This window comes from Brassica oleracea, chromosome C7 (assembly GCF_000695525.1).
Source record: "Brassica oleracea var. oleracea cultivar TO1000 chromosome C7, BOL, whole genome shotgun sequence".
NCBI lineage: Eukaryota > Viridiplantae > Streptophyta > Magnoliopsida > Brassicales > Brassicaceae > Brassica > Brassica oleracea.
The window spans coordinates 37,200,777-37,264,654 of NC_027754.1; the positions used below are offsets into that span (position 1 = coordinate 37,200,777).

Sequence of the window (63,878 nt, forward strand, 5' to 3'; positions counted from 1 at the left end):
ATTCCTTCCCTTCCATTAGAGACCTCCAGATAAACGATGGTTTATTACCATTCGTGGCATTTAGGATGTTTGTGCCTTGATGGTATCTTCCTTGCAGTACCCTCGCAACCAGACTTGACGGTGATTGGGCTATTCTCCATACTTGTTTAGCAAGTAATGCCAAATTGAAATTTTCTATGTCACGAAATCCTAATCCACCTTCTTTTTTCGGTATGCTCATTCTCTTCCAGCTCAACCAATGCATAGAACGTCTTCCAGTTCCTTTGCTCCACCAATATTCAGCAATCAGTTTCTCTATTTCTTCACATACTCCTTTAGGAAGCTTAAACACATTCATCGGGTAGACTGGAATGGTTGAGGCAATGGTTTTGAGTAGAATTTCTTTCCCAGCTTCTGATAAATATTTATTTGACCACCCTCTGGTTCTGTTTTTGATCTTTTCCAGAATAAAATCAAAAATCTCTTTCTTCTTTCGCCCAACTACTTTCGGTAGACCCAAATATTTGCCACAACCTCCATCATTATGAATTTGTAATATAGAACGAAGCCTTGTCTTCGTAGTATCTTGAACTCGAGATCCAAAGGTGATGGCTGACTTGTTAAGATTGACCGCTTGTCCAGACACCTTTTCATACGTTTCCAATATCTTCTGAATCGTCTTACATGATCTTGGGTGGGCATGACAAAAAAGAGAGCATCATCCGCAAATAGTAAATGATTTATTGTGGGACAATGATTACTTATCTTCATTCCTTTCAATCTTGTTTCTGCACTAGCCCTTAGTAGTAGATGGCTAAGTATTCACTACAGATAATAAACAAGTAGGGCGATAGCGGATCACCTTGGCGTATTCCCCTTTGCGGTATTATGTTTCCACATGGAGATCCATTAATCAAGGCCGAGAAGCTCACTGTACTGACACACTTCATGATCCACTCAATCCACTTAGCATCAAAACCCATACAGACCATTGTATCTTCTAAGAACTTCCATTCTAGGCGATCATAAGCCTTTGAAATATCTGTCTTTACTGCCATGTAAGATTTTGACCATCGTTTCCTACTCTTAAGGGAATGCAACATCTCATGAGCAATGATTACATTGTCAATTATGTTTCTGCCTGGTATAAATGTCACTTGATTTTCAGTGATGATATTTGGCAGATTTTGCTTCAATCGTCCAACAAGGATCTTACTGATGATCTTGTAACTTACGTTGCATAGTGAGATAGGGCGGAAATCACCCATTGATCTAGGGACTTCTATTTTTGGTATTACACAGATATTGGTCTTGTTAATCTGAGGATCAAGAATACCATGATCAAAGAACTTCTGGACTTCATATATGACATGATCCTTTATAGTTGGCCAAAACTGACGATAAAAAGCACCGGTGAAGCCATCTGGTCCTGAGGCCTTATTTGGACCGATACTAAACACAACTTTACGAACTTCATCCTCCGTAACTGGCTTAATAAGGTCCTGATTCATTTCCTCTGTGACTCTTGCAGGAAAATTGTTAAAGATACCTCCATACTCAAAATCTTCATCTCTTGTCGTAGTAAACATATCCTTAAAGTAGTCTTCCGCAGCTCTTCCAATAGCTTCATCCCCTCGTTGAACCATTCCATTCAAATCCTCAACAGCCATTATTCTATTACGTGCCACTCTTGTTTTTGCACATGCATAAAAGAACTGAGTATTTCTATCTCCTGCCTCTAGCCACTGATTTCTACTTTTGAGTTGCCAAAACTTCTCCTCATCTTTGTAGGCTTGACTTAGCTCCATCCTAATTTGGCGAATCTCATTAGTCGAACGACTTCCATAAGACATCGCAAAATCTAGTTCCTCTTTTAGATGAGAAATCCGTATGGTTGCATTAAACGTATGACCCTTCTTCCAACGAGAAACAGTACCTCTGCATGCTTTGATTCTATCTTGCAGCGTAGTATTCGGGCTCTGTTCTGTCCAAGCTAACTTCACAGAATCTTGAAAGCTTTCCTCTCTAAACATTCGTTTATCATATCGAAATAACTTCTCCGGCCGATTGGTTGTTTTGGATATAGTAGTAACTAAAGGGCGATGATCAGATGCCTCAAAGGCAAGAAATTCTGTCTGTGCAGACGGGAACTGGGCCAACCAACTTGAATTAGCCATACTCTGATCCAAACAACATCGTATGTCATAGTTATGTCATTTTCCATACCAAGAAAACTTGTTTCCTACCGCTTTTAGATCATGAAAATCACATGACGCTATATATCATTCTTCTGAAATCAACAAAAGATCTTTCCGAACATGCAGGACCTCCAGATTTCTCATCATTACTTCTGATTTCATTAAAGTCGCCCATAATCAACCAAGGCTCTTCCCGAGTAGTGGTCATTCTCTCCAACCGTTCCCATAGTAGATGCCTCATAGATTGATCCGGGAATCCATAAATGAAAGATAGATAGTAGAAAACATCAGTCATTTCAATAAAACAATCTACAAGGTTGGGAGACTGAAACAGAACAGAAACATATACATACTTCTTCCATAATACAGCTATTCCACCACTCATACCCTGTGGAGGGACAATTACACATCGATCATAACCTAGATCACATATCAAATCATGCACATAGTCATCCTTTTGCTTCGTTTCCAACAGGCATAGTATGTCCGGGAAATACTTCCTTTGTATTTCCTTAAGGCGTCGAACTGTAGGGTCTACACCCAAGCCCTGACAGTTCCAAACAGTTGTATTCATGGTGGAGCTGGTGGATTAGGGCCCACCGCGCCTCGCACATGGTCTTTGTTACTGTCATTGCCGCTTGATTCACCTTGCTCAACCAACGGATATTTGAGCAAACCTTCTTCCATCAGGCCGTCTTCAGCCTTTTTCTTGCGCGCTTGTTGGTAACCAGAACATGGAGCTGGATTGTCATACAGCGTCTGCATTGCCACTCCATCATTGTCTGGCATGATCTGCTTTCCTTGGCGTGCATCATCTCTTGGAATGTCTCCAGTAGAGTTGGAGAAAATAGGCACCGGATTGAAGAATTCGTTGGTTTCCAATTCACCCGAGTACATACAACCCAATGGTGCTTCATATTTTCAAAACTGCATTGGAGAACCATCCTCATTATGAACAAGAGTTTCCGTTCGAGTTATTTCCCAAATTTTCTTCTGAATTATTTTTTTCAAGTGTTTTAAAATACCAAAAATACAGAGATCTTAAGCGGAAAGGACAGGAGATACATTTGTTTACCGTACTTTGTGTCCGAAATCACGCATACGCATATATAAATTTATATATATATATATATATTTAATCTTCCAATAGTATAACTATTTTATCCAGTTATCGTCCTTTATCGTCTTCCTTCAAATAAATTTGTAAAAATAGATAAAAACCTTATCCTTTCTCTCTCTTTCCTTCTGCCATGGCGATTTCTACTATTCTCCTAGTCTGTGATTAGAAAAAAAAAACGGAAGTGAAGATTTTAAGAACCGTAACTTTCCGACCAAATCGGTAAGAGATTCTTGATTTGTATCTTTGTGATCTGGAAGATACGGTGATGGAGATGATGTCAGGAGGACCTTCGTTCTCAATCGAGGTCTCGGAATACGGTAACGATCCGCCGGCGACGGAGAAGGCGTCCTCCTCCTCCTTCTCTTCCGGTGACACGGTGAACGAGGATGAAGCCGGTTTGAGTCGTCTCGGAAGCGGTATCTGGTCGGGAAGGACGGCTGATTACTCGTCGGAAAGTTCATCATCGATCGGAAGTCCGGGAGACAGAGAGGAAGACGAAGAGAGCGAAGAAGAAAACGACGAAGAGCTAGGGCTTCGAGGGTTGTCTTCAATGAGCTCTCTCGAAGATTCTCTTATCAGCAAGTAAGTTCATTTGTGTTCTTTTACTTAACTTGCTGAACAAGACTGGATAATAACTAATTAGGGTTTTTTTTTAATTCCAGAAGAGGTTTGTCGAATCACTACAAAGGTAAATCGAAATCGTTTGGGAATTTAGCAGAGATCGGGAGTGTTAAAGAAGTACCAAAGCAAGAGAATCCATTGAATAAACGAAGAAGGTTACAGATCTGCAACAAATTAGCAAGAAGATCTTTTTACTCGTGGCAAAACCCTAAATCTATGCCTCTTTTCCCGGTCAACGAAGACCACGATGAGGATGAAGACAATGATGAAGATCTCAAATCTAGTGATGAAGAGCGAGGAGGAGCGAGAGGAGTTAGTTTTGCTAGGAAACCTTCGTTCAAGAACAGAGCATTGAAGTCTAGGAGTTGTTTTGCACTCTCAGATCTACAGGAAGAAGATGATGACGATGATGATGATGAAGGTCAATAATGCAAATCGTTATATTTTCTTTGTTGATAGTTATTTTTCTTTGTTCTATGCATGTTCGAAAACGCGGGCGCGGAGAGCGATTACGCAGCGTCGAAGCGTTCGGCGGAGGTCAGCCGCGGCGATTTCATGAAAATCGGTTAAGAAATCGGGTTCACCAAAAAAGTTCGATTTTTCAGATTTTAAATGCTTAAATCGAATTGTACATGCTAGATCTGTACATGCTAGATCTACGAGTTTGCTGAAAAAATAATAAGAAAAATGCAAGATTTGAGTGAATGGTGATGGATTTAAATTAATGGCTATGGTGAAAGTTGCAGAAACTCCGAGCGACAGTAAAAGAAAGAATAAGGTTTAATTTCAGTTTTGCCATTATTAAAAAAAAATGATTAAAAAACACGCTTCTAGGGATTCGAAGACGTGAAACAATGCTTTTAAAGCAGCTAACTTTCCACCAGACTACAAGACAATATCCGTTTTATTTATATAAATTGATTAATCATTTAAAACTAGGCACCGATTAATGTCCGATTACTCCCCGATTTTTTGTTAACTCGCTAGGTTTGGACCAGCCGCCCGACTCACGCCTAGCGTAGTTTCGAACATGGGTTCTATCTAACTTTTTTTTTCGTCGCGCGAATTAATGTTTCTTTATTTAATTCGGGGAATTAATTATATAGTATTATGTCGACGGGAGAAAAGTAATCAACCACGTTAGTGTTTGATTCTTTAATCGCTTGCTTACTAGGTGATTTTTCCGTCTCATGTGTTTGATTCTTTAATTGCTTACTAGGTGATTTTTCTGTCTCATGCACTGGTATAAATATTTTTAAAATAAATATATTATAATAATTGATTGTTATGTACTTTTAATTTTAAATTAATTTATAATTTATATGCATCATTTATATTAATAATATTATGTTACTTTAATTATACATATAATTTTATATATGTTATATATAATCGATTTTGTTGTTTTTCAGTCGATTTAGTTATCATTTGAGTAAATTAGATTGCATCTATAAATTCAACTGTAATATTTTTATTCCATATACTAAAATTTTGGTTAATTTCTTATTTGCATTTAGGTGGTTGTTGTCTTAGATATGTGAATATATTTTATGAAGATTATGTATAACTTAAGATATATTGTGCTTAGAATAAAATAAAATAAAATAAACTAAAGTGTCTAATTCCAAATTACATAAATTAATATAACGAAAAGATAATATTCTGAAGTCTCATGCATATATATATAAATTTTACAAAATAACTAAATTGTAACAGTTGGTTAATATTCTATTTTCATTTTTAATATGCTTTGAGTTGTCCTATGATTTATATTTATAAAATAAATTACTATGCTTATAAAATTATATATTTTTATCGTAGTTAAATCTATGATATTAGATATAAGTTGGATTAGTCGAATCTCTCATGTTGTGAGTACATTGAGTTACATATATTCTTTCAAATTCAAAATGAGGTATAATTATTTTTTATTATAACTAAGTCAAACGTGCATGTATTTTCATAATATTTATCAAATTATATGTTGATATTTGTAAAAAAAATATTAGATAATAAAACGATGATCAATAGGCATGCGTAAGTAGCTCATACATTTTTGAAAGCTCATAAACACATATCAATATTTACAATAATTAAAATATTTTATAAATTCTAAATAACTTTATGCCTTTGATTTATTGAATGGAGACTAAAATTTATTTTAAATAATCTTAAAAATGAGAATTCAGATTTGCTTTGGTATTTTGATTATGGTTCTATTAAGTTACAAACATAAAAACATAAAATTTAAAAGCAAATTTAATATAAAGAAAAAATAACTTTAATAACGATAAAATATAATATATCTACCTCATTAAACTATTTTGCAACTATTTGATCAAACGATGTTTATTTTGAAAATTATTTTTAGTTTTTTTTAATATCTTTTAAAAATAAGCAGTAAAAAAATTGTGATTGTATTTAAAAATGATATTATATAAGTAAAATATAATTCATCGATATTTTTTGCTGTAATTGAAAGATATTATAGTCAACTAAATATATGAAAAATAAATAAAAAATTTAATATTACTAATTATAAACTATTTTTAGACAATTAAACATATATCAGTTTATGTTACTTAATTATTTTATGTAATCATCTAATAAAATATATAGATATATAAAAAATATTTTTATTACTTTGAATTTTTTTCGTATTGTTTAAAAATATGTTTTAAAAGAAATAAATTTCTTTTTCTAATATCAAGATTATCTGTGTAATTTTTTTTTAATGAAATCACATTATATCTAAATTTATAATTTTCATCTAAGAAAATATAGATATAAAGAAAGTATTTTATTACTACAAAATTATATTTTATGCTATTTAAAAATATTTTTTAAATGTAATATTACTATTTTGTGAACTTTCCTTTTTCATGAAATCATATTATATATACATATATTTTCGTTTTTCAATTCTTTTTTTAACTTTATAAAAAAATTATTTTTTTATTATATGTGTAAATTTTTCGGAAATTTTTTAAAAGGAAACTAAAAAAAAAAAAAAAAATCGTATTTTAAATGTAAATTAATTCATTAAGGGTATTAGTGTAATCAACCATCGTGAGAGTTAACGTGAGAGCGATACATAGGAAACTGACTTTTCAAATCTATATATCTATCTATATATATAAAAATATGTTTGCCTCCTTCCTGTGATGCCACGTCACTAAGTACTGCAAGGAGAGCGTGACACCTGTCCCTCTAATAAAGTGTTGCGTTTCATTTATTCCCGAGTGATGATGGGCTTTGATCGTTGTCTGTCATCGCGTTGGCTAGAGTTTGATGGTTTTTGCGGCCCGAGTAGATGAAATCGTCTCTAACCCTAATTAGTGACTACGCGAAGAAATGGCCATGGAGTTCGTAGAGCATCCGAGTTCGCCTCTCCTCTTCGTTCTTCAATATCAAAACTCAAATCTATTTCTCCTACCTGTCATACTCATTGATGATTTTCTCCGTTAAAGTCTCATGGGCTCCTCGATCTCGAGTGCTGCTTCTCACGCCGTCTACGACCGTCTTGATGCCACTGCGTCTCTGTCTCCGCCACTGCGCCTCCAACTACTACGCCTGTGTCTCCTCCTTTGTTAGCGGCTCTATATCTCCTCCTCTGCCTCATACTGATTATAGATGTGTTGGGAATCCCGTAATACGAGAAAGGCGGTGATATCATGGGCGTCGACGTGCTCCTCCTCGATCATAAGGTATTTCCGGCGACCAATAGCCCCTTCTGAGTACTTTATATGGTTGATTACATATTCCGGCATCCCAGCCCCTTTTTGTCTGAGTTGAAGCAGTAGACCGACAATATTTAATTAGGTCTCTCCCGTTGACGGTAGCTGAAATCAATCCAGACTCTGTCTTGATCCTTTAAGCTGATACAATCATGTAAGTTTGTTTAAGCTCTGATATTGTGTATTTATGTTTCAATCATGTAAATTGATTATGTCCTTAAGATGATATTCATAGCTACTTTCAAAAGCTCAGGGTCATTACAAAAGTTGACCATAAAATGCATAAGATGGGTCATTCAGTGGAATTGCTTTATCACTTTCTAAGTGAGTTTAGCATAGAACATTGTTGTTTCTTTTGAGTTATGTTTATTTGTATTCAAGAACACATGTCTCTCAGACTGAGATAAAATTTTGGATCTTCTCGCCAAGCGTTTGGGGAATAAGAGGATCATCGCTGAGACAGGAGCTGGTCAACACGGTGTTGCTACAGCCACTGTGTGTGCCCAGTATGGTCTAGAGTGTATTATCTCTATGGGTGCTCAAGACATGGAGAGGCAAGCACTCAATGTCTTCAGAATGCGACTTCTTGGTGCCGAGGTGAGAGGAGTTCACTCTGGAACAGCCACATTGAAGGACGCGACATCCGAAGCGATAAGAGATTGGGTGACGAACGTTGAGACTACACATTACATATTGGGATCTGTGGCGGGTCCTCATCCTTACCCTATGATGGTCAGAGACTTTCACGCGGTGATCGGTAAAGAAACGAGGAGACAAGCGTTGGAGAAATGGGGCGGGAAGCCGGATATCTTGGTGGCTTGTGTCGATGGTGGCTCAAACACGATGAGACTGTTCCATGAGTTTGTGGATGACGCAGAGGTCAGGATGATCGGTGTGGAAGCTGCAGGGTTCGGATTGGACAGTGGCAAACACGCTGCCCCGTTGACAAAGGGAGATGTTGGTGTTCTACATGGAGCTATGAGTTACTTGCTGCAAGATGATGATGGTCAAATCATTGAACCTCAGTGCAGGGTAAGAGCCAATCAGAACATGCCTAATCATAAGTTTCCAGATTGTTGATTTGATCACGGTTTGGTTTTCTCTTATAGATTGGACTACCCTGGAGTTGGACCGGAGCATAGTTTCTTTAAAGACATGGGATGGGCTGAATACTATAGCGTTACGGATGAAGAAGCGTTGGAAGGTTTGTATCAATGTATAGTCTCTGTCTTTTTCATTAAAGTAAAAACGTGTTCGTTAACGCGAAGGTTTGTAGCGTTCAATAGAGTCTCAAGGTTAGAGGGAATCATTTCAGCACTGGAGACATCGCACGCTCTAGCACACCTTGAGAAGCTATGTCCAAAGTTACCAGATGGAGCAAGAGTCGTCTTGAACTTTAGCGGAAGAGGAGATAAAGATGATCAGACTGTAGCTAAATATCTTGAAGTTTGAGGGAAAATAAAATATTTTCTGCTTTAAAAAATTTAGACAGTGAAATCTTTTTGTACTTGTAAGCTATTTGTACTTGTGCATCTCCGGTCGGGACGTTTACAAAAAGAACGGAAACAGAAAAAGAACTACCAACCAAAGATAACAAAATTTGAATAAAAATTGTAATTCTCAATAAGAAAAACATTCCATATTTTCTAAAAAGGTGGACTGAAACTCTTCTTCAGTATGATGTTCTCTCTTTTGTGTTCAATTTTGAAGATACAAGTAGCTCTGGGAATTTCGATTTTGGGTTCAGTGTTCAATCTTTATTTTAGATAATTATGACTTTTTTGGTTATTTATGAATTTCAATTTGGTTAATCATTGGTTATTTAGGTTTTCAATTCGTTTCGGACAATAAAATTGGAAATCGGCTGATTTAGAGAAAGTTTCAGGTCTAATTAATTCAATTATGTTTTTAATATAATTTTGTTAATTTAGATACTTTCTGTGGATAAATTAGATTTTTTCAAAAAAAGTAATTAGGTAGTTCAGAATTTTCAGATAATATTGGATAATTTAGATAATTTGAAATATTTTGGATAAAAAGACATTTGGATAATTCGGTTTAAAAGTAAATTGTTAGGATATCTGGTTATTGTTAAACTAAAGAAATTAATTATTTTAGATACATAAACTATGTTTTAACATTTGAGTATTCATTCGGTTTCGATTTGGTCTCGATTTTTTTTATTTCAAAAATGTAAGATATGTGTAAATATTTATGAAATTTAGTTTGGTTCTTCGGCTCTGGGTAAATGTGTCCATGTCTACATGCATGATATAGTTATTTTGTAAAAATATACGAAATTTGTAAAAGCATTTTCCCTACGCAGTCGATGATTTATAGCTTATGTTTATTAAATCAATTTCAGCTTTGTTATTTCTGACATTGCAGCTGGACGTTAGCCTAGGCTAGAGCTCATATTTATCCTCGCTATTTCATACATAATACGTGTTAGACAGTAAATGTTTTGAAATCTTTCCCTTCTTCTCTTTTACATACTAAAGGTGTTGTTTTCTAATGTTCTGTTATTTAATTTATGTGTGAAACATTTTCGCACCAAAAGCTATTTTCATTATTATGTAACCCAAACGGGGTAAGTCGTGACCAAATAATTTTTTCACCTCAAAATTTTTTTTTTATAAAAATATTTGAAACAAAAAGATATTTTTCTCTTTATCTCAAAAAATGAATATTGATACATTAATTTGTAATAAACTATTTTTAACCAATAGCATCTCCAAAAGACAATTTCTTTTTTTAAAAGTTTACATTTTACCAATAAACAATGGATTGAAAATGTAAAAAAAAAATTTGAAATAATGTGTATTTTTTTTGAAATGGAAAAATTTACTCATATATATTTACTAGATCTATAATTACAAGTTAGTTTTTTTCCTTGCTAGATTCTTTAGATTTATCCAACTCGAGAAATTACCAAAAATGATGTGATGGCACTATGAAAAAATAAGTAAATCAAAACTAATTATCAAGACAACATGATATATTTAGACTTACATACATAATTTAACTAATATATTTATTTTTAAATATAATGACTTATATTAAATATTTACTCTAATTATTTATATTTTTTTAAAATTATCATTCCGCCTGTGCTGGTATTATAGAGATCTGTTTGTTGTCCTTTCAGTCTCCACATTATCGATTCTCTATTTTATTTTTAAAAAGGACGAGTCAATAGTTGGCAAAGACATCGTCAAATATTTTGTGAATATTTTTTCTAGAAAAATGAGCATACATGTGGTGAGTGGTGGGGGTGAGAAGTGAGAACTAAGAAGGATTCGATTTCAATACCTCATTTTTTTAATCATACACTTAGTGTTAAACCAAATATGTTTTGGTTCCAGGCCTATAACTTTTGGGGATGGAGATTAAAGTAGGTTAATTAGTCTCTTTTCGGTTGTTGATGTTTGAACTTCTGAGTTCCTTTTCAGTGACCTAGCTACAATAGTTGATATCGTCGATGCTGAATACCACCTGACATTTATTTCTTTTACAAGAGCATCTCCGAAAAGAAAAAGTTTCTAAAACTCTATATTTGAAGTTTAAATGTGTTCTTCTCCGAAAGTAAAACTCTAAACTCAACTTCAAAACTATTTATATTTTCTAATATAATTCTTATATTTGTCATAACTAATTTGAATTCTTAAAACTTTTGTAAATAACTAGCACATATATAAACATATTACAACAATATTAATTAATAAAATATTCTATTAAAATATAAAAATTTAAATAAAAATAACTTAATTAATATTAAACTTCAAACAAAATACCATATTATTTCATAAAATGATTTTCGTAATGCATATATGATCTATTAGTGCATTTCGAAATAAAAATGGTTCTCCTCATTTTTACTTTGTAGATTACGAACTAAAACTTTTTGAAATCGGGTAATATTTATACTTGTAAATACATTAGACCGGAACAATAAAATAAAAGAGAAACATAAAATATTGGTAAAAGGCTAATTTATTTTCGATGATATTAATACTCGTGAATATATTCGATATGAACAAGAAAGAATTGTATGAAAAAAACATCAAAAACAACAACAACAACCATCTTCAGTTACACAAAAAAAATTGGACAATATTTGAAAATTTTTAATGTTCCGGATCAAAGTTACCTAACTATTAGTGTTGTTGTAATATTTAAATTTGTATAACAGTTATGTCTTCATGTAATTTTTTAAAATATTTTTGTTAAGTTTTTTTTGTATATTATTGTTGTCTAAATTTAGCTTAAAATATTTTAAATATTATTTTAAAGTTTTATTTAATTTTATGTGTAAAATTTAAAATATGTAAATAAAATTTAAAATATTTATGAGATATAATTTCTTTAAGAATTAAAATAATAAACGAGAAAATATTTATGAATCATAAAGGTAATTTGTGATTGTAGAGACCAAAATGCAAATAAAAATATGAAACTTCAAATTTGAAGTTTTGAATAGTGAAACTTCAAATATAGAGTTACTCTTCAAAATTTCAAATTTGAGGTTTTGAGGTTTTGAGGTTTCTTTTTGGAGAGCAAAAAACTTCATATTTGAAGTTATAGAGTGTATTTTGGAGATGCTCTAAGAAGCCTGCCGTAACACCAAAGTAGCCTGCCGTAACACCAAAGTAACACATACTATTAAACTTTCTCTGCGAACCAACTAGAGAGGAAATTTTTAGAACCGCAATCATATCAAAACACAATCAAATGTTTTGGAAGAATACTTGTTTTGAGATTATATATTACAAAAATGTATATATTTTTTAAATAACCAATGAATGTTTCTACAAAAAAAATGTTTCCATTTTATCAGATTCTTTTGGAAGGTTTGGTTCTCTTGTTTCCGAATATTTCAGACATTTAAAGAGGATTAAAACCTATAAATGAAAATTTTGATATAATTTTGAATTTTATTATTGTTTAAATACTGTCAAAATATTATTTTAAGAATTAAGATATTAAATAAAAATATCAGAACTTTCTTATAATTTTTTAATTGCTGAGGGCCTGGGGAAATAAATGTAGTTGCGGAAGACGTGAAGTGAGCCCTCTTCTTTTTGTTCTTACTTTGTTTTTTTGCCACAAGAGCGATTGCTTGTTTGATGATCTCAGCTCATTCCGACAACTGTTGGGAGTAAACGAGGAAGAGGCTATGGACTTAAAAGAACACGTGTAACTCAGTCTCACTAAATTTGTGTCCTGCCAATTTTGCTTGTTTTGTTATTATAAGATGTCAAAGTTGATAGGAACTCTCATGTGGGACACTTCCTCACTGGAAAGGCACCAGCCACTTGTACCCTTAAGTTGTAATTGATCTAGGTAAAATGTGATAGTAGGTTGAGTAGCATTTAGGTTATTTACTTGTTCAATCCTAAGATTCCTAACAAAGTTTCCTATAGTACAAGAGGAGCTTTTATTTGTATTTAGAGTTTGATAACACTCACTTGACCATAACAAGTATCGTATGATTCGTGTTATATATATCACTGTTGTATTCTTATCAAACTTCAAATATGTACAGTGGTATATGTTGATTTAAAATTTTGCTAAGACAAAAACAAAGTTATGGAGTTAAAAGTAGCTAGCTAGTCTTCAAGCCATTGCATATATACACAAATTCATCCAATACATTCAAACATATGATTAGGTGTGTATAAGTTCACTCGAAAAGCATACAATCCACGACACAAAAATTATAACAATGGCAAATAGTAATTAGACAGAAAGAAGAATACAATTCAAAGCTAAAGAGATGACATTTTGTTGTTGTTGTTGTTGTTGTTGTGTCTCTTTGGGACATATATCACTTAGATGCGGCAGTTTCATAGTCAATAACAGTTTGAAAAGCCCCAGCAAGAGCCAAAACTTTGTTCTTCCTTGGGTTCTCTTGCATCTTACTTGCTATTACATCGTTGTAAGCTGATGGAGATTCCTTTTTACCTTTCACAACTTCCCTCTTCTTTCCTTCTCCTGTTTCTCCTTTAACTTTATCCTTTTCCTCATCCTTAACCTCTTCCTTCTCCTCTCTGTTCACTTTTTTTTCTTCTTTCACTTCTTCTTTTTCTTCCCTAGTCTCTTCCACACTTTCAACTTCTTCGACCTTCTCAACTTCTTTTGTATTCATGTCGGCATCGACCTTCTCTGAAGTCTCATCTCCATCAATCTTTGGTGTAACCTCTCCAGTGAGTTCACCCTTGTCCTCTTTTTCTTTCTCTTCCTCTATTTTCTCTTCTGAGATATGTTCATTGATCAATCTTTCTTCTTCTTCTTCTTCTCTTTCATTTTCTTTGGCAACATCAACAACAATGTCTTCCACAACAGGAACAACCAATGTTGATCCACTACTCTCATTCTCTTCACCAGAAGTATCCACATGCACAACCTCTACATGCACCTCTTCATTTTCCTTCTCATTTTTTGGTTCTTCTACATCCTCAGCAACTTGTACATCACTCTCAGCCTTGAGAATCTCCTCTTCATCTTCCTGAGCAGATGACAATGAAGCAGTATCCAAGGCAATCTCTTTCTCAGGTGCTTTCTTTTCAGCAACATGTTCAGGACCTTCCTTTTTGCTCTTCAAAGAAGTGCTACTACTCCCCAACCCGCTTTTCTTTGGAGCAACATGAGGCGATTTCACAGAAGTGCTTCCTCTTGGAACACCTCTGCATCCATGGAAAGAAGAAGACCGTAGAGCTGTGGCAGGCTTCTCTCTAGGAACCGCGGGTTTGTCTCGTGGCAGAGAAGGAGAGGCGTTGAGGGTTTTTTGGACACGTGGTGAAGGAGTAGAAGCAGAAGGCAAAGAAGGTGGAGGTCGATCAAAAGATCTTCTACGGAGAAGCTTCTGGTTATCCTGATAATTCTTCTTCAAGAACTTGACTGGGTCAGGTCTTGAACTGATTGTTGGTTTCAGATAGTTTGGTAAAGGCTTCTGATCAGATCCATCTTCTGATGATACCGATGAAGGTTGCTTTGGTTTTCGACCGGTAGATTTTGTTCTGGTTAGGTTATTGTTGTCCGCCTTTGCTTTTGTCGTGTTTGACGTCGTTGCCATAACCTCAAGAAATATGAATCAAAGGGGAGAAGAACAAAGAAATATTATTTTGGAAGGAAACGTGTATATCAAGGAAACGAATCTCCTTGGAAAGAAACTAGGGTTTCTTTAAAATGAGATTTGGTTACTTGTGTGTTTGTAAAACAGAGCTTAAATCTCGGAGATTTCTTGGGTGGTGATGATGGTGGAGGCCATCAATCTCTTAACAAAATAAAAACACAAAAAACTAAAACTAAATTAAACATTATAAAACGATTCCTGTCGTTATGGAGAACCGTTGACTTTTGTTTGAGCCGTTTCTATTAATACAAAGGACACCAACTGTGTTTTCATTCTGTTGTCTCTCTATTTGGTGTTGGACCGTTTCAATGTCAAAAGATAATTGTCCTCACGTCATGAACATGTACGCCTTAGGTGTTATGAGTTATAAGTTATAACTGTTAAACTAAAGCAGACCAGAAATAGTAATTAAACTAATTTAAAACAAATATACATAACGAAAGATGGGCCTGCTCAACTTCCTTGGAGGCCATCGTTGAACGCTTCCAGCATCAATCTACATGCCATCCACTCGTGCCATTTCCTTGCTCACTTACTCTCCCCTTGTCAATCATTAAATTAAAGAATATAAAGTTGAAAAATCGAAGAATATTCTATGTTAAACCTAATGTGGCAACCGGCAGATTCAAAATTCTTGGTAGAAAATAACTAGTTCTGGAATATGTCCGAATAATTTTTTTTAACATAAATATCACCTAGACTATATCTACGAAGTGATTTTGCCACATGTCCTCTATACAATCAATTTTACAAAACAAATATGACATGGCCATGACTACTGAAATTGATGACATGGCTTCCGAAAAAAATATGATATGGATAATTTTATTTAATATTGATTTATATCTTTTGCAAACTTATTAGAATATAGTAATAATTTATATATTACATTTAATATTGATATTTCCTTTTGGTAAACTTTTTTTAAATATGGTAATAGATCATACATCATCTATAAAATAAATATATTCATATATAGCATTTCAAATTTTGAAATATTATTATTTTTGTATCATTATACAATTTGTATTACTAAAACTTTCAAAAATTTCTGCAATTTTTTTAAAATTTAAAAATCTAATCGTAAGATCATTAGTTTTTTATATACCTACAAATTTTATAAATATTGTTTAGGCTAATTTTTTGATAATTATACAATGTTATATCATTTTTATTAGTTTTATACAAATTGTTTTAATATATACCAAATCTATATTAAGTAAAAAAATAGAAAAATCTATAATATTTAATAAAATTTATTTCTAAATATAAGTCTGATTTAAAAAATTCTTTCCGCACATGGTGCAGGAAAACACCTTGTGTTTTTATAACATCGATGTAATGTTATGTTTCACGGCAACATGTAAACATTTGCGTGCTGTATTTTACGGAGATTAATGTGTTTGGTTAAACCAAATTTGTAGAAAAAGTTATATCGGAAACTAACTACATATATTAAATCAAACAATCTATATGTGATCAAGTGAAAATAATTAATAGTTTTCATATCAAGTAATTAATAGGTTTGATATGAGAACTAGTGTGGAATGCAGAATGAGGTAATGAGCCCAAATCGAAACACAAAGGCTAAGGCCAACTAAAATTCCGTCATAAAATTAAAGACCCAACTCAATTTCAGACCATAAGCAGGCAACGACTACAAATTTCTCATGTGTTCTTCGAATATTATGACAAAAAGTGCTGTTGGGGATGTGTTAGTGCCGCCGTTGTATCATCACCCGATTTCAAACTAACAAATACATGGTATTGAAAGAAGGAAATTCTAAGAATATGCCACTAAAATAATAACGATTATTTACTCTATTCACCCATATAACTCGCTTTGAAGTTCTCTCTTCAGATTTTGATAAATATAATCAGCTAAAAAGTACATTCAGAGTAACATATTCATATGTTTATATATTTATTTCAAAAATGCTAATATATAATTAAGTCGATTGTTAGAGTTCGTGGGATACATTTCTTCACATACACTTTTTTAATTAATCGTGTGTCGAAAGAGTGGCATGTAGCCGCATATAAGCTAGGGAACCATTCGTATCTTTAACCGGAATCAAACATATATTATTTGTAGCGTAACCATAGCTCTTTTTTGGGTTTTAACTACCATATACCAACGTTTAGAAGTTTTGTATGAATTTATCATATAATAATGCGCCTTGCGCGGAATAACCATTATATATAAAAATTATTTTATGTATTATATGTTCTTATATATTATGAAATAATAAATATATATTGAATAATTAAAAATCAGTAACTATTACATATATAATTAAATTGGTGCGAACGTATAAATCAATTTTATTAATCCAGACAATTTTTTTAAAAATTTGACAGGATATGTAATTAAATTTAAATGATATTAACATACAAAGTATATTTTTAATATTAATGTATATTAAATGATGCTTTCTACTCATATGTTTTTATGATCATGTGCATCTTTAATAGCAAAAATTTTAAATTACTGATAACAAAATTTTCATTGTGGGATTAATAATTTTAGTAATTTATAATTTAACAATTATCAATGTTAGTTCAAAACTTTTATCAAAAAAAAATTATTCAAAGTAAATTTTGAAATTAAAATATTTATTTATTCAATATGGTTTATAGTTTAATTTAGAATGATATATATACATATATATTTTAAATGTTAATGATTAATTAAATTAGATTTTTATTTATATGATTTTGTAATCATTTGTATTTTGTCATAACAAAAATTTTAAACAATGGATCGCAAAATTTTAATGTGAGACTTTTAACATTTTTAGTAATTTAAAGTCGTTTTTAAAATTCAAAATATAACATATACAGAAAAATCTAAATTTTTATAATATGGTTATTGTGATTTTTTTAATTATTTTAATAGTTTAAAATTAAACAAATTTGATAAAAGATACATTATTTTTTTATCAGATCTTTATTATTCAAAATCATTAATTGTCATTTTTATTTTAGCCACATTAGGCAATTCCGAAATCTTTATTAAAGAAAATAATAAATGACATTAATAGTGAATTTATGGTTAGTTTAATAAAAAGCTTATTATATAATTAGATAGACCAACATATTTCTTTAATTATTCTAAGAATCATTTTAGCGATGACACGTGGATACAAAAAGAAGTTGTAATGTTTCACAAATAATATATAGGGATATATGTCATTCCTTTATAAAAATTTTATACAATACATGCGTCGCATGCTTCTCCTTATCCGTGTTAGGTACGAGATAACGAAGGAGAGTATGTAAACATAAATATATTTATACGCAACACACATACGGTGAGAAAAAGACGTATAACGTAGAAAAGCAGCTTGAGCATGATTCCAAAAACTTTTGTTTCTTCAAGTTGACATTTTACAGATAAGTATAACCCTCTCACGTCTGGTCGTGATGACGCGTGCAACTCACGCTCACCCTGATTTCTTGTCCAGTAAAGGTGGGCCCATTGTGCTTCGGCTTGGACTTGGGCCCCATTCAATAACCTTTCTCCCTCTTCCATTATTATTCCTTTTTTAAATGGTAAAGGTCGATTAATAATATTTTATTTTAATAAACAAACCACTGATTTGATGTTTTCAATTAATTATTATTTTTAGTACATGTATCTATATTTTGTTTATATTTCAAAACTCATGATAATGGTTTAGTTCCTATCATGGATGTGGATCTTAATTTACTTTTTGGCACGTCGCCTTTCCTTTAATAGTTACATCTTATTTTATATAAGAAACGACCCGTTTAAATAAATATCGACACCAAATCAAAATTAATGTAATTTATATCTTCTCAGAAATAATTTATGATTTATACTATTATTTATAAAGTGATTTAGTTTATTTGTCATAATTTCCATAATTTTAGGTAATTTTGCGTATTTGTCATATTTTAATTAGGTTTAAACTGAATCATTAATTTATTAATAGTTTTTAGTTGAGTCTATAATTTATTAATTTAAATAATATAACTATAAAATATGTAATTATATATATAATTATTTTGATTTTGCTTATATCATGTTTTCCATGATTTTATTCAATTTTGCTTATTTGTCATGTTTTTATTATGTTTTAGTTTAGTCATTGATTTATTAATAAGTTTTAGTTGAATCACTAATTTATTAATTAAAAAAATATCTGTAATGAATTTATATATAATTAAAAACGAATTTCGATTTAATAATATTTAAATCTATATGTTATATTAAAATTCTCATTTTCTTATTTGTCATATTTTATTAGGTTTTAAGCTTATATATAGGTCATTGATTCATTATTAGTTTTTAAATGAGTATTTATTAATTTTCAAAAAATCAGTAATAATTTTATATATAATAAGTCACGAATTTTATTTTAATGATATTAAATTTATATGTTATATTAAATAATTAATTATAAACTAATATACTAAAATTGTGAAAATATATTTAAAAATTAAGAAAATTCTTATATATATTGTGTTGCTATCTGAAAACAATATTTTTTTTATTATAAAGTTAAAAAGTTAAGATATAAAACAATTTATAATTAAATATCAGTCAAACAAAAATATTTATATAAAGATATTTTCTAAACTATTTCTAATATATGAGTGTTTAAAACTTTTAACAACAATAATAAGTACATAGTTTGATGAACGTTTTTTTGACATATATAAATAATTTGATGTTTGATTTAACTATTTAAAATCATAAATAATAACTTAACTTGTGCTTGAGTTCAAAACAAATTTTCTTGCTTTTACTTTAAACCAGCTTAAGTTTAATCCGTGAAATACTATAGCTTCAGTTGGTAACCACTAAAATAATAAAAAAATGAATAAAATTTCATTTGAGGAATTGAAAAAAAAAATGAATTTTTGCTCAATTTTTTCCTTATCAAAATTGCATAGGGAAATTTTTTCTTATAAATTCATTCTTCCATGAAGAATTTATAAGAAAAAAGTGGGATCTACCTTTCAATAATTTGACTAAAATTTTAACATAACTGGTATAAATTTTGATGAACAAAGAATTCACCATAATTTTTTTCTTCAACATGTTCACCAATTAGAATTTTATTATGCCGATTTTTTGATTAATAAGACATAAAATAATAAATATTTGTAAGATGATTATGTCTGCACGTGGAGACAAAACACCTAATTTTTATTATTATATGGTGAAATTAGCTTTCTTGACATCATCTATACGATCATTATGCAGTTAATAATCTAATCCTATGTTTCCTAAACAAGTAATTTACTTTTTTTCGTGTAAGAATTTTTTTTTATCAAAACACACAAAAAAAAAGGGGAAATTAATATTTAATATAATTGCGTCCACGAGACCCCCTAATTAACAACGGCGCCGTTTCGTACTATCTTAGACTCCGTAATATATTTAAGCCGTCCAACTCAGGCTTTCACATAACAAAACCCAAAATCAACGGCTTTGATCATTCCGACCGCTGTTTCGCGTTTTGATACGCCACTTCTTCTTCTTCTTCTTCTCCTCTGATTTTGAATCACAATTAATAAGTTAACGGACTCGGAAGATTACGCCTTCTCGCATCTCTCTCACTCCACGTTTCCTCGCCGAACAGATACCTGTCGGGAACAACTTATTCCCCCTCCCCCAACAAGTTTGGTTTTGTCTCTCCCGCCCTCTTCCGCTACGGTAAATCACCAATTCTTATTTTATTTCTTCGTTGCTGATTGTTAGTTTTACTCTGGATTCAAAATTTCTAATTATGTATAATATTTTTTAAAAAAGGTTTGGCAGAGTGATGAATTAAGTAAATTCGATGAAAGTTTCTTCCTTTTGGCTTAAAAAGACAAAACTAACTTTTTTTTGTTTATCGTTGGTTTGAACTAGTCCTTGTGGTTCTCTGTTTTGAATTTTAATTGAGAGAATCATCTCCAATGTATGTATGCCTCTCTTTTGGTTATAGTTTGGTTCGAATGGAGAAGCTTGAATCACGGGGAAGATAGTCTATGTTTATGGAAAGTCCGTGTATTTCGAATGGGACCCCCCTTGTTTTTTTCTTGGATGATGATCCTCTCTTCTCTTTATCCTCCTTTTGGTTTCTTTAACATATCATTTTTTAATTTAGCTTTTGAAGCTTATGGTTCATCAAGTTATATGCTCTTCTCGTAAGCTTTTTCTATTTATTTATTCATTTATTTTGTTGTTCTTGTTGGTTCTCTGTTCTCCCTTTTGTTTGTTATCTCTTTGATGAATCTGTAGCTAAGAATCAAAGTTATCTGATATGTAAGCTGGTTTGTTCAATGTTCATTGCAGAAGAGTAGTAAGGGGTGTGTGTTTTATGCATGGATGGACTCAAGGGTAAAAGAACAGCCGCACCAGTTATGCCCCCCAGGAGAGCCAGTGGCCTTGTTCTCCATGAGAATACGAAGAAGAAAGATGACAAGACTGTCCCTACCTGCAGCCGTGTTAGCTGCAGTTCCAGGATAAGCTCCAACAAGGGTCTCTCCATTGATCACAAACCAAAATCCACGCTTAGATCTCCTTCAAACGGAAAGGAAACCGTTGGGAGTTCGTCGTCTAGAACTACGAGTGGATTAACAAATACCTCCAAAGTTACTACCAGGAGACAGCTCTCTTCTCTTTTGGACACTGATTCTTCAGAGAGTAGTAGTAGCAGTGTTCATGAGCGACGTGGGAAGACCAAAGAGAGCAGTATCACCAGACAAGTTGTGACAGAGGCGGGAAGCTCAAGCAGAGGTAGTAGTACTAGTGTGAACAGGAATGGATTAAGAGACTTGAGGAGCAGTGTTCTTCCTTCAAGTCCAAACCCAACGAGAAAGATCAACACTTTTAGAAAGAAACCCTCTGATGGAGAGAGCAGCTCTTCAAGCAGAGGGAATAATAATAATAAGCCAGAGGTGAAGAACAACCAGAGTTCCCTTCCTCATGGCATCATCACCATGTCTGAGTCTAGGAGGAACAGAAACTCGCCTAGTGTTAGGGACAACAACAGCGTTGTTTCGAGTAGTAGTACTAGGAGATCATCAACTGGTAGAACAACAGGGCGTGCTTCTGGAGCGGTTGCGAATTTACAAGCGCCGCCACAGCCTGGAACAAGAGCTGGTCTCATCAATCCCTCTAGATCTAATGCAGAAGTTTCTCGTAGTCCTTTGCATAGTTACAGTAGGCCGATCAGTAGTAACAACGGCAGGCTACGCAGCCTGATGATGATGCCTGGTGGTAGCCCCTCAGAAGCTCGCCTTGGTTTCAGACGTTATGACGTTAATGGAGTTGCAGAGGTGTTGTTGGCTCTCGAACGGATGGAACAAGACGAAGAGCTTACATACGAGGTGATTTTTTTAGCAGTTTTGTCTGATTTTTAGAGTTTTTGTTTTGACGTTTCTTTTTGTAACATTACAGCAATTGGCTGTTTTAGAGACCAATCTGTTCTTGAATGGCTTCCACGATCAGCATAGAGATATGAGGCTTGACATCGATAACATGTCCTACGAGGTTAGTCTCTTACCTGTTTTGAGTCTATTGATCAAACTGTCAAAGGCACCAGCGTTCAGGTTATTGAAAGTTTATTAAAATTATTGCAGGAGCTATTAGCACTGGAGGAGAAGATGGGCACAGTGAGCACTGCTCTAAGCGAGGAAGCTCTCCTTAAAAGCCTGAAGTTAAGCACTTTTAATCACCCAACAGAAAAATCTGGTGGAGTTTGCCTGAAGAAAGATGATGATGTCAAATGTAGTATATGCCAGGTATCATCAACTCTCTCTTTCTCTCTTATTTAAAGTCTAACTCTCAATGAAAGTTAAGAAAAACTCAGTTAAGTGTGAGTTTATGATAATAATAATAATATGTAGGAAGAATATGTTGATGGAGATGAAGTAGGGACTTTGCCTTGCCAACATATGTACCATGTGAGCTGTGCGCAACAGTGGCTTCGAATGAAGAATTGGTGTCCTATCTGCAAAACGTCTGCAGAATCTCAGCCACAGCCATTTTCATAATGATGGAGACTGCAGAGACATCATCAAAGTGCTCGTCTCTAGTTCTGCCATCCTGTTCTATTTTCTCTGTACATAAAAATGTTTTTCTTTTCTTTTACTTATACACAATTGGGAACAAATAGAAAATAAGAATCAGGTGGATACAGTCCTCTTTCACCTGTATAAAGATTTAACAATTCAGTTGAAAATTCAAACCTCCAATAGTTGGTTTAGTTCAACATATATATATACTGTTTTTCCACTTGTTCATTCTCTTCAACAAATCTATATTTAATTCATGAAAGATAGTTTAATGTTACAAAACTAGATTAAGCTGTAACCGGACGGGACATTGGGAATGTTCGAACTGGTTCAACGGAGTTTTAAATTTTAATTAAATTTTATATTAAGTATCTAGATATATATATATATATATGTATAACTATAAACTTATTTTTATAAAAGTTTACAGGGAAATACCCTAGAATAGTATTAAAAAAGTTTATGTAACAAATATAGACTCTAAAGATCAAAATGACCAAAATGTTTCATTAAATAGGTAAATATACGCTTATAACCATAGGGTTAACTAATCCAAACCTTAGGGTTTAAAGTTAAGGGTTTAGAGTTAAGGGGTGGAGATTTGGAATTGAGATTTAAAATTTTATAAAATAAAAAATCAATATTAAAAAATTTAAAATAAAAATTATAAAAATAGTTTCAAAAACTATTTTCGAATTACAAAAAGAAAATTTGAAAAAATAAATAAATAAAAATTTCGAAAACTTAAAAAAAAAAATTTATAAAAAAGGTTCGAATTTGTAAACATATAATCTAAAACTATAAAAAAAATATTATTTTTAATTATTTTTAGTTATTTTTAATTTTTAATTTTTAATTTTAATTTTATTTTTTATATATATAGGGTATTAGGGTTCTTTTACTTATTAAATGAAATATTTTGGTCATTTTCCTCATTGTGGTCTATTTTTGTGATCAAAACTTGAAAATAATCTATTTAGGAGAATTGCCCAATTTTATATCATTCTTGGAATTTAAAAATGATATGAAAATAAAATGAAATTTTTTAGAATAATATAAAAATAATGAAAAATAATTTATTTAGTTAGATGTTTAGAAAACAATATGATTTTCTTATGATTTTTTTTAATTCTCAGTTTAAAAAAATTACTTGAATTTGAGAAAATCGAATTTTAATATTGAACCGAGTAACCAGTTTTAGTGAGTTTTACTGGTTTTTGATCAGGTTTGCCGGTTTAACTCAAATCCCGTTTTTACTATAACCCAGAACCGATTAGGAGGGTGATTGGTAAGTGTTGTGAGTGCTTTCCACAGCTCATTTTTTTTTCTACTTCCACTTTGGTTTACCAATCATGCTTTAAGAAAAAATTTAAAGCTACATTCATAAAAACTAAAATAGAAAACAAAATAGCTTTGGAAATCAATTTTTCTAGAGCTTTAGGGGATGATTGGTAAGTGTTGTGAGTGCTTTCCACAGCTCATTTTTTTTTCTACTTCCACTTTGGTTTACCAATCATGCTTTAAGAAAAAATTTAAAGCTACATTCATAAAAACTAAAATAGAAAACAAAATAGCTTTGGAAATCAATTTTTCTAGAGCTTTAGGGGATGATTGGTAAGTGTTATGTCTTTTATTTTTTGGCTTTAGAATAATAGTTGTAGATTTTATTGTTGTAGCTGTAGATTAATTATTTCCAGAGCACTAAATATAAAGCTCTAGAAAAATTGATTTCCAAAGCTATTTTGTTTCCTATTTTAGCTTTTATGGCTGTAGGTTTAAATTTTTTTCTTAAAACATGATTGATAAACTAAAGTGGACGTAGAAAAAAAATGAGCTGTGGAAAGCACTCACAGCACTTACCAATAGTGTTATAGAAATAATTAATCTACAACTACAACAATAAAATCTATAGCTATTATTCTAAAGCCAAAAAAATAAAAGCCACAACACTTACCAATCATCCCTTATATGGCCGAGTCACGGTCCGACCGGTCTGACCGCCGGTTTTCAAAACACTGGCTGTAACAGAGTAAAGTCTATACTTGCTAGAGAAGAAATCGAAAACCTCTCTGTATCATGGCTTGGACCCAAACTCAATGTTTTGAGTAGCTGTCGTTGGATGTTGTTCAAGCCTCTAACATTATGGCATCTCATTCTCTTCTGAAATTCTTTTTAAAGTCTTGCTAGAGACTTGGTTGATGCAATCTCTCTTTCACCATAAGTGAAGCTTTTTTGGAAGGCTTTCAGGTCATAAGTGATTTTGTCCCAGGAACAACCTTGAAGACGCTAACTTAGGCTCCCCTTGGCCTTGAGAGTAGAATCTGACTCCGGAACAATCTGTGTTCTAGGACATTCTTAAAAGAAATAATCCGCAACATGTTTTTCAACTAAAAACTTTGCAACTCTCCTCTCTTAATTCACTTGCATTATAGCTTGTGGTCATCATGAATTCACGACAAATATGAGTTTCCATCCTTTAAATATAATAATTACTATAAATTCACAGAAAAACATATGACTGCAAAAAAAGAAAAAAAGTAAAGAAAACAAAATTATAACACAGTGAATATTCTTTGCATCATGAATGACGAAATTAAATGTTTACATGATCATGACTCATATTCATCAAATGGTAGTAGCAAGAGAATGCTCTAAGCTATGTCGTTCACTGGTTGTGGACACAACGTCAAAAGACTTGAGCATTCCCCAAGGCTCCCCAAATAGGTCTTTCTTAATCTTTTTCTTCATACCACATTCATACTCGTCCCACAAAACAGCCATTTTCCCACCATAATCAATCAATTTAACCTGGTCACTTAAAGATAACCTAGGATATATTTCTAAACCCTTAAAATCTTTCCATAGTCTCTCTCTGGAGTGATACCAATAGATCTTCCAGCTATAAAGGTATAACACATTCTCTATCACACAAAGAGATGATGAGCTACGCCATCCCATATTCATCCCTAAGTTTGCTCTCCATCTTATTTATGCCTTTGTGCAGCTTGTAAGTCACTCTCTCTACCTCACATTTTACATAGACCGCTCCTTCAGAGTTACACTTTTGTACCCGGAGGCTCTACATATCTCCTCGCTAGGTATCTGCAAAAATATCCCAAGTTTGTGTCTTGGTATCAAAAACCTCCATCCAATTCGTCAAATTGATATCTTTGCAGCCTCCTGTTACATATATTTTCTCATCACAGACGCAAGCAGATTAGCAGAATGGAACGCACGGGCCACGTTCATGCTCAGGGTCGGAGGCACTAAGAGGCTTGTGGGGTCAAGTGACCCCTTAAAATTAGGGGAATTTTTTTTAGTGTATCTTTTAAAAAAAATTCTATAATGTTTAGTTAAAATTTGGCTTTTTTTTTGCTAAATTGTAAATATCATTAAGTCAATAATGATGGTTTGCAATCCAGTTTGATTAAAGTTTGGCATTTGACCCCATTAATATTAAATTTATATATTATGATCCCAGTAAAAAATATTTCTAACTCCACCACTGTTTATGCCATTCGTGAGAATGATTGTCCAAGACCATAACCCTAAGATCATCTCCATCGCTGGTTTATAAGGGGTTTATAAGCAAGCTTCTTACCCGTTTTTGATTTAATAAGTAATATAATTAAGTGGGATGGTTAGAAGTGTCTCTTAATTAACAATTTTAAGGGGTGAGCTCTAAAGTACGTGGCAAGTGGAAATAGTCGTGCATTTCCCCTAGTTTCGTTTAGTGAAAAAAAGAGTCATTCGAAGCGAGAGAATTAAAAAAAAAACCACCGACGGCGATTATTTGGCGACTCGGGATCGTCTTTGTTCTTAGGTAAATCAATACGAAAATCGATTCTCCGAGTTGTTTAGCCGTCGATTTATGGATTGCTACTTGTTCGATGTTGTTTTCCTGTCAATTTTGTGTTCGGTTTTGATTAACAAATCGAATTGGGGATCGATTTGAAATTAGGGTTTTCGTCAGGGTTCAAAGACGATTTGGGATTTGGGGCTTTCGTCTTCGTTTGTGTTTGTTTTCGATTAGATTAGGTTTTCAAATCGATACAGGGTTCGTTTTCAAATTAGGTTTTCAAATTAGATTTTGGATTTGGTGATTTCGTCTTTCGTCTTCGTTTGTTTGTTTTCGTCTTTGTTTGGGTTTGCTTTCGTCTTTGTTTATTTCTTGTTACTGATGCCCAATGTAATCATAGTTGTTTGTCCAGTTTTCTTAGAAAATGTAATCATAGTTGTTTGTCCAGTTTTCTTAGAAAATGTAATCATAGTTGTTTGTCCAGTTTTCTTAGAAAATGTAATCATAGTTGTTTGTCCAGTTTTCTTAGAAAATGTAATCATAGTTGTTTGTCCAGTTTTCTTAGAAAATGTAATCATAGTTGTTTGTCCAGTTTTCTTAGAAAATGTAATCATAGTTGTTATATTTATGTAGGGTGATGGGATGCATTACAGGCAGCCGTGGGTCTGTGCAGTCGAGGAAGAGCTAGGTTTCATGAAAACGAGGCTGGAAAAATGTGAAGAGTATAAATCCCTGGTGGTAAAGCTGGAAGTCGAGAATCAGGAGTTGAAGGTGAGTTGCCTTCTATCTTTTCTTAACGATTTAGGTTATGTGGCTGGTATTCTTCAAAATCTTGACACACATTTTAAAATTCTTGCAGGCAGAGGTGGAGAAGCTCTTAGCCCGAGTGTCTCAGCTTGAGTATGCGCATAAGGTGAGTTCATAAAACATTTTAAAGTTTTTTTAAGATATATAATCATCTAGTTTGAACATTTAAACATTATTTCAAACTTTGAAGTTTTTAAACATTAACTTCCACTTCATTTCAAACTTTTTTTTCTTTGAAACATTAACTTCGTATCTGACTCCAAACTTTTAATTGTTTCTTCCTAACTGCATTGAGTTGATTGGTCTTTAAAGCTCTATGTTAACTTTCGAAGGGTGGTGGTTAGGATTAGGTTAGATAGTAAATACATCATTTAACGAAGAACACTAGTTAAATAGACCTAGACACACAGAGTTTTACCAACCACAGATAGTAACCAAAACCCACAAACTTAGAAAATGGCATCATATTCTCCAGGGTTTGTTAGCCTTTTAACAAGCCAAACCGGAGAATTTAGCACTCCAGGGTTTGTGAACCTCTCAGGTTCTGAATCCATAGACCTCGAGTCACCTGATCTTCCAACTTTTAGCAGCCACTCCTCAGAAGCATCTACTGTCAAGGAGAGGAAGAAATGGTCTCCGAAAGAGGATGTTATTCTCATAAGCGCACAGTGCTTGGCTCAACACCAGCAAGGATCCAATAGTAGGGAATGAGCTAAAGTTGGGAACTTTCTGGTCAAGGATCCAGAATTACTACAACTCAAGTGTTCAGCATGTTGGGTTGGACACTAGGGAGCTAGGTCAGTGCAAGCAAAGGTGGGGAAGGCTTAATGACCTAGTTTGAAAATTCTGTGGTTGCTATGATGCGGCATTGAGGGACCAATCAAGCGGTGAGAATGACAATGATGTGATGAAGAAAGCACTAGACATGTTCTTCAATGACCGTGGTTGTAATTTCACTCTAGAACATGCCTGGAGAGAGCTTAGGCATGACCAGAAATGGTGCTCTGCGTATAAGGCTAAGGATAGTTCTAAAGTGAAGCGGAAGACGGTTGGTGGTGATGTTCAAGGCGATGAGGAGGTTACTGGTGCTAGGCCTCTGGGTATCAAGGCTGCTAAAGCGGCTAAGAAAAAGAAGGGTGTTCAAGAGGAATCTAATCACACGGAGTTAAGAACAGTGTTGGAGATGAAAGACAAACTAAACAAGCAGAAGTTGCTGGAGAAGTTGCTTGAGAAGCTTGACCCTCTTTCTGAGATGGAAATGTCACTAAAACTTAAATTTATGTCAGAAATGTTAGGATAAGTTTGAGTTTGTTGTGTTCTTAGGTAAATCGGTAATAGGTTTGAGTTAGTTATCCTGTGTTGAATTGTTTAGCACAGAGGAGTCTAATCTCTTGTTGTTTTCTGTCACAGGTGGAATAGATGACCACGGGAGCAGAGCACAGGAGCACAACACTGCTATCTTTTGTTGTTTTATATCATGTGAACTTTGATATGTCTTGTTGTTTTATGTCATGTGAACCTTTCTTTTTATTTTAGTCGTCATGTGAACTACTCTTTGTCTATTTAAATGTATCTGAACTTCTTTTTATTTATGTCATGTGAACCTTTCTTTTTATTTTAGTCGTCATGTGAACTACTCTTTGTCTATTTAAATGTATCTGAACTTCTTTTTATTTATGTCATGTGAACCTTTCTTGTGTTTGTTTTGTATTTCTTTATCATCTTTCTGGTTCTTGTCTACTTTCCATTGCATTTACGGTTCAGTATAAGCAAAGGAGAGTTCAACTATATCATCCAGTTCTTTTTGTAAGCGGTGTTGCAATATCTCTTCTTTCTTGTTCTTGCTATTCATCTTTCTGGTTCTTGCTATATCTCTTCTTCACTTGATACTACTATTACTATATATGTAAGCTTGTGTTTAGTGTTTTCATTAGAAACACCAAACGAACATGAAAAGCAACAACACAACCATAGATAATTTAGTTCATTATTGGTTTACAATAATATTGTTTGGTCTTTCTTTTATTACAGGGATTTAAAAGTTTTATTAAGAGTTTAACATGGCATCTTCATCCAACGACGAAGAACAAAATTTAGAAAACATGTTTGAAGATTATTTCGAACAACAAATCGAAGTAATGTACAACAACATAGTGGACTATCAACCAACAGTACCGAGGAGACGAGCATACATAGAAAGAAACCGTGAGGAAGGGCACAACCGCTTGTGGAATGACTATTTCAGTGAGGAGCCGACATATCCACCTCACAATTTTAGGCGCCGTTTCCGAATGAACCAATCATTATTCACGGGGATTGTTAATTGCTTCTCCAATGAAGTTCCTTATTTTCAACATAGAAGAGATGCAGTTGGCCGGTTCGGGCTATCTCCACTACAAAAGTGTACTGCAACATATTCGTATGTTGGCCTATGATTGTGCAGGTGATATGGTGGACGAATATCTCCGCATGGGTGAGACCACTGCCTTATTGTGTTTGGAAAAATTTACTGAAGGAATCATAGATTTATATGGAGAGGAGTATTTACGAAGACCCACACCTGAAGATCTTCAACGACTACTTGATATCGGAGAGGTACACGGTTTCCTTGGGATGATAGGAAGCATTGACTGTATGCATTGGGAGTGAAAAAATTGTCCACATTCTTGGAAAGGTCAATATACACATGGTGCAGGGAAGCCAACAATTGTTCTAGAGGCTGTAGCTTCACAAGACCTCTGGATATGACACACGTTTTTTGGACCACCAGGTATCTTGAACGATATTAACGTCCTTGATCGGTCTCCGGTTTTTGATGACATTATCTATGGTCGAGCTCCAAGAGTTGAATTCACCGTCAACGGTCACAAGTATCATAGGGCCTACTACCTCACCGACGGTATATATCCAAAGTGGCCTACCTTTATCCAATCCATCTCTATTCCTCAAGGTCCAAAGGACGTGTTATTTGCAGAACGTCAAGAAGCCGCCAGAAAAGATGTCGAGCGTGCATTTGGAGTCTTGCAAGCTCGTTTTGCAATTGTTAGAAACCCGGCTCTTCTTTGGGAGAAGGAAAAAATCAGCAACATTATCAGAGCATGTATCATACTACACAATATGATAGTGGAAGAAGAACGAGATGGATACACTCGATACGATATATCAGAATTCGTAGAAGGAGAAACAAGCAAAAGTTCAGAGGTAGATTTCTCGTTCTCTACAAACATGCCTTCAAATCTCGGTAATATACTTGCCATTCGGAGTGAACTTCGCGACCAAAGGAAACATGAACGAAAGACCGATTTAATTGAGAATATATTTTTGAAAATTTGGTAACCAACAATCATAATTATTGTATGTTTTATATTTTTTTCAATAAACATAATTTTTTTTTCATAAATTAAATAGTATTAGTTTATTCCTAAGAACCCCACTTTGGAGTTCACCAAAAAATTGAAAATCTTTAACTTTACAAAATTAATTAAAAAAAAAAATTTTTTGCTAAGAACCTCTCTTGAGAGGTTCACCAATAGAGTTGCTCTAAGGATCAGCTTGTTAGGAAATACGCGGTCAAATTTTGCGGAAAGCCAGAATTTATGGGAGCGGGAAAGAAGCACACACACCAAATTGTTAACGGAGTTCGGCCAATGATGCCTACGTCTCCGGACCTGCTACAGATCTTTTATTATTAACCAGGGAATTTTTACAAGCTCACAACTCACACCCCGATCTCAAATACACTCAGAAATTACTAGTAATTTCTTAAAGAAGATTTTTTGTGAGAAAAAAAAAAATTATCAGAACATCTAGGTTTTCACTTTGCACATTACAACACAATGAGGAGGATAACACAAGCTTTCTTTTAATAAGTATCAAAGGGAACATACGTAAGCTGATTGCAACAGCTGCATTGTTTTTCAGAACATTAGTATACATATTGCAAGCAAGACCAACACACAGAACCCATCAAAAGAAACTACTAAAAGCTGAAGCTTTAGCATTGTCATCAACATTCCAGTATGATGACCCTCACTTCTCATGGCTGCCATGTGGTGATCCATCCAGCCAAACTTGCAACATTGTTAGAGATATCTTCGATGGTGTTGCTTTGTAGCGCAATGACAATCTCCTCTTGGTAACTATCTTTTGCTTCTTCGAGCAGAACTTGGAAGATCTCCTCTTGTTAATCAAGTCCATGAACCGTTTCGATCAAAGTTTATCCAACAGCGGGAAACAAATCTATTAAGATTTATATAGTTTACCAAAGTGCCAAAGATTATATTAGAGTCTAAAACAGCAGAGAGATCAATGAAGTCTAAAACAGCAGGAAGAGAAGGCTACATCTACGTTATGGTAGCAAATGCTATAGATAGTTAACACCATACTTGCTGTTTTGTATCATAGTTCATACATACATGCACCATAACACAATAAAAAAACCCTTTTCACATAGATTCATGCGTCAAGATAAAAGCCAATGCTCCTGAATCAACTTCAATCAGGTCTTTCAGCTCTCCGTATATCTCTTTGGTCACACGCCGAGCAGGAGCCTTATGCGAGAACCTGAGTCTCTCTGAATTCGTGATTGTAAATATCGGCTCCGACCCATCAATCTCGTTATGTTTGTACTCCGTAACTTCCCTAAAGAGTAAACTTTCTTCATCATCATCACAACTGGGCTCACGCTCTAGTAATAAGACCTTATACCCTAAAGTGTCATCAAGAACTTGAACAACGTCATAGCTGCACACACCAACTTTCCTAAACTCCATGTATTCACTCCAGAATCTGTATATCACCCACACTTCTCCAATCTTGGGCAGAATCGTATATTCATTACCATCAATGGAGGTTTCAGGCACTACCTGATGTGAAACATCATCTGTAGTTATGATTTCTAGAGCATTTCTCGCGTAGTAAGTTCCACAACCAACAGGCATTTTCTTGTCTTCATACTGGATCACATCCAGAGGGAAACAAGCAGGTTTTAACCGACGTACGTGTAGTTTGTAGACTGCCTTCTGATGGAGCACCCGAGTGAAAGTGATCTTTTGTATCTTACCGTAGTACAGAGGAAACTCATGACCACTGCAAAATGACCAAATCTAGACTATTTGAAAAACCTTCCCCTTACTAGCAAAGTAGATGGTTTGAGGTTTAGCTTTTCTATTACTCCCAGAGTTTGAAGTTGTAAGCTTTGCTAATAGATGTGAGGCACTATTGTATCTTCAATTGTTTCAGGTAATGCAGCTTTGTCCAGCTCATAAGCATCTTTAGGCACACCTTCAATTCCAGTCAGTTTGAAGAAAGGAACACTGTGGGAGAATTGATACAATCTGTGAGGTAAAATGCGAAATATGTCTGCATGACCAGTTCCCATCCGAAAGAAGACACTTGCGTACCCTTTTGCTTTATGCAAGAATGCAACAGAAACACCAGCTTTGTCAGCGTAATCTCAACAAATTCATACTCGTAACTGCGGTGAGAATCTGGCTGTGAAGACCAGTTGATATCCCAGTTTTTGAATAGAGCCCAAGTCTCGCCTTTTCTCGGGGAAACAATGAGATGGCCTGTGTTGATTCCTTCCTTGCAGTGTACAACATGTGAGAATAGGGAAAGGTCTTATGTGTTCTGATGTTTCCCAAGCTTGAACTGACCAGCAGAAACAGGCAAGTCTTCTTCAAGCCATTGGATCTGTTTCTCATCATCTGGATCTGGCTCTAAGTACGTGATCCTAAGGCCAAAGGTAGGAGTTGAAACTTTTCGGATCCGGGCATACAATCTAGGCATTCCATCCACTTTATCATAAAGAGCCCAAGTCTGCCCGACCGAAAAGTTTACTTCTTTCCTCAGTTTCTCAAAGTCATTAAACTTCAGACCATCATATCCAGTACTGCAACTTTCACCATGCTCATTCATCTTTCTCTTCTCACCAACACCAACCGCACAGCTCAAACCAAGCAATGCCTCAATAGCAGGTTCATATACTTCTTGCCAAGTTCCATGTACCTCTTTTGTTACTCTCGAAGTAGTAACTTGATGCGAGAATCTGAGCATTTCACATTTTGGGATTGTGAATCTCACATCGGCACCATCAGTCCAATGCCCAGCAGCGGCCATATACACCGAACGAACACCTGCAGAATCCGCTGATTTAAAGCCACCATCAGGAGCCAACAGCAGAACCTTGTAGTCCAGTTTATCATCAAGAACTTCCACAAGGTCATAAGTCTGGGACTTCAGATCAACGGCTTCAAGGTCATTACTCCAGTTTCTGTATATTGCCCAAACATCACCAGTCTTGGGCAAGATGCTGTAGTTGTTAGGAAATACGCGGTCAAATTTTGCGGAAAGCCAGAATTTATGGGAGCGGGAAAGAAGCACACACACCAAATTGTTAACGGAGTTCGGCCAATGATGCCTACGTCTCCGGACCTGCTACAGATCTTTTATTATTAACCAGGGAATTTTTACAAGCTCACAACTCACACCCCGATCCCAAATACACTCAGAAATTACTAGTAATTTCTTAAAGAAGATTTTTTGTGAGAAAAAAAAGTTTCTTTTTTTTCCTTCTTCTTTTTTTCTTCTCCTCTCCTCTCTCGTTCTTTTCTCTCTGTTTTCTTGTTTTGGGATGATTTTCCTCTTCACCTCAGCTCTCCTTTTATAAGCATGAAGAAGGTGTTTGGTGGCTCACAATCTTTGACAAAACCAACGTCAACAATTTCAGCTCACCGTCCATGCCGTCACCGTCCATGCCGACCAACACGTAAAACGTGTTTTAACACAGCTTTGTTAATTATTCCTAACATTTACCAACCCTCCAGAAAAGTAGATATTAGGATCAACCACTGAAACTTGGGATGAAGATGAGCAAGGTGGAAGATTGGAGATGAAACCGGGATTAAATTTTTTTTCCTTTTTCTTGCACCAAACCGGGATTAAAATCTTTTTGGAGCTATTCGGCGTTGGACGACAGAGAGTAAACCAAAGTGTTGGGTTAGGGTCTGTAGAAAGCGATAAGCATACGTAGAGTGGTGAAGCTTTGTTGAGGCAAGGAGCGATCGGAATTAATCTCTTGGAGACTAATGAGAGAATTGGATAATCTAGTCTTGAGACGCGTGCTAAACAGTTTAATACCAAATCATCTGGAAGCATCAGAAAATTTGTCATCCTTTTTACCTCTTAGGGTTTTTAAAAATTGTTTTTTCACGTAAGGAAACCAAAACCTTTAACCCGAAATCGAAAACTCAGACCAAAACTGGAGATTGTACGTGTCTTGAGATTCAGCTATGTTTGACTTGATGAATTTGAGAGATTTTTTTTTTTTTTTGACAACTTGAGAGATTTAAGAAGAGGTTTATATCGGTTGCAATAAACGAAGGAGCAAAAGTTTTATGGCAAATCTCCAAAATAGCACATTTATAAGTTTATATCACAAAAATAGCACTCAAAAACTAAAATGACCAAAATAGCATTTTATCTTTTGAAAATTTTAATTTTTTTATTTTTCAAAATTTGAAATCTTTACCTCATTTCTCAACTCTAAACCCTAAACCCTAAACCCTAAACTTTAAACCCTAAACCCTAAACTCTAAACTCTAAATCCTAAACCGTAAACCCTAAATCCTAAACCCCACTCTTTAACTCTAAACCCTAAGTTTATGACTTTTGATAAAATATTAAGTGCTATTTTTGTGACTTTTGACTTTGAGTGCTAGTTTGAAAACAAAAACTTGATTTAGTGCTATTTTTGTCTTTTTCTCAAAGTTTTATGCATGTTTTATATACATTTTCCCTGTTCGTAAAGAAAGCTTATTTTCCTTTCTTTTTTTTTTTTACTTTTCCTTATCATTCTAGTAAAAATATAAAACGGCACGTGTTCCCAATTTTCCTAATTCTATACCGTAACTTTGTTATGTAAGGTGCGACTGATGACCATTTTGGAAACAAAAAAAACGAATAAAAATGAATATAGAAGAATAAAATTGCAGGAATGAAAAAGAATGGTGATCAATGAACGATGAGGAATAATGCATTCCCTAACATTTCTTAAAAAAAACACCATTCATAAAGAATAATTTTTTCTTCTCATTCTCTACCATTCTGAAAAATTGTCCTTTCTCTTCGATTTTGCGACAACACTTTCCTTTTTGAAGGAAATTGATACTCGAATTTTGTATTGGTGCGTTCTATTTCTTTTAAGGCTTTAAATCCAAAGTTCTTCAATCGAATAGATGGATCCCATGCATCAACCATAATTATTGAAAAACATTTATAAAAGTATTTAAAAGATGCAAATGTTTTTTAATTAATGATCAAAAAAAATGACTTAAAACAAAAATTGAAATATTGTTATTTAAAAAAAAAAAATAATTTTCTCATTTAAAATATAGACAGTAAATTTTGCTTCAACATTTGTAGGCATTTTGTATCGTATTAGTTAGTTCTATGTATATATGACTAGGGATGTTAATATGAGCTCAATCCTACAGGGTTAGCCCTAACCCTGTGAAACCATTTGTATCTCTAACATTTATTTATGTAACAGGGTTTAAAAAGGACAAACCTTAATAGGTCTAGGGCTTAAATCTTAACCCTTTAATTTTGATTCACACAATTATTATACAATATTTAAATAGATACTGAAATTTTAAATTTGTTAGATAATGCAAAATAGAATTTTTCCGTCAAAATTTCAAAAACAAAAAAAAAATCAATTTTTTTTACCAAAACGGAAAATCAAGTTTTAGCTAAAACGGGAAATCAAGTTTAGGTAAAGCAGAAAATCGAATTTTCCCGCCAAAAACTAAAAATTGAATTTTCCCCCACAACTAAGAATCACGTTTTTCTGCCAAAAACGAAAACTGAGTAACGAAAACTGAGTTTTTCCCACCAAAAACTAAAATCGAGTATTTCGGCCAAAACCACAAAATCAAATTTCCCGCCAAAACCGAAAAACTCAATTTTAAGTTATGGCGGGAAAACTCGATCTTGCGGTTTTGGCTGGAAATCCCAATTGTGATTTTTTTCCGAAAACTTGGCTTTTTTGTTTTTGGCGGGAAACTCAAATTTTCGTTTTTGGCGGGAAAAACTCGGGTTTGAAATTTTGGTGGGAAAACTTGGGTTTGTGGTTTTGGCGGGAAACTCGGGTTTGTGGTTTTGGCGGGAAAACTCATTTTCCGGTTTTGGCAAGAAAAAATCAATTTTTCGGTTTTGACGGAAAAACTCGGGTTTGTGGTTTTGGCGGAAAAACTTGATTTTTGGTTTTGGCGGGAAAACTTGATTTTGCGGTGTTGGCGGAAACTCGATTTTGCAGTTTTGGAGAATAAAACTTGATTTTCCGGTTTTGGCGAGAAAATTCAATTTTGTGGTTTTGGTGGAAAAACTCAAATTAGGATTTGGCGGAAAAAAACACAATTTTTGTTTTTGACGGAAAAACTTTATTCTTATCTGTGGGGTCAAAAACTCGATTTTGCGATTTTGGTAGGAAAACTTGATTTTGATGCTCAACAAATTGGAGGAAAGAATCATATCATATCTTAATTTTTCTAATTTTATCTTTAAAATTTAAGAACAAAAATAAATGAAATATTTTTTTTCAATTAAATGGGCTAACCCTTGATTATAATTGGCTTAAAATAGGGCTTGGTTAAAATAGGATTGAGTTTATAATAAACAAAAGAGGATTAAACCCTAACCATGTAGTTAACATCCCTATATATGACATTATATATTGTATATAATATTTAACCAAATAATCATGTTCTATATTACTAATTAACCATTAGGCTTGTTAGAATAGTCTTTTGATGTTAAAAAAATATTACGTTTGTATAAAAACAATAGATCTACTAAAGGAAAATTTTATTACACTAACATTCAACTTAAACAGATATCCAAATAATCACATTCCATCAGGATAATTGATGCTTTAATATGACTGAATAACCAAAGAGAAAACTTATATGGAGATACAATCAAAGCATAGGTTATGACTATTCAAACGTATGAACGTAGTATCGATTGCAGATATAAAATGTATAAATACAATAGAAACACGAATGAATAATGTTTTGGTAATGACATGTCCAATCGTCTATCAGCACATGCAGTACACTTTTAAAACTACGACGGCAGAAAAAGATGTGATGTCTCCTAAACTAGTTTCTCAAAGTGACCTAAATTTTAGCTTCGCCCTATTCTCTTATATATGGACTACGGCATGCCATGTCGACTATACGTCAGAATCTTTCACAAATCAATGTCACTCACCAATAAATGCTGCTGAAATTTTTTCCCTCTACAGTGTACCAATACTTGTCACACGCCTATACATACATGTCTACATAATGATTGTGTGTGCATGTCGACGATATAAAAACTCTGGCCACGTGAGCAGTACTCCTTGAGAGTGGGAAGTGTTTCTCGAAGCAATGTCTCTTTAGACACGTTTCGGATTCCCGTAGGTTCGCCAAGAAGCTGACATTGCTCTGTGGGGTCAAAAACTCGATTTTGCGATTTTGGTAGGAAAACTTGATTTTGATGCTCAACAAATTGGAGGAAAGAATCATATCATATCTTAATTTTTCTAATTTTATCTTTAAAATTTAAGAACAAAAATAAATGAAATATTTTTTTTCAATTAAATGGGCTAACCCTTGATTATAATTGGCTTAAAATAGGGCTTGGTTAAAATAGGATTGAGTTTATAATAAACAAAAGAGGATTAAACCCTAACCATGTAGTTAACATCCCTATATATGACATTATATATTGTATATAATATTTAACCAAATAATCATGTTCTATATTACTAATTAACCATTAGGCTTGTTAGAATAGTCTTTTGATGTTAAAAAAATATTACGTTTGTATAAAAACAATAGATCTACTAAAGGAAAATTTTATTACACTAACATTCAACTTAAACAGATATCCAAATAATCACATTCCATCAGGATAATTGATGCTTTAATATGACTGAATAACCAAAGAGAAAACTTATATGGAGATACAATCAAAGCATAGGTTATGACTATTCAAACGTATGAACGTAGTATCGATTGCAGATATAAAATGTATAAATACAATAGAAACACGAATGAATAATGTTTTGGTAATGACATGTCCAATCGTCTATCAGCACATGCAGTACACTTTTAAAACTACGACGGCAGAAAAAGATGTGATGTCTCCTAAACTAGTTTCTCAAAGTGACCTAAATTTTAGCTTCGCCCTATTCTCTTATATATGGACTACGGCATGCCATGTCGACTATACGTCAGAATCTTTCACAAATCAATGTCACTCACCAATAAATGCTGCTGAAATTTTTTCCCTCTACAGTGTACCAATACTTGTCACACGCCTATACATACATGTCTACATAATGATTGTGTGTGCATGTCGACGATATAAAAACTCTGGCCACGTGAGCAGTACTCCTTGAGAGTGGGAAGTGTTTCTCGAAGCAATGTCTCTTTAGACACGTTTCGGATTCCCGTAGGTTCGCCAAGAAGCTGACATTGCGTTCTTCACGTGAACCACTGTGTTCTATTGCTTAAGTTTATGTGGGATTTTTTTTGGACAAGCCTCGTCAACGATGTGATTACAAATCATATAGACTAATTAGTTAAACCAATAAGGTATCATGATCATTACTTGCATCTCGATGCATTGTTTTGTTTCGGGTACAAAGTCATGACGTTATGAATGTAGGGATACAAAGCAGGACCTACTGTCGACATATCTTTGTCCATATTGTATTCCAACTTGTTGCACAAAAAAAAATTGTATTCCAACTTTTAAATATTTACAGTCGGATACGCAACATTTACAAAATACAAATATCTTTCAAATTCTTGGAAATTTTGAATTTTCTTGCAAATGATGTCTCATCATTTCATCCACTTGATAGGCTGTTTTTTCTTCATATAATGTGTGAGCTGCTTGGTATAATGGTCATCACTGAGAGACTGACACAACCACTGCAAAAGTTTTTGCGTACTGTCTCTTCGACGCTCTAGCACGAAAGCCAATCAGAACTTATGCGTTTCTAGCTAGCAAAAACAATTAAAAAAGATAATTTATCCCAAAAATAAACAAAAATATAGCGCTATGTATGTTTCCAACTTATTTAAACTTATTTTAAAATTTATGAAATGAGAAACATATATCCTGAGATCAATAGTAAGATCGAAGAACATAAAGTTAAAGAGCCTCTAAGAATCAGGATACATTAGCGAAAATAATATCATCATGCCCCATGGGGTCCCTAAAATATTCCATCAATATATATACCTAATATTAGTGGCATCAAAGTTGTACGGAAGATGAACAAGAGTTTGCGATGGTAATTTCTAATACGACACAGCCTAATATTATGTTACTAGCTCGATCACATATTCACATGACATGACAATGTTTAACTTTTTATATGATAGATGATTTCATGAATTTTTGCTAGAATTATTTACATCCTAGGACAGTTTCAAGTTTTTTATTACAAAATAGAGTAGTTATTGCTCCTAAGGTAGTTTTTTACAACTACCAGCTAACTAAGTTTATTCTTGCAACTAAATAGGTCCCACAATTCTCAATTTCATTTTTCTTCTCTTTCTCTAATAGAGAAATAATTCTAAAAGTAACAAAATGAAGAAGTTGATAAATCGTAATCTGAACAAGATGTCGAAGAACAAAATGAGAAATCCTGAGAAATCCCAAGAGAAAATCTGGAAAACAAAATGAAGAATACGATCTCTTCATATCTGCCGCCAAAAACAAAATGAAGAACACGATTGCGGTTCCTCTGTTTTTTCGCCATGAATCAACACGACCAAGCTTCTTCTTCCACGCCGTGCTCAGCAACTCATCCGCCTCGCGTTGAGACAGTAATAAAAAAAAAGAAGCAAAATTTACGTTTTTGTTGTAGAAACAGAGTAATTTTGAGCTTGAAATAGTGTCTTATACGATATTTCTACAGGTTTAAAGGTATAATAAGCAAGAAAAATGAAAAAAACTGATGATTCAGGTGAGAATAATGGCTGGCGGCTATATAGAGAAATTCCGGAAAACCCTTATTGATTTTGGGGAAGATGAAGTTAAAATTACGAAAATGCCACTCATTAAAAAACATGAAAATATGATTCATATGTACATGATATGTTGGACATACAATTACACTATCCACATGTACAACAATCCATATGTACACTATTTTGAAATATTACAAGTAGCTCAACAATAAATTCAATTAAACATTTACGAATTTGTAACATAGATTTACAAGTTTCAACATTGTATGTTCATATGTACACAAAATTAATGTCACATAAGAATTCAAAGCAAAGTCTAAATTGTTTTGATTATGTAAATTTTGATTTTTTCGGACAGAGTTGGAGATATACATCATGTTCGTCTTAAATTTTGATTCATTCGGATAAAGTAAACAAACTCCATGTTGCATTTTTGTTGTTATGTACATCATGTTCATGTACACAAGTATATTGAGTACACGTGGATTTTAGTTCATTCAGTGGATTTGTCACTTATCACTGACTGGATCTATTTTTGTGATTCACATTTGAGGTAGGCGTGTACACGTCAAAGGTGTACACTGTTAATGTATAACAGTGTACACTATTTTGAAATATTACAAGTAGCTCAACAATAAATTCAATTAGACATTTACGAATTTGTAACATAGATTTACAAGTTTCAACATTGTATGTCAAAGGTGTACACTGTTAATGTCCACATGAAGTTTATGTACATATGTACACTGGTAATGTCCACATGGATCATTCGAAGATGTGGTGCAACGATATGTGGTGTCATTATACACATGTAGATTGATTGAAAATACCAAAATATGTGGTGTCATTATGCACATATAGATGGACTGACTGTTAGGTACTAAAAATGCCAAAATAAATATATACATGTGTACAAGTTAATTAAAAATAAGAAATATATACATGTGTACATATATACATGTGTACATGTTAATTTAAAATATATACATGTGTACATGTTAATTAAGTGTACACATGTACAGTTTGAATGTAATGTACACACAATTTTTTTTCACAAAATAAGAAAGAATTGTTTCTCCAACAAGAGGAATGTATCATATGTCCATTCTGATTTTTTCTTGTCCTTATATATGTATACATGTAAATTTATGTACAATGTGATTTTGTAAATGTACATTGTGATTTTGTACACCCATGTCGTGTACACTACCACATTTGTTGGACACACGTACGCCACCAACATTTAATTTACACATGTACACTAACGAATGTACACAACTTTACAACATGTTGAACATGTAACATGTGTCTCAAACAAATGTGTACATGTAAATATCCGTTAAAAGATAATATGTATATTGTACACGTATGCACTTGTCGATTTTGTACATTCATGTTGTGTACATATTATTAAAGAAATGTACATTTGCATAATGTAAAATATATTTTTGAGAGTTGTTGTAATATTACTGATGTGGGATAAGTTTAATCCTTTAGTAGTTATAGTACTTAAGGTGTCAATCCAAACTCTAGGGGATTTCAAGCACTAAGAATACATGTCATTTGGCTCAATCTAAATGCAATCAATTGTTTGTTGGTAACATGTGACAATATAAAACAAGACAGTAACTGAAAGATTTATATAATATGACAAAGCAGAACTCATGGGTGGTAGATAAATGATCCAATGTAACTAGTTCCAAATCAAGGTGTACAACTTCAGACAATCTTAATACATAAAACTATGCAAAATCACAATACTTCGATTACCAAAAATAAATGTTGATTTTCTCCAAAAAATGCAATTTTGTATATATGGTTTGGAATTGGAATGTACAAATGCAACATGATTATACACATTACATTTCAGAAGTGTAAAATCATAACACAAAATATCAGGAAACACAAAAGATGAAAGTGGTACATAATATATTGGTGATTTTAATGGTTTTCACAAACATCAACATATACGCTTAATTAATAAACATGTACACTTAGAATGTACATATGTACACATCTCTACGTTTACGCGATTTTTTAAAATAATTAATTCATTAATGGCATAATCGTAATTATGTCATCTTCTTCCCAAGTTCCTTAAAGTTACGAATTTTGCAGAAATTGGAGATTTTTAGCTCATTGGCATCTTGGACGGATGTTGACAAAAAAAAAAAGGCATCTTGGGCGGAGGAGCTGAGGACAGAGAGGAGGAGGAGAATTGGAGCTTTCGGACTGTAACTCGTTTTTGACCCGTCAACTACAAACACCAAAAGAATCAATTTTTCTTTAGTTTTCATCATCTAGGGTTTCACAGTTTTTGAATCCAGAACTCAAATTCATCAATGTTCGTGTCTTCGACAACAATTTACTCTTACTTTTCTTGAGTTTTTTTCTCTGCAAATTGTACGCCTCTTAGTATTGTTCGCTGCCATTTCGCTTAATCGAACGCCGCTGTTGGGTTGTCGATTAATGACATAGATGCGAATCTACTTGAAAATATAAAAAGCATCTCGTATGAGATTTAAAAAAGAGAATGTCAGAGAAAAATCGAAAAGGGAGAGAGAAATATGCTAAAACTCATGTGCTTTTTAAAAGTTTAATCAGTTAACTTTATGGTTAGTTAGTTTATTTAATTAGTATATAGGTAGAAAGTGGGTTTTGGTTAGAAAAAACTCCTCTAGTAGCAAGAACTGTCGCATAATGTTATAGAAAACTTAAACCTGTCCTATGGTGTAATATTTTCTTTTTGCTATGGCTTAGAAATATGTTAACATGGATTAATGCTATCAAAATTGTCATCATTTCGTAGATATATAGGTTTAAAAAAAAAGAATTCATTCCTGAAACTGAGATTTGGATTAATATATATAAAAAGCATTTGCGATTCACTGAGACAAACGAGCATATATTTTCCAATAACTATGGTGTGCCCGATACGATTAATGAAATTAAACCCTTTTAAGATTGAGTTCTCCCTAAACCAAACATTCTTATTAAATCTCAACTCTCATTAAAGCACAATTACATACACAGTTACACAACTCTCAACGTCCACAACAAATAAAACATGCACATTCAACTAAAACAAAACCCAACAAACATTCAATTAAAAACAACTAAAACAACACACACACAAACACAAAAAGAAAAAAGCTTTAATTGGAGTCTCGGACGTGGAAGTAATTTGGGTTCTTGACGACAATATCGTACATGTAAACGGAGCTGAATTTGGTGAAATCTTTAGGGAGAGAAATGAGATCAATGGATGAGCGTTTGTGGAATTGGAGAAGATCTGTGTCGCCACCACCAAAGTACCTCTCCCATCCAAGACTCCGGAGGATCTGCTCGAGGGTCGAGTAAGATGAGATCACTTTTCCAGTCGGTAAATAGACCATCACTTTCCTTCGGCTGTTTGTGTCGCTTCCTGACTGGTTAGGGTTCTCCACAAGCCTTATCACTCCGTTCTTGAATACCCACACGCCTGACATGATCTTCTTGAGAGAGATAAAAGAGAGAGTATGCGATGGTTTAGTGTTTTTTTAGTGAAGAGATGTGTCTGTATAACTGTACGTTTTTATAGAGGCTCTATCGCATCAAGACAAACATGTATTCTTTTGAACGTGACTAAAAGAACTTGTTTAATTATTACGCAGATTTTCATTAAGCAAAATTAAACGTGAATATTAATATTAGATTCACACCAGTGTTTTTTTCTAATAATAAAATAGATTAATATTTTATATAAAACATTATATATCAACATAATTTTTGTGTTGATAGATTATTAATACAGATGCTCTTATCTAGATATTTCAATAAAAAAAAATATTAATTTTTAAAAATGTATTATTCCATAATGTCATGTAATTATTATTTTTTTTGTCGTTGGTTAATTATGCTATTACAAACTATGAGAAATGTTACAAGACGATTCTACAACCGGCAATTCTACCTGCCTTATGAAAATTCACGTCTGACTGCATCATCCTGAGCCATCTTATGAGATCCATGCCTGACGGTACTCCTTGCGCCATGCCGAAGATCTCCTGTATGTTTTTCTCCGTAAATCTGAATAATGTCATGTCATTATGCATACAATCTTTTTATTTTTTAAATCCGACGGTTAACGTTACTTTTGCATCCTTTCTGATTCTACCAATTATAAGCACACTTTTCGTGATTAAACATTGTAATCCAATTCACTCACTCATCTTTTAAGCGACATATCAGTATTAAAAAACCATGGACAATAGCCCTAATGGTGGGAGAATCACGAATTAAGAGAACCACGCATACAATAATGGTAGGCGAATCTCTATCTCTTATATTAATTCTTATAAAGATTATAAATTATTCGATGCTACGCAAATTTAACAGCACACACTTCCCTAACATATACATACTATTATTCTATCATAGCTAGCCAATCGATTACTGTATTAGTGCACTTACACACACCCTTATGCGTCATCAGTCGAATGCATTTATAAGTTACACTATATTAATTTTCTTCAATGCCTAGAATTGTATTAACATTTTTATAATTTTGCTATACTGTTTTTTGTAAAACTCACACTATTATTTTCAGTTTTTCTAGCTATATATGTGTATCTTTCCATGTTTGATATAAATAATTTCTAATGAAAAAAAGAAGAAAAAATCAGTCTTCACTATTTAAAAATGTAGAGATGCAGGAAGATAATTAATATAAAGGAGCGCATCTATCTATCTAAAATATGTTCTGTGAATTGAAGAATTACTATATATGTTAGATCAAATATCAAAGGCATAAACTAATAATTAACAAAGTATAATTGTCGTTTCATGACTCCTTCGGCCACTAATGTAGCAAATATTCTTGCATAATTAGGTATCGCATAACATTCTCATGCCATCCTAAATATTCGACTGAAAGTATAATTATTATACCATTTCTGATTTGAACTAAATTACATTTACATTTACCTTGTTCATTTTAAACTATATCCATGAATATATACGATAGTCAAAATTTTCACATTTCTGATGCAGGAAAATGCATTGATTTTGAAAATTCGCAGAGACTACTATGCCTTTTCATTAAAATTTTGAATACCACTTCCTGTAATGGTTTTTAAAAAACAAGAGACTATTTTATCAATTAAAGACATAGTAAATAGTTTGGACCAATAAAAAAAAGACATAGTAAATATGATACATACAAATTATTAAAACAAACGAAGGCCCATCTCATTTATTAGACTTAAGCCCAATAACTATTAAAAAGGTAAACTCACGTGATATTTTTTAAATGCACGTGACCATCGTCGTCGTCAATCATAATTTTGTCAAAGTACAGAACGACGCAACTCCCACCAGATTCAGACAAAAGGCTAAACATCCGCCACGTCACACTTCACCAAGAACCGCCACGTGTCACCTCCACAACTCTTCGAAAAGAAAAGAGATGACTTTACACTTTACAAAGCATCCCCGCGAATGGCGGCTTCGTCCCTCTCGTCTCCTCTCTCACACCCACTTCGCAGATTCAGCCTCCACCTTAGCCATCTCTCCAAGAAAAAACCCGTTTCTTCTCTGTTCCTCTGCTCCGCCGCGAAAATGAACGGACATATCTACCGTGTTCCTGCCCTCGACGAAGAGGAGATGAACTCCGTCGCCGGTAAAACGTTTGAGAGATACGCATTGCCTTCTTCTTCTTCTGCCGCGAAGAGAAACGGCAAAGGAGTGGCGATTCTCTGGTTTAGAAACGATCTTAGAGTGCTTGACAACGATGCGTTGTACAGAGCTTGGTCTTCCTCTGATACCCTTTTGCCTGTTTACTGTCTCGATCCTCGTCTCTTTCACACTACTCATTACTTCGCCTTCCCTAAGACCGGAGGTTATGATCGTTTTTGTTTGATCTGTTCATTCTATATTTTTTTGGTTTTACATTTTGTTGTGTTGGTAATGTGTTTAGCTTTGAGAGGTGCTTTTCTGATGGAGTGTTTGGCTGATTTGAGAAATAATTTAATTAAAAGAGGACTGAATCTTCTCATAAGGAGTGGTAAACCAGAAGACATTCTTCCTTCTCTTGCCAAAGATTTTGGAGCGCATACAGTTAAGTCTTTTTTTTTTGTGTGCTTGTATGTTTCTTTAAAATGTTATTTTTTTTAAAAAAAATATGTTTTTAGGTATTGGCTCATAAAGAAACGTGCAGCGAGGAACTTCATGTTGAAAGACTTGTGAGACAAGCTTTGAAAGGGGTTGGAAATGGAACTAAGCTTGAGCTTATCTGGGGAAGCACAATGTACCACAAAGATGATCTTCCGTTTGATGTTCTTGATTTGCCTGATATGTACACTCAGTTTCGTAAGGTGTGATTCTTGTTTTCGTTGGTAGTAACTGGGGATGAAGAGGGCATTTACCTAAGTTCTTGAGTAAACGAGTGTGAGATCAATGAGGAATCATAACGCATGGATGCTTGTTTTCGTTTGCAGTCGGTGGAAGCCAAGTGTATGATCAGAAGCTCCACTCGGGTTCCAATTTCTCTGGGGCCAACACCTTCGGTTGATAACTGGGGAGATGTTCCAACTCTTGGTCAACTTGGAATCGAGCCACAAGAGGTGAGTTTCTCTGAGAACCTCTTTAGAATGAGACGAAGGAAGTAAAAAAAAAGAAGCATTCTTTTGTTAGTTGAGTCCCTTATATGTATGTTGAGACAGGTGACCAGAGGAATGAGATTCGTTGGTGGTGAAAGTGCTGGAGTAGGCAGAGTTTTTGAGTACTTCTGGAAGAAGGCAAAGATCATCAAACCCTGAGCTCTCCTGCATCTACTATGACGCTTGTACATGTATAATGTTGTATGTCTTTTTTTTTTTTTGCATGCAGGATCTTTTAAAAGTATATAAAGAGACAAGGAACGGAATGTTGGGACCTGATTACTCGACGAAGTTCTCTCCATGGCTTGCCTTTGGGTGTATCTCTCCTCGGTTTATCTACGAAGAGGTCAGATCATTCAAACCTTTATCCAATGTCCCCAAAGCACATAGAAGATTTCACTAACGTGGTAGTTGAAAGTATTTTTCAGGTTCAAAGATATGAAAGAGAAAGAGTAGCAAACAACTCAACCTACTGGTAATGTCTTTTACTCTTTAGTCCTTGGGTTCAAACTTCTCAATTGATTTTATGTTATATATGTTTGCAGGGTGTTGTTTGAGTTAATATGGAGGGATTACTTTAGGTTTCTCTCAATAAAGTGTGGCAACTCCTTGTTCCATCTAGGTAATGTTGCTTACCTGACAAGTCTTAAGTGCTTACCGTGAACTTTAATTAGCATATTTTGTTCATAGGTGGTCCGAGGAATGTGCAAGGTGAATGGAGTCAAGATAAGAAGCTGTTTGAGTCTTGGAGAGATGGCAAGACCGGGTGTGTTTCTGTGATTATATCATTAATATTGTCTCAATGCTAGAGGCTTTAGAGACTAACATTTATAGTGGTTTTTCATGAATTGTTGCATAGGTATCCTATTATAGATGCAAACATGAAGGAGTTATCCACTACAGGTTTCATGTCAAATCGAGGCCGACAGGTATGATTAGTTTCCTTATGTTCAACTTAGCTTATATATTCTCTTTCTTTTTTTTTTTTTGGAATACCAAGAGGTTAGGGGCTAAGCCCGTAATCTCCCAGACCCGAAACCACAATATGTAATATTAGTTTCGTCACATTCGAACCTGGGACCTCTGACTCAACGGCCAGTGTCTTTTCCAGTTGAGCTAATGGCCTCTGGTTATATATTCTTTCTCATGGATGATCGTTCGTTCATTCATTCATTTGCTGTGCAGATTGTTTGTTCGTTTCTTGTGAGGGATATGGGCTTGGACTGGCGGATGGGTGCGGAATGGTTTGAGACATGTCTATTGGACTATGATCCGTGTTCTAACTACGGAAACTGGACCTATGGAGCAGGTACTACACAGGCCAACACATTTTGGTTTATATTATCTATTCTATTAAAATAGCAGTGTGACCCATTGATAAAAGTATGGTCCAACTATTATTTCTTTTATCTTTATCATTATTTAGAATATTGTTTATTATGCTTTATGTCATTAGACCTATATTTAAATTACCAATTGAAAAGACCTAAAAAAAATGTAAAACAAAAAATATACCCGCCCTTAAATGATGAAAGACTTTGTTTTTGCCAATTGAAGGAGTTGGAAATGATCCTAGAGAAGACCGGTACTTCAGCATTCCCAAGCAAGTAAGTAACTTATCAACATCCTGATAAACAAGTGATGTCAAGAAGAGACTGGAACTGTGTGTGTGTTTTTGGGTTCAGGCACAGAACTATGATCCAGAAGGAGAATACGTAGCGTTTTGGGTGCAGCAGCTGCGTCGGCTTCCAAAAGAGAAGAGGCATTGGCCAGGGAGATTGATGTATATGGACACAGTTGTGCCACTGAAGCATGGTCATGGTGGTGGTAGTGCTCAAACGTCTCGAGGGTCGAAGTCTAGTGGTGGTGGTGGTTTCAGAGGGAATCACAGCGGGAGACGTTCAAGACACAATGGTCCTTAGATCAACTATTCTTCACAAAAGAGTTTGTATTACATTAAGTAACATATTACACGATTAAAGAAAACATTATGTGAAATTGTGAATGAGTAACTGTAATTGCGCGCGTTTAATCAAACTGAAATAACGACTTTCAACAGAGAATAATGGGTCCGTCTTAGACTGTAATGGGCTTGAAGCCCATTAATAGAGATATGTATATGGGCCCAATTAAAGCATGAGAACCCTAATACGTAGCTTAAGCTCTTCTTTGTCTATCTGCGTCTCTCTCGGAAGGTTTTGATTCCAGGTGCAGTTTGAATCAGGTAATCCACTTACTTAGCTGTTTTTCTTGTGTGCTCGTGTTGATTAGTGTTTACTATGAACCTAGGCTTCTGGTTTTCTCTTAGGCATGCCTGCTCTTCAGTGAACAAAGACTTTAGAAGATTAGGGTTTTACTATGCTTTACAGACTCGTTCTGGGTTTATTCAAAGTTTATGTCTTTCGCAATGTTTAAGCTTAGATCAGATCTTTAGAACAGAACATATCTTATTCGCATAAGACTGTTATGTTTTGTTACTGTTTTTTTTATGTCTCTGTGTGAAAATTGATTAGGGAGAGTGAAACGAAACAAATGTTATGTCTCTAACTGTTTTTTTATCTCTCTATGTGTGAAAAGTGATAATGGAGAGTGAAACGAAACCAACCTTCAGCAAATCAACAGGCCTTCCACGTAAGCGATTCTACAGAGCAAGAGCTCATAGTAACCCACTCAGTGACTCCCACTTCCCCATCCCCATCTCCCCATCTCATGTCGACTTTTCACTTCACTTCCCCAAGTTCGTTGGAACCAACAACGAAGAAGTCTCCAAGAAGGTCGAGTTCGCAGATATCGGATGCGGCTTTGGCGGCCTCCTCATCTCCCTCGCAACGCTCTTCCCTGATACCTTGATGATCGGCATGGAGCTGAGAGACAAAGTGACGGAATACGTCAAGGAACGGATCTTAGCCCTGAGGAAGACGAGCTCGGGGGGACAGTACGAGAACGTCTCTGTCGTTAGGACGAACTCGATGAAGTACATTCCGAATTACTTTGAGAAAGGACAGCTTTCCAAGATGTTTTTCCTCTTCCCCGATCCGCATTTCAAGGAGAAGAATCACAGGAGGAGAGTGATTAGCGTTGATTTGCTTGATGAGTATGCTTACGTTCTTAGAGCTGGTGGGGTTATATATACGATTACCGATGTGGAGGAGCTTGGAGAGTGGATGAGGTCTTGCTTGGAGAAGCATCCTATGTTTGAGTCTTTGACGCATGAGGAGCTTGATTCTGATCCTGTCGTTGAGCTTCTGTGCAGTGCTACTGAGGAAGGGCAGAAAGTTGCTAGGAATGGAGGTCAGACTTTCAGAGCCGTTTTCAGACGCATTGCTTATGTTTCTTGAATTTGATCTCTTGTTCTGTTAGTGAACATCTTATTGTTGTTGTAACACAAGCATCTTTCTTAATTTTTAATTTTTGGGATAGTATTTACAGAAATTTTGAAATTAATGAATCTTTCAAGACAAGAGAATGTGGCCTTATATTAGCATCTTGTTGTTCATGAACCAATCTTTAGAATGAAGTTTTAAAGTGTAATGGCATAAAGCCAAGATGATGCTTGAAAGTGATTCACGTTGTCCTTACAATGAAAGGCTTTTCAAGTTTCTTACAAGAAAGTATATTGGGGAGGAACAGCCATCCTGTGTGCCCCTAAAGCCAAAAACATTCATCAAAACCTGAATGTAACTCTAATCTATGAGGGATTGGAAGAAAACAAATCAATTGAGGCCTCCTTGGATGTTAAAGACGTGAGGCATTCTGTAATCACCTGTCACTTCACCAGCATAGGCTACATAGCTCAAGTGTTCCTTCCTCGTGTCAGATTCTCTATGCATAAGGAGTCAAGATTGATATCTTCAACAATCTAATGGTTTGACCATATTCAAAAGAAACTGAACTTAGCTCAGGCGTCCACATCAGAACAACTACCTGAAAGGCAATGATGATAACCGTGCTCCGTCTCTTGCTTCATGTAGCACATTACTGCTCATGTTCTGTATGCACGTGATTTAGCCTGGTCGGACAAGCAACTCCTCCGCCACTCTTTGTCATTAGCCATTTTTTGTAAGCTAAATACGCCTCGTCTAGCCGCCTCAACTTGGTGTATTTCCTCATAAGTATCCAAAACGGAACATGATCCAGTGTCACACCAGACGCCTGCAGTCTCAACAAAAGCTCTTCTGCCTCCTTCAACCGACCCTTCCAACATAGCCCTCTAATCAGCTCGGTATAAGTAATCAAATCAGGTCGACATCTCCTTTTCATCATTTCATCGTACAACTGAAAAGCCAACTTCAAGTTACCGAATGTACAAGCACCACCTAGTAGCAGATTATACGTAGTAGTATCTGGATAGACACTGGTTGATCGCATTTGATCTTTAAACTCGCATGCATCGATGAATCTTCCTCCTTTCACATACCCATGAATCAAAGCATTGTTTGTGTAAATATTCGGTCTAACGCCGTGAGAAAGCATAAGATTTCGAACAGATAAAGCGCTGCTAGTATCCCCACATCTTCCATAGCCATCAATCACCACGTTCCATAGCAGAACCTCCGGAAGCAGAGAGCTCTTTAGCATGGTCAAAAGAAACTCGTTCGCCCTAGCCACATCTCCGTGGATACATAGACCTTGAATGATGACTTTGTATGAGATCTGATCAGGAGCAACACCAGCTCGTTTCATGGTGCCATGGATACCACATGCCTCATCAAACTTTCCCTCCTTGCACAAGGCGCTTATGAGAGTATTGTAAGTAAAAACATCAGGACTAACTCCTTTCTTCACCATGTCACACATGATCCCATAAGCATCTACCATGTAACCACTCGAACATAAGCCACGGATAAGGACATTGTACACAACCGAATCAGCACGGACGTTCTTCTCCGACATCTCCTTCCAAACCCCAAGGGCTTGAACCACATCCCCACTCTTAAAACAACTATCCATCAGAATGGTGCAAGTGACTATATCCAAGGGCGCATTCGCTTGGCTACTATCTAAAATCTCTTCAAGAAGCTTTGTGTTACCCATAAGGCCTTTCTGGCAAAGCGCATGCACGAGTATGTTGCAAGTCACTCTGTTTGGTTTAACGCCATATTTATTCATAGTGCTGAAGAGATACAGAGCTTTATCTACATTGTTAACACTGCAAAGACCCTTGATGAAAGTGTTGTAAGAGACACAGTTGGGAGAAGGACCCATCTCCCACATCTCTTTAACAAGCCCATCCGCCTTGTCGATGCTACCTAACTTACACAGCCCATTCAAAAGATGATTGTGCGTGACCAAACCTGGGATAAACCCACTCTGCATCAGCTTCTTTCGTAGCCAGAGAGCAGCGTCCAGCTTCCCTTGTAAACAGAGATCCCTCATTATCGACGCGTGGATAGCTATGGATTCGTCGTATCTGAGGCTCTTTGTCCGACATACACTCTCCCTACAAAAAGGGCAGGTCTTAGGCTTCAGTTCGCAAGAAAAAAAACAAAACCATGAAGTGCACTGGTTCAGAACTGAAACCTTAAGGAAGCGAGACGATCCAAACTACTTTTCAAGATAGAATCCAGCGCGTTGAAGTTAGCTTCAGGGTCTCCCTTATGGTCGTCATAACCCTTTTTATCAGAGATCCAATTCTCAGTGGACAAATAAGAATGATCGCTAGGAGTGAACTGAGGACGCTCAATACAAGAAAGACGCATTTCAAAGTCCCTGCAAATCCATAGAGAATCAGTAAACAGACTGTCATGGAAAAAACTAATGAATGAATCAAATAAAAAAGTCACCTTAGGTTGGTGAAAACAGGAGCAAGGATCCTAGAGACATTGTCGAATAAAAAGTCAACGCTTTGGTTGAGTAAGCGAAGTACAGTGATTTGGGAAGACGAAACAACCTCCCCACAAGAGATGAGAAGCTGCATTTTCAATCGATAAAACAGCAAAAGTTTAACACTTTTTTTTGTATAAACATAACTGAGGAGAAGCTGCAAAAAAAAAACTTACAGTCATGGATTAATCAGATAAGCAGGGCACTAAAGCTTGCAAAAAAGAAAACGACTTTCTGATCTGGAAGATGCGTACGAACACAATCGCGATTGGTTTATCGCTCCTTCACCTTATCTCATACGCATCGAGTTAAGAAACACACGATTCATACACACAACGGCTTCTGATCTTAGCTGAAACATAGATTTACATATGTGCATGTATTCGATATATCAGTATAAGGCTTTGCGGGGAAATGATATTCTGAAAAGAATCGAGATTCTGAGTACCTGATCCTGGAGATTGCAGATGACGCCATCAAAATCATGAGCTGAGCTGTTGGTTCTGGGCACGTTTGAGCAAAATTAGGGTTCTTGCTTATGATGGGCCGTAGCCCTTAACGATGGGCTCAGCTATGAATGGGCTTAACATGGCCTCTACATTTTTTTACTTTCGTTTATTTTTACTTTTAATTTGAAACTGCGGTTAACAATCATTGCAAGATTCTTCATTGGTTTCTCAAAAAAAAAAAAAAAATTTGTATTTCAAATTTGAGAAACCTAATCCATTTTTATATTTATTAATTTTGTTGTATTACATTTGTGAAATCTATTTTAACATACCGTTATTTTGACCGTTTTCTCTCCCTGAATGCAAGTATATATACAGTATGTTTAAAATTAATTGTACTTATGTAACCTGAGAAGGAAATATCATGCAAATTTGTCAAGATATGGACCCATTATGCATAGGGTGGATGTCAAAAGTAAAACCGGAGCTAGTGGAGGTAACTGGATACGGTCTACAATTCTTATGGACCTAAGATAGTCCATTAAGGTCGATATTTTAGAGTTACAAGATAATGTGAGATTTATTTATACAAACAAAAATCGAAAAAAAAGAAAAAAAAAGGAACAATCTTGGGTTTCATGTATACCCGTGTGAGAATATAAAGCTCTTATTTCGGAAAATTTACTAGAACATTACTAATGTATAAAAGAATTCGATCATTCCATTTAAAATCAATCGGTCCACTATCATGTTAAATTTGGATGTATCATGATTTTTAACTCACTTATATACTTGTCATGTTCTAATGAAACTCTTGATGGGAGTTATATATTCTCACACCCTCCTTCGGTATGATATTTCTTTTGACCATTAGTTCGATAATATCCTAGTATATGATTTAGACTGGTCAGATCGATTTTGCGTCAAATCGGTTTAATATCGATCATACCTTTTTTGAGCATGAAAGATTTCGGGTTTGAATTGGATAGCATGTGTTTGGTCTTTGATACCATGTTAAATTCGAAATTATCATGAGATTTCAGTTTAAAATCATTTTGGTGATAAATAGAATGACTTAAATCTTTTATATAATAGTCATGTTCCAGTAAAACTCTGAAGAACTTTATGTTCTCACACCCCGAGAAGAGAGAAAGAACAAATCAAAAGCATCAATTGTTTATGGCTAGAATATGCTAATAGATATGAAGACTGCTACACATATAGTTGCATTTCTCTTTCGGCTACATACACTGAGTATATGACCTACCAATTGCTATTATGCTGTATAATAATAATGACTTCATAGTTGTGTCACGCCGCGTGTCAAGTAGTCAACTTGTAAAACAAAAGTAACGCAAGAGGGGAGGGAATCAATCAATCGCAGCTTTTCATGTATTAAACTAATGTTATCCATTTTGGGTAAGACCCCCTTCCCTCATCATCTTGTTCTCTATATTTCCTCAATTTCCCACTCCCCTAATCACATCTTTGAATTTAATATTAACCGTTTTGCATTAATAATATATAAGAGTTTCCTGTAAAGTTTACAACCTCACAGTTATATACATATATATAATATATACATACACATATATGTGTTTTTATAACTCCTAAGAACAGGTCCATTAATGAGTTTTAACCAAGTATCTCATTAATTAAGAGAAAAGAAAACAGAAAATTAGAGAAAAATGAGGACAAAAGTTCTCTGCACCGAGCCTCTAGAACATCTTGCATTAATTATCAGGGCAACTGTCATGTTTTCACTGAGTTAAGGATTTTTTTTTTCTGTCAACTTATTACTAGGCCACAACGGGTCCGGCCCAGTTGACCCATCAGCCTCATCGCAGGAGGCGCAGATCGAACCCGAAATGCTGAGGAGATTGACGTGAACCATGCAGACCACATGTTCTAGAAGCTCCCGGTAAGTTAATATTAAATTCAAACTAAATCTTGATCCGCGCAACCGCGCAGATTTTTGTTTTCAATTCTAAATTGATATATATTATAATATATATGTGTCTATCAATTTTTAAAACATAATAATTTTATTGTCTATTTTTTGATTGAATAAATTGTTTCTAACTTTCACATGTATTTGTATCTTCTTCTATATATATATTTTCGGATTATTATTTCATTATTAAAATCGTAACTATATATATAAAGATTAGTAAAATATTATTTTATGTTATATTCAAAGATATTGTAACATTTCACAAATTAGAATGTTTTTAAAAAATTAAACTTTTCGCTTCATAAATTTATATTATCGAGTAAATAATTAAACATTTAGTTTTTGTTTAATTTCTAAAATAAACTATATAGTTTAAAATTTGTTTTCATTGGTTTAAGGTAGTAAAGATTAATCATTGTTAGATAATATGATTTTTGTTATTTAAAAAAAAAAAGTTAACATCGATAAATATTTAAATATTTAACATATAGAAGTATAGTATTACAACATTAAATTATATCTATTTAATTTATACTATCTTTAAATCCAATGGATCATCTATTGTTTAAATCCAATTATTGATAGCCCAATAAAAATTTCTGGTAGGCCCAAAATTTAGATGATAAGATTAGAGATTAAATGTAACATGACTTTCCAGGAATAGGTCCATTAGGTCTATTTAAAAAAAAATCACACATGAATCAAGGTTGTGACTTCTGTTTTAATATATAAGATTCAAAGATGTGATTAGGGAGTGGGAAATTAATTTTTAATATTAAAATTAAAATATTAATATTATAATACAATTTGTGTTTTTTAATTAAGTAAAAGATTAATATTAAAATATAAAATTGTGCTTTTTAATTAAAATTGATTTTAATCTTCCCTCACTTCTCAGAAGAATTTATAGAAAATCAATTTTAATTAAAAAGCACAAATTGTATTATAATATTAATATTTTATTTGTTTAGAACTTATTTTTTTAGAAACAATCCAATAAGAGCTTGTTTAATGGGGGGGGGGGTTCTTAGGGTTAAGTTTTTAGCGGAATATAAGAACCTGTCTATTAACTTTTAACTAAAAAAGCTAAGAACCAGTTCTTAAATACTCTAAGTTTATAGACCCGACAAACTCGACAGCTGCTACTCTGTAGGGATATGTTTTTTACTTATAGACCCGACAAACTCGACAGCTGCTACTCTGTAAGTCTGTATCCATTTCTATTGTTTTTGGCGCTAGTTGCTTCTCCTTGGAGGCCTGGTCACGATCAACGTGAATCTCAAGTGTCATTTGTCCCCGTAGAAAAAGAATTATACATAATTGCATTGTATTGGTCGAAACGTAAAGATATATATAGAGAAGAAAGCATGTCCATCGGGAGTCCTTAACATAAGGTTCCTAACAAAAGTGAAAAAAAAATTACATCAAAAAGCCCAAATAAATGAGGAACCGCTGCCTAAACTGGGCTTTTTAGATTTGTTAAGAAGCCCTATCGTATCGCCTTCTCATTGGACCGCCCATCTATTGCTCTCTCTTTCCTTCGTCGCGAGAAATCAGAAGTTTTTCCTCTTCATTCTCGACTTCTCCTTTTCTCGACATCTCCGTCGTCGCTCTCGAATTTCGTCATCTCTGTCTTGAATCTCGTTCTCTCTCTCTCGAATCTCGTCGGCCCTCTCTCGAACCTGGTCGTCTCTCTCTCGAACCTCGTCATCTCTCTCTCGAATTACGTCGGCTCTCTCTCAAACCTGGTCGCCTCTCTCTCGAACCTTCTCGTCTCTCTCTCGAACCTTGTCCTCTCTCTCTCTCGAATCTCGTCTGGAAGATCGTCTCGATCTCTTTATCAGTAAGAAATCATCCTTTTGATTTGATCTTTATGTTACTGATGTCTCGATTTTGGTTTATCTCCCATTCCCTGTTCGTGATCCGCTGTTTTGTCTTCTTCCTCCAGAGGTTATGATGAAGGTCAGAAGATAGAAGCTTCAAAAGAAAGCAAGGATGGAGGGAAGGACGAAACTCAGACTAGATGGAAGAAGAAGAAGAAGAAGCAAGATAAGTTCGAACATCCTTTGTCTTTTCAAAAATAACTTTTAAATTAAAACTGAAGTCGATGGTGATTTTTTGATAATATTGAGGAAGGTGAAATCTGTTAGATTACTAGTCTCTGTGGTACTATCTGGATTGTGATAGTCTCTGTTTTGTATAATGTTTGCGATGGTGGGAATGATTGTTTGTGGAAATCGATATGCTTAAGTTCTTACTTATTAGTCTTAATAAAATTGGTTAAGGCTCTGTGGTAGCATCTGAATTGTGCTTCACATGATCACTAGAAGTTGTTTTAGTTTTCTGTTTGAGTGTTTCGCTTATCTCTTTACATAGAACAAGCTTTTAATTATATTTTGTTTGTTGGTTGTGTGAGGGTTGAGGATGTGCGTGGAAGAAAGACAACGGAATTGTGCTCAACGTACATGATCACATCAAAGCTTTTGTCTTTCATTTCACAGTTGAGAAGAGGTAAAGTAGATTTTCTGTCTAAGTAGATTTTCTTTTAATGGTTGTTAGATATTGATTGCCTGCTTTAGTAAATGGTTGGGAATTAAATGGACTTTTGTTTTGATATTGATTGCGTGCTTTAGGTTATGGTTGTTAGACATTGATTGCATGATTTACATTTTCTTTGTGTTGTTGTTTGATTTTTAGGTATAGATATTGATTCTCCAACTAAAAAACATTAACAACATTAAACCTTGCCATTAAAACTTCAACAACTAAAAACTTTAACACCTATAAAAGTTGACCTTAGCTCGATCCAGAACTTGCCATTAAAACTTCGAAAACTTAAAACTTCTCCAAATCTATTTCAATCTCTTATGGATCCTTATACTCAACATTGAAGCTTTCAAAACTTGTTAAACAGTCAACAACCAAACACTCAACACCCTTATCAGTCTGTCCCTCGTGAGCCTTATCAGTTTTTCTCTGCGTCGGATGCCACTATTTTCGGTTCACAATGGACTGAAGATGGCAACGAAGATGCAGAGATCGTGTCTGACCGTAAAGAGAGACGAAAATGGTCACCAACAGAAGATGGGGTGCTGATAAGTGATTGGTTGAACACCTCCAAAGACCCATTGGTTGGAAATGAGCAGAAAGCAATTGCGTTTTGGAAACGAATTGCTGCTTATTTTGCTGCGAGTCCAAAGCTGGCTGGTTTGCAAAAGAGAGAGACAACACACTGTAAACAAAGGTGGGGAAAGATTAATGAGGGCGTGTGTAAGTTTGTTGGGTGTTATGAAGCTGCAACGAAACAAAGATCGAGTGGACAGAACGAGAATGACGTTTTGAAAATGGCTCACGAGATTTTCTACAATGATTACAAGGTGAAGTTCACACTAGAGCATGCATGGTTGGAGCTTCGCCATGATTAGAATTGGAGTGGAGCTTATTCAACTAAGGATAAAGTTCATTCAAAAAGAAGAAAGTTGGATGACCAGTCATCAACCTCAGTACTTGTAAGCCATGGAGATGATGAAGCAATGGCTCGGCCAGTAGGTGTTAAAGCAGCAAAGGCAAAAGGAAAAAAGTCAGTGAGCAAGCAAGCGACTTTGGAAGAGGAAGAGAAGCATAGGATGGAGTTTCAAAGATTTTGGGAGATTAGACAGAAGGATTTTGTTTTGAAGGCAACTCTTAACAAGCAAAGATGGCTTGAGAGCCTAATTGCCAAGACTGAGCCATTAAGTGAACTTGAAATTGCCTTAAAAATAAGCTTATTAATGATATGTTAGTTTGAGTCTTTGGTTGCCAAGTCCGTATGCTGTTTGTGTCTTTAGGTTGTTTGTGTCGAGTCTTTAAGTTAACTGCATTTGCGTCTTTGGTCTCTGAATTTATAATTCAGTCGAGTATGTATGCTTTGGATGTTTATGGTTAATGGATGTTAATGGTTCTGCTTTTGATGTCTCTGTATTTCATGAATTGAGACTTGTTGATGGATGTTAATGGTGATTTTTTTTTGTCTCTATATCTGTATTTCATGAATTGATGCGTGCCTTATTTAGTTGGGACTCACCAGTTTTTGCTTATGTATATTGCAGATGGAGCCAAGACGTAAACAACTTGTGACAGAATAAAGCCAATACGTAAACAACTTGTGACACAATAAGCCAAGACAAGCACAACTTGTGACAGAAGGAGCCAAGACCGAAGACATGTGACACAATAAGCCAAGATTTTGTTGTCTCAATTTTTAAAAAAATAAATTCTCTCTTGAGATATGTTTTCTATAAGTTGTGTGTCGTCCAACCCATTTGTTTAACAGAGAACACATTTGTTCAAACATATTGTATTTCTCTTATAATCTCACCAATCTGGTTTGGGTTTGTAAGAACAAGTGTCTCATTATTATACTTTGTTTTTTCTCTTTGTTTGTAAGAGCAAGTGTCTCCCGTTTATCTCTTATCATCTCACAAATCCAAAATTTCTCTTATCATCTCACCAATCCAAAATTTCAAAACATTTCTAAATTCAAAATTACTTTTCTAAATGGATGCTTCTTCTTCTAATAATTTTGAGGACATGATGGATGAAAAGTTCGATCAAATTTTCGATCAAAAATTCGAAAATCTCCTAATTCGTAATGAAAATCGTCAAGAAGCATCAAGGTAAAAAAAAGAAACGAGCTTACATTGAAAGACAACGAGAACAAGGACACATGCAGTTATGGAACGACTATTTTAGCGAAGATGCAACATATCCGTCTCACATGTTTCGACGCCGTTTTAGAATGAACAAGCCCTTGTTCATGCGTATTGTTGATCGAATCTCCGCTGAAATCCCATACTTTCAACAAAGAAGAGATGCTACTGGAAGGTTCGGTCACTCTCCGTTACAAAAGGCAACAGCAGCAATTCGTATGATGGCATATGGTTGCCCAGCTGATGCGGTCGACGAATACCTCCGACTTGGTGAAACCACCGCGCTTTTATGCTTGGAACATTTTGTTGAAGGAATCGTAAATTTATTTGGAGATGAGTATCTAAGAAGACCCACACCAGAAGATCTTCAACGACTACTCGATATTGGAGAGTTACGCAGATTTCCCGGGATGATAGGAAGCATTGATTGTATGCATTGGGAGTGGAAGAATTGTCCGACCGCATGGAAATGTCAATATACACGTGGATCAGGAAAGCCAACCATTGTTTTAGAGGCTGTAGCTTCACAAGATCTCTGGATATGACATGCGTTTTTCGGACCTCCAAGTACATTAAACGATATCAATATTCTTGATCGATCACCGGTTTTTGATGATATATTACAAGGTCGAGCTCCAAGAGTTAATTATATTGTCAACGGACACGAGTACAATTTGGCTTACTATCTCACAGATGGTATTTATCCAAAATGAGCTACTTTTGTCCAATCCATTCCACTTCCACAAGGTCCGAAAGCATCCTTATTTACTACACATCAAGAAGCTGTATGTAAAGATGTCGTGCGTGCTTTTGGGGTCTTGCAAGCTCGATTTGCCATTGTCAAAAATCCAGCCCTTTTGTGGGATAAAATAAAAATTGGAAAGATAATGAGAACATGTATCATTCTGTGTAATATGATAGCAGAAGACAAACGAGATGGGTACACTCAGTTTGATATTTCAGTTTTCGCACATCCGGATTCAAACCGAAGTTCATAAGTGGATTTCACGTATTCTACAAATATGCCTTCAAATCTTGGCAATATGATGAGCATTCGGAACCGAGTTCGTGATAAACCAACACATCAACAATTGAAAGCGGATTTGGTTGAGAATATGTGGCAAAAAATTGGAACAAATCAAGATTTCAACTAATTGGTTTTTCTCGTTTAAGATTTGTATTTGTATTTGTAATATGTTTTTATGTCATTTTTAATAAAAAAATTATGTATCCTTTTCTTTCAAATCATTCAACCTTAAAATTTTTTTTTAAAAAAATTAATTTTTAAGAACTTCTATGAAATTCTCCTAATGAACGATGAAAAAATTAAATAGATTAACAAAAGTTCTAAAGGTTTCAAATCACAAAAATAAACACTAATTTAATCTTAAGAATCCATTAGGAACTCTAATGGATGGAGATGGTCTTAGTCACACAGAAGGATAAGGTCGAAACTTGTTTGCTTATGGAGACTCAATTTGCACGCATAACAAACAAAAATATCGACTAAAATAAAGAAATTGGTATGACCGTATGAGTCCATGTGCGTGAACCACTATTAACGTTAGTAGAGACGAAAGTAATATTGGACAGTAGTAGTAACCTGCCAAAAAGATACATTGATCTTCCTCTTCGCTGTACTTCACACGATATTCTATAACAAGATTTGCTTATTTCTCTGTTAATAACGTGTTCAAGATAGCATTTTTTTAACGTGTTAGACGTATACATAATAGAAGTTTGTAGTTTTAGGTTCGTAGAGAAAGAAATAGGTTCTTTCCAACAATACCTCGTATATATAGGGAAACAATCTAGCTAGAAACAGGCAGAAGGTTAAATTAGTAGCAAGTCTTAATTTGCATGTCCTGCTAAACCGTGGCGTTTTGTTCTTGTCCTATCCGGCTCTTTATATGCTCAGCAGATTATGCAAGTAAAACAACTAAAAGAAGAGAGGATACGATAGGAACATGATGATAATGCACGTAAGTAAAAAGCTGAGACATTTAAAAGAGGAAAGCGATGATGAGTGTCAGTGTTAAAATGCGTACAAAGTAGGCCTGGATATTTTAACCTGGATCCGAAGATCCGAACCGGAATCGACCAAAAAATACCCGACCCGGAACCGGACCGAAAATTTACAAGTACTTTTTGGATCTAAATTTTTTTTACCCGAAAGAACCGGAACCGAAAAGGAACCGACCCGAATAGACCCGGACCCGACCCGAATAGACCCGGACCCGAAAAGAACCGGACCCGAAAAGAACCGACCCGAATAGACCCGACCCGATAAGAACCGATTTGTACCCAACTTAAAAACATGTATATCTAAAACTATGATGTTTTTGTGTTCTATTTTATATATTTTATTTTATGATTTAGTTGAAATATCTTTTGTTAACAACATTTGTTATTATTTTTTAACAATTTAAAGTAATATAAAGCTTTAAATGTAAAATTTAGAGTTTTAAAATGTTTTATTTTAATTATTAATAGTTTTATTTAAGTTGTTTTGTAAAATTTTAGATATATATGACAAATATTCAACTAAAGTTGATGGAATTGAATTGAGTATATCATGTCCTTTTCAGATCCTAAATACCCGAACTCGATATGGACCTGAAAAATTACAGGTATTTTATGGGTATTTTAATTATAGACCCGAACCGACTCAGACCGACCCGGATCCGAGAAGAACCGACCCGAACCCGAACCGAAAATTTCTAAGTACCTATTGGGTCTAAATATTTAGGACCCGAAAAAATCTGGATCCGAAAAAAACTGGTCCGAACCCGACCCGAAGACCCGAACGCCCAGGCCTAGTACAAAGATTTGATTGCCTGACCATAATCTTTTTTGTCGGCCCACTAGTTCCTTAGATTCCTAAAACCGACAACGCTTATTTCAACATATTCCACTTCTTTTCTCCTTTTTCATCGCCTTTATATAATTTTCTGGATTGTTACGTAATATTACATCTGAGTTTATCACCAAGAAATCAACCTGCGATTTATGGTTGATTTGTGTTTTATATGTAACAGAAGGCTAAGAGATGATAATTGACGGTATATAATATTGAAATACACACCATATGCATTGGAGATTTGGAGTGGACAGATGCCAACAACAACAGTGCATTTCTGCACTATGTTTTTGCTAAAACTAGGTAAGGAACCCACGCGATATCGCGTGGGAGCTCAACTTTTATAAATAAATATATCATATTATAATTTATATATTATATAAAAAAATTATTTTTAAAAAAAATCATGTCAAAACGTAGAACATGTGTGTTTATATTTATTTATTGATAATATTAAAAATGTATATTCTATAATTTTAAATTACAACTAAAATACAAATACATCAATACTAATAAAATTATACATTTTTATTATTTTAATTAAGTTACTCTAAAATTTTAAATTATATAAATTTATAATAAATAAATAAAATCTCTTATTAAACATAAAAATCTTTTTTAATAAAAAATGTGTCGTTCATGTTAGACGGTTGTGTCGTCAACGAAAAAGTACGAACGACTCATAACCTAAGAGGTACGAACACGTCGTAAACTAAGGGATACAAACATGATGCGATTCAAGAGGTATGAACTTGTTCCAAGGGGTGGACGGATATGCCTTGACTGAAGGTATGAATGTGTCTTGACCGAACAAGTGTAAATGGCGTGAACGAAAGGGTGTAAATTGAAATTGGGATCCATAAGACAAAAAAGTTTCCGGATGGGTAAAACATGCAAAATCTAAGAAATATTTAGAAAATGATATATTCTAATTTGGATAGACATTTTATGTTGTCGAGAAAAGGTCATACTCTTATATCACCAGCACCATGGTTG

The 63,878-nt window shown here is 34.4% G+C and overlaps 10 protein-coding genes and 1 pseudogene across 14 annotated transcripts; 7 read left to right on the forward strand and 4 right to left on the reverse strand.

The window, feature by feature from the left end:
- The first annotated feature begins 3,353 nt into the window (after positions 1-3,353).
- On the forward strand, positions 3,354-5,035 carry LOC106303670. 2 transcript variants are annotated; one of them, XM_013739969.1, is made up of 3 exons: positions 3,357-3,879; positions 3,960-4,389; positions 4,953-5,035. In XM_013739969.1, the coding sequence occupies exons 1-2, from the start codon at positions 3,563-3,565 to the stop codon at positions 4,345-4,347; spliced, it is 705 nt and encodes a 234-aa protein (XP_013595423.1). In that variant the 5' UTR covers positions 3,357-3,562; the 3' UTR covers positions 4,348-4,389; positions 4,953-5,035. The 2 variants fall into 2 exon arrangements, with proteins under 2 accessions (XP_013595424.1, XP_013595423.1); XM_013739970.1 differs by lacking the exon at positions 4,953-5,035 and having other exon boundaries at positions 3,354-3,879; positions 3,963-4,598.
- Positions 5,036-7,942: 2,907 nt separating this feature from the next.
- LOC106303229 (tryptophan synthase beta chain 1, chloroplastic-like) lies at positions 7,943-9,107 on the forward strand. Its single transcript, XM_013739559.1, has 4 exons — positions 7,943-7,979; positions 8,059-8,680; positions 8,765-8,859; positions 8,932-9,107. Exons 1-4 carry the CDS (start codon positions 7,943-7,945, stop codon positions 9,105-9,107), a joined length of 930 nt encoding a protein of 309 aa, XP_013595013.1.
- Positions 9,108-13,336: 4,229 nt separating this feature from the next.
- On the reverse strand, positions 13,337-14,919 carry LOC106304582 (cyclic nucleotide-gated cation channel beta-1). Its single transcript, XM_013740986.1, has one exon. The coding sequence runs from the start codon at positions 14,728-14,730 to the stop codon at positions 13,483-13,485; it is 1,248 nt and encodes a 415-aa protein (XP_013596440.1). The 5' UTR covers positions 14,731-14,919; the 3' UTR covers positions 13,337-13,482.
- Positions 14,920-20,246: 5,327 nt separating this feature from the next.
- Positions 20,247-23,047, forward strand: LOC106301451 (probable E3 ubiquitin-protein ligase HIP1). 2 transcript variants are annotated; one of them, XM_013737851.1, is made up of 5 exons: positions 20,247-20,479; positions 21,104-22,140; positions 22,211-22,303; positions 22,393-22,554; positions 22,660-23,047. In XM_013737851.1, the coding sequence occupies exons 2-5, from the start codon at positions 21,133-21,135 to the stop codon at positions 22,804-22,806; spliced, it is 1,410 nt and encodes a 469-aa protein (XP_013593305.1). In that variant the 5' UTR covers positions 20,247-20,479; positions 21,104-21,132; the 3' UTR covers positions 22,807-23,047. The 2 variants fall into 2 exon arrangements, with proteins under 2 accessions (XP_013593305.1, XP_013593306.1); XM_013737852.1 differs by lacking the exon at positions 20,247-20,479 and adding an exon at positions 20,574-20,955.
- Positions 23,048-27,889: 4,842 nt separating this feature from the next.
- On the forward strand, positions 27,890-28,733 carry LOC106303230 (glutathione S-transferase T2-like). The gene is made up of 3 exons (XM_013739560.1): positions 27,890-28,101; positions 28,172-28,246; positions 28,307-28,733. Exons 1-3 carry the CDS (start codon positions 27,890-27,892, stop codon positions 28,731-28,733), a joined length of 714 nt encoding a protein of 237 aa, XP_013595014.1.
- Positions 28,734-31,878: 3,145 nt separating this feature from the next.
- On the reverse strand, positions 31,879-33,763 carry LOC106303231 (annotated as a pseudogene).
- Positions 33,764-43,439: 9,676 nt separating this feature from the next.
- Positions 43,440-44,008, reverse strand: LOC106305004 (flowering-promoting factor 1). The gene has a single exon (XM_013741385.1). The coding sequence runs from the start codon at positions 43,956-43,958 to the stop codon at positions 43,626-43,628; it is 333 nt and encodes a 110-aa protein (XP_013596839.1). The 5' UTR covers positions 43,959-44,008; the 3' UTR covers positions 43,440-43,625.
- Positions 44,009-45,923: 1,915 nt separating this feature from the next.
- On the forward strand, positions 45,924-49,106 carry LOC106306038 (cryptochrome DASH, chloroplastic/mitochondrial). Its single transcript, XM_013742489.1, has 13 exons — positions 45,924-46,348; positions 46,427-46,566; positions 46,641-46,823; positions 46,947-47,072; positions 47,172-47,246; positions 47,338-47,454; positions 47,537-47,583; positions 47,654-47,730; positions 47,799-47,874; positions 47,968-48,037; positions 48,294-48,417; positions 48,666-48,715; positions 48,794-49,106. The coding sequence occupies exons 1-13, from the start codon at positions 45,949-45,951 to the stop codon at positions 49,028-49,030; spliced, it is 1,722 nt and encodes a 573-aa protein (XP_013597943.1). The 5' UTR covers positions 45,924-45,948; the 3' UTR covers positions 49,031-49,106.
- Positions 49,107-49,225: 119 nt separating this feature from the next.
- On the forward strand, positions 49,226-50,569 carry LOC106306039 (tRNA (guanine-N(7)-)-methyltransferase). Its single transcript, XM_013742490.1, has 2 exons — positions 49,226-49,332; positions 49,686-50,569. Exon 2 carries the CDS (start codon positions 49,691-49,693, stop codon positions 50,444-50,446), a length of 756 nt encoding a protein of 251 aa, XP_013597944.1. The 5' UTR covers positions 49,226-49,332; positions 49,686-49,690; the 3' UTR covers positions 50,447-50,569.
- A 92-nt stretch (positions 50,570-50,661) lies between these two features.
- Positions 50,662-53,439, reverse strand: LOC106306036 (pentatricopeptide repeat-containing protein At5g24830). 3 transcript variants are annotated; one of them, XR_001263109.1, is made up of 5 exons: positions 53,108-53,381; positions 52,892-53,019; positions 52,629-52,817; positions 51,033-52,548; positions 50,662-50,930 (listed from the first exon to the last, which is right to left on the reverse strand). XR_001263109.1 is itself a non-coding variant. In XM_013742487.1 (5 exons), exons 2-5 carry the CDS (start codon positions 53,111-53,113, stop codon positions 51,084-51,086), a joined length of 1,788 nt encoding a protein of 595 aa, XP_013597941.1. In that variant the 5' UTR covers positions 53,114-53,283; positions 53,380-53,439; the 3' UTR covers positions 50,662-51,083. The 3 variants fall into 3 exon arrangements, 2 of the variants coding, with proteins under 2 accessions (XP_013597941.1, XP_013597942.1); XM_013742487.1 differs by having other exon boundaries at positions 50,662-52,548; positions 53,108-53,283; positions 53,380-53,439; XM_013742488.1 differs by lacking the exon at positions 53,108-53,381 and having other exon boundaries at positions 50,662-52,548; positions 52,892-53,025.
- A 1,833-nt stretch (positions 53,440-55,272) lies between these two features.
- On the forward strand, positions 55,273-58,759 carry LOC106303232 (glutathione S-transferase T3-like). The gene is made up of 2 exons (XM_013739561.1): positions 55,273-55,301; positions 58,249-58,759. Exons 1-2 carry the CDS (start codon positions 55,273-55,275, stop codon positions 58,757-58,759), a joined length of 540 nt encoding a protein of 179 aa, XP_013595015.1.
- Positions 58,760-63,878: the final 5,119 nt, after the last annotated feature.

Excerpts from the sequence above, each read along its gene's own strand:
- LOC106301451 (XM_013737851.1), top strand. The coding sequence starts at position 21,133 with ATGGATGGACTCAAGGGTAAAAGAACAGCCGCACCAGTTATGCCCCCC. Across the intron at positions 22,141-22,210 it reads ACGAAGAGCTTACATACGAG|CAATTGGCTGTTTTAGAGAC; the intron begins GTGATTTTTTTA and ends GTAACATTACAG. Across the intron at positions 22,304-22,392 it reads TCGATAACATGTCCTACGAG|GAGCTATTAGCACTGGAGGA; the intron begins GTTAGTCTCTTA and ends AAATTATTGCAG.
- LOC106306039 (XM_013742490.1), top strand. The coding sequence starts at position 49,691 with ATGGAGAGTGAAACGAAACCAACCTTCAGCAAATCAACAGGCCTTCCA.
- LOC106306036 (XM_013742487.1), bottom strand. Across the intron at positions 52,818-52,891 it reads CCTGTTTTCACCAACCTAAG|GGACTTTGAAATGCGTCTTT; the intron begins GTGACTTTTTTA and ends ATGGATTTGCAG. Across the intron at positions 52,549-52,628 it reads GATCGTCTCGCTTCCTTAAG|GGAGAGTGTATGTCGGACAA; the intron begins GTTTCAGTTCTG and ends CCCTTTTTGTAG.
- LOC106306038 (XM_013742489.1), top strand. The coding sequence starts at position 45,949 with ATGGCGGCTTCGTCCCTCTCGTCTCCTCTCTCACACCCACTTCGCAGA. Across the intron at positions 46,567-46,640 it reads AAGATTTTGGAGCGCATACA|GTATTGGCTCATAAAGAAAC; the intron begins GTTAAGTCTTTT and ends ATATGTTTTTAG. Across the intron at positions 47,584-47,653 it reads GCAAACAACTCAACCTACTG|GGTGTTGTTTGAGTTAATAT; the intron begins GTAATGTCTTTT and ends ATATGTTTGCAG.
- LOC106304582 (XM_013740986.1), bottom strand. The coding sequence starts at position 14,730 with ATGGCAACGACGTCAAACACGACAAAAGCAAAGGCGGACAACAATAAC.
- LOC106303229 (XM_013739559.1), top strand. The coding sequence starts at position 7,943 with ATGGGTCATTCAGTGGAATTGCTTTATCACTTTCTAA. Across the intron at positions 7,980-8,058 it reads ATTGCTTTATCACTTTCTAA|ATAAAATTTTGGATCTTCTC; the intron begins GTGAGTTTAGCA and ends TCTCAGACTGAG. Across the intron at positions 8,681-8,764 it reads GGTCAAATCATTGAACCTCA|ATTGGACTACCCTGGAGTTG; the intron begins GTGCAGGGTAAG and ends TTTCTCTTATAG.
- LOC106303232 (XM_013739561.1), top strand. The coding sequence starts at position 55,273 with ATGCAGACCACATGTTCTAGAAGCTCCCG. Across the intron at positions 55,302-58,248 it reads ACATGTTCTAGAAGCTCCCG|TCAACAACCAAACACTCAAC; the intron begins GTAAGTTAATAT and ends CTTGTTAAACAG.
- LOC106303670 (XM_013739969.1), top strand. The coding sequence starts at position 3,563 with ATGGAGATGATGTCAGGAGGACCTTCGTTCTCAATCGAGGTCTCGGAA. Across the intron at positions 3,880-3,959 it reads GAAGATTCTCTTATCAGCAA|AAGAGGTTTGTCGAATCACT; the intron begins GTAAGTTCATTT and ends TTTTAATTCCAG.
- LOC106303230 (XM_013739560.1), top strand. The coding sequence starts at position 27,890 with ATGGCATCATATTCTCCAGGGTTTGTTAGCCTTTTAACAAGCCAAACC. Across the intron at positions 28,102-28,171 it reads GTTATTCTCATAAGCGCACA|GATCCAGAATTACTACAACT; the intron begins GTGCTTGGCTCA and ends TTTCTGGTCAAG. Across the intron at positions 28,247-28,306 it reads CTAGGTCAGTGCAAGCAAAG|GGACCAATCAAGCGGTGAGA; the intron begins GTGGGGAAGGCT and ends TGCGGCATTGAG.
- LOC106305004 (XM_013741385.1), bottom strand. The coding sequence starts at position 43,958 with ATGTCAGGCGTGTGGGTATTCAAGAACGGAGTGATAAGGCTTGTGGAG.